Source organism: Oncorhynchus masou, unplaced genomic scaffold (genome assembly GCF_036934945.1).
Source record: "Oncorhynchus masou masou isolate Uvic2021 unplaced genomic scaffold, UVic_Omas_1.1 unplaced_scaffold_1680, whole genome shotgun sequence".
NCBI classification, from domain to species: domain Eukaryota; kingdom Metazoa; phylum Chordata; class Actinopteri; order Salmoniformes; family Salmonidae; genus Oncorhynchus; species Oncorhynchus masou.
In genome coordinates, this window is record NW_027006939.1 from 44782 (window position 1) to 116870 (window position 72089).

The window sequence follows — 72089 nt, forward strand, 5'->3', positions numbered from 1 at the left end:
CCTTTCCCCCAGTCCTCCCAGGCCTTTTTCCCCCAGTCCTCCCAGGCCTTTCCCCCAGTCCTCCCAGGCCTTTTTCCCCCCCAGTCCTCCCAGGCCTTTTTCCCCCCCAGTCCTCCCAGGCCTTTTTCCCCCAGTCCTCCCAGGCCTTTTCCCCCCAGTCCTCCCAGGCCTTTTCCCCCACCAGTCCTCCCAGGCCTTTCCCCCAGTCCTCCCAGGCCTTTTCCCCCAGTCCTCCCAGGCCTTTCCCCCAGTCCTCCCAGGCCTTTTCCCCCAGTCCTCCCAGGCCTTTTCCCCCAGTCCTCCCAGGCCTTTCCCCCAGTCCTCCCAGGCCTTTCCCCCAGTCCTCCCAGGCCTTTTCCCCCCAGTCCTCCCAGGCCTTTTCCCCCCCAGTCCTCCCAGGCTTTTTTCCCCCAGTCCTCCCAGGCCTTTCCCCCAGTCCTCCCAGGCCTTTTCCCCCCCAGTCCTCCCAGGCTTTTTCCCCCCAGTCCTCCCAGGCCTTTTCCCCCCCCAGTCCTCCCAGGCCTTTTTCCCCCAGTCCTCCCAGGCCTTTTCCCCCCAGTCCTCCCAGGCCTTTTCCCCCCAGTCCTCCCAGGCCTTTCCCCCAGTCCTCCCAGGCCTTTTTCCCCCCCCAGTCCTCCCAGGCCTTTCCCCCCCCAGTCCTCCCAGGCCTTTTTCCCCCCCAGTCCTCCCAGGCCTTTTTCCCCCCCCCAGTCCTCCCAGGCCTTTTTTCCCCCCCCAGTCCTCCCAGGCCTTTTCCCCCCCCAGTCCTCCCAGGCCTTTTCCCCCCCAGTCCTCCCAGGCCTTTTCCCCCCCCCAGTCCTCCCAGGCCTTTCCCCCAGTCCTCCCAGGCCTTTTCCCCCCCCAGTCCTCCCAGGCCTTTCCCCCAGTCCTCCCAGGCCTTTTCCCCCCCAGTCCTCCCAGGCCTTTTCCCCCCCAGTCCTCCCAGGCCTTTCCCCCAGTCCTCCCAGGCCTTTTCCCCCCCCCAGTCCTCCCAGGCCTTTCCCCCAGTCCTCCCAGGCCTTTTCCCCCCAGTCCTCCCAGGCCTTTCCCCAGTCCTCCCAGGCCTTTTCCCCCCAGTCCTCCCAGGCCTTTCCCCCAGTCCTCCCAGGCCTTTTCCCCCCAGTCCTCCCAGGCCTTTTCCCCCCCAGTCCTCCCAGGCTTTTTTTCCCCCCAGTCCTCCTAGGCCTTTTCCCCCCCAGTCCTCCCAGGCCTTTTTCCCCCCAGTCCTCCCAGGCCTTTTTCCCCCCCAGTCCTCCCAGGCCTTTTCCCCCCCAGTCCTCCCAGGCCTTTCCCCCAGTCCTCCCAGGCCTTTTTCCCCCCCCCCCCCAGTCCTCCCAGGCCTTTCCCCCCCAGTCCTCCCAGGCCTTTTTCCCCCCAGTCCTCCCAGGCCTTTTTCCCCCCCCAGTCCTCCCAGGCCTTTTTCCCCCCCAGTCCTCCCAGGCCTTTTTTCCCCCAGTCCTCCCAGGCCTTTTTCCCCCCCCCAGTCCTCCCAGGCCTTTTCCCCCAGTCCTCCCAGGCCTTTCCCCCCCCCAGTCCTCCCAGGCCTTTTCCCCCCCAGTCCTCCCAGGCCTTTCCCCCAGTCCTCCCAGGCCTTTTTCCCCCCCAGTCCTCCCAGGCCTTTCCCCCCCCCCCAGTCCTCCCAGGCCTTTTTTCCCCCCAGTCCTCCCAGGCCTTTTTTCCCCCCCCAGTCCTCCCAGGCCTTTTTTCCCCCCAGTCCTCCCAGGCCTTTTCCCCCAGTCCTCCCAGGCCTTTCCCCCAGTCCTCCCAGGCCTTTCCCCCAGTCCTCCCAGGCCTTTTCCCCCCAGTCCTCCCAGGCCTTTCCCCCAGTCCTCCCAGGCCTTTCCCCCCAGTCCTCCCAGGCCTTTTCCCCCCAGTCCTCCCAGGCCTTTCCCCCAGTCCTCCCAGGCCTTTTCCCCCCAGTCCTCCCAGGCCTTTCCCCCAGTCCTCCCAGGCCTTTTCCCCCCCAGTCCTCCCAGGCTTTTTCCCCCCAGTCCTCCCAGGCCTTTTTCCCCCCCAGTCCTCCCAGGCCTTTTTCCCCCCAGTCCTCCCAGGCCTTTTTCCCCCCCCAGTCCTCCCAGGCCTTTTTCCCCCCAGTCCTCCCAGGCCTTTTTTCCCCCCAGTCCTCCCAGGCCTTTTTTCCCCCCCAGTCCTCCCAGGCCTTTTTTCCCCCCCAGTCCTCCCATGCCTTTTTCCCCAGAGCTGAGGACCGGGTCCAGGGAACCTGTCTGTATGTTGGATGGAGGCTGGCTGGCAGTCAGGCATCTGAATATGGCAATACTGTAAAGACATTTGTCTACTGTATGGCTACGTCCCATAGGGCACGCTATTCCCTAGATAGTGCACAGCATTTGACAAGGGCCCTCAGAGCCCAATTGGCCCTGGGTCAAAAGTAGTGCACTGAATAGGGTGCTATTTGAGATGTTGACTCTGCCCCCAATCACACTTTAAAACTGCACTGGTATGTAATGTCTGTTCTGTTTCTAGCTGCACTGAAGACACCGTCTGGATGTTAACTCAAACATTAAAGTGAAATATATTAATGTTTTTGTTCTTTTTGTTCTGGTTTTTAGCTTGTTTCTTGGTGTTTTAGTAGTTGGTGAGGCTGTTGTATATGATTTATGGGTGGAAGGTGTAGGATGAAGCTGTAGACACTGATCTGAGATCATTATTTGCTTTTCTCCAGAAATTGTTTAAATTTAGGGGAAGCTGATCCTAGATCTGTAGCTAGGGGGGGGAACTACACTCAAAAGCTGTGTTCAACCAGAAGGATTTACATGTACTTGTGTGGTCTAAAATTCTTTAGAAATGCCCAACGGTCAGAATGAAGACTACAGTAGGCTCTCTATCGTAGCCTGGTTATACCAGAGTAAATGTGTTACGTTTGGTGGTTTAACCAGGCTATAGGCTCTCATCAGGGCCGTATTCACATCTGATCTTGGATCAGATGTATTATCTGAGAAAAGAAGAAACCCACACACTGCTCTTACTAGAATTGCTGCTCTTTATTAAGCTTTCCGTATGCTTCAGAGCAGTGGGGGGGTTTCTTTATATATATTTTTTCCACGTGTTTAATTGTTAGCATGTGTAACGGATGTGAAATGGCTAGCTAGTTAGCGGTGGTGCGCGCTAATAGCGTTTCACTCAGTGACGTCACCATGCACCTGCAAATAAATATAGCTCAGATGTGCAAGTGCCTTTTTGAATTTTGATTCATTATGACCTAAAAGGCAAACAGCTCTTACATCATCACTACTACTCTGGGAGGCTTTCTGAATCAAGAGGAAAATGAGCTCTCTAAAGCAGTGCTTGTCTCATGTCATTGTAAATAAGAATTTGTTCTTAACTGACTTGCCTAGTTAAATTTAAAAAAAAAATACAATTCCCTACATAGGACTCTAGTCAAAAGTGGTGCACTATGTAGTGCACGACATGGGGAATATAGTGCCATTTAGGAAGCAGCCCTATCCTCATCTCATGTTAGTGGGCTATTTTGGTGTGTGCTGCAGAGGATGTCTTGGGCATTTTCTCATGTTTCAATCAATAGAGGGTTGCTAATGGACTGCACCACTAACCCAACACTTGCCTATGAAGTGTGCCTGCGCCACTGAAAGTAGTGCACACTCACAGAAACAAGATGCGAGGGGTGGATTATATTGTAATGAACCTAAAACACAATATTTATTTTGATTTATTTCTACAAGTATTATTATGCACAGTAAACTAATCAGCCATGTCTTATTCTACACACTGACAAACCATCACTTAGGTTTTTATTTTATTTTTATTATTTTAGCTGACAAACGAATGACCATGGTTACATTCATTTAAGAACTCGTGGATTTAAACGTCAAATAAAACGATTTTTTTAAGGGGGCACTGAACAGTCTAGTGTAGTAGGGACACACCTCCTTGAAAGAATAGTACCAGTAAATTCAGACTTCAGGAAGTGTGTCCCATCACAACCGGAGGCGGAGGAGTCGACAGTTCATTCTAGCTAGAAAGTAAACAACTCACGTTAAACACACACGGCTAAGGACATGAACTGATAGTAAACTGTGTATCACGAAGATTGAATCGCGATTTAAACAGCGGGGACTGTAATGCCTGGTAAGTTTCTGACAAAACTAAACAAACGATTGCCTAGCCGCTAACGTTAGCTCGCTAACTTTCCCTACCCATCGCAAGCGAGACCGCTTGGTTAACAAGGTATACCTAATCAAAACAACAATAACATTTGATAATATGGACAATGATCAGTCAGACACAACACTGACTATTCAAAAACAAATAATCGGAACTTAGTTTGCGTTTTTACACTTTAGATAGCGAAGTTATGCGATTTTTCTTCCCATTGTGGAGGCACTTTCCCCACTACGCAGGGTCCCGTGATGCCCAGCCATCGTTAATGGACAATAATTCGTACACCACCTATACCGACACCACCCCCTTTAAATTTTACAAATGCTTTCAAATCAAGCCTAAACCAGTTACATTCAGATGGACATCTAAATTCAATGTCAAGTGAACAAAAGCCTAACTTAGTTGTCACAGCAAGCAAGTGTTACTTTCATTATCTAATGTAAACTGTGTAAGCTGTGGCATTGTTGGAATGTGAAAGTTTTGTTGTCAAGTTCTTTTGCAGGGAACTAGTTGTCAGATATGGTGGTTCAAAGTCATTTACAGCAAAAACCCTTTAGCTTAGTTTCAGAAATTAAACTTTTTTTATTTTTTTTGCTGATCATACATTTCTCAAAAGGTTTTTTCCTTTTATGCATTAGTGCTTTTTACAGTTATCATCTTTTTTTTAAACTCTTGGTAGCTGGTGGGGGGGAAAGTGGAGTCATGATGTTTCCATTTGAGAGGAGGATGGTGAGAGTCATATGACAGAAGGCAGCCGAGGGTTGGCTAATACTGGTAGGTCACTATAAAACTTCCATGTTGCGGGAAAACGCAGACGGAATCCAGACAAATTAAACGGGAATTAAACAATATTCAAAAATGTATTGAACTTAGTAGGAAATAAACAATGTGTTTTTTTAACGTATTAGAACATGCATCAGTGACTCGTATTTTCCTGCAACATTTTGAAACTGATCAGGAATGCTCCTGTCCGTGTCCGTTATTCCAGAGGACAATTTGGACGAGATATTTTTTTTCTCCCAAACTTCCCCCTGTAATTATTTATAGTTTTAGTTTTCATAAAATTGATAGTTAAGACAGAAACCTGGAGTTGTCTTTTTTTCTAGGCGTGAAGATATTTCAATAAATCCAGGCGATAACAGGCTGCTACACTGAGAATTCCTCCCTTTTTTTTCTCTCTCTCAAGTGTCTAAACCAAACCTTCTTTGGTGTGGTGTCGCAATAATGTTTGAATTGAGGAAGTGTGATCATAATAATTTGGTTATGTTAGTGATCCGCAGTACTTCCCAAATGCCCCCGGGCCTTCAGATGTAAACTAAACAGTGCAGTTACACTTGAGATGCGTTTTAAAGGCTATGGATGAGAAATGTAATTTATAATTTCTAAACGTTTAGGTCAGTTGTATGCTGTTTCGCAATCTATTAACAGCAAGGGTTGCATTAAATGTGCGCAATATTTTTTACTGATGCATTATGGCAATATTCAATTCATACGCACAAAACAGAAACACAAGCATTCACTGTGAAAGTTGATACGTGGAGGCCATTCATATATAATAGTTCATGCGTAGCACTTCGTTCAATTGATCGAATCGGTTATTGTTTTCTTGCTCAACCGGTGGGCAACACCTGTCAAACTCGGACATTTCTCTCAAAACACAGGGATGTCAATTCGCACGGGACTAGTATTATCAGAGGAGCTTGGAGTTCGCCCCCCAAAAAAACTGTTGGTTATTCAGGCCGGAATTGTTACTCTCCTACGGTAAAATGAATGCCATGGCGGATTCGGACGGGATTTAAATAACAGATGAGGTGTTTAGTGCTCGTGCACATAATTCCATTACTCGTCCTCCACCCAGTAAAACTAATCGCGGGATGGGATACATTTTACCGGGCTGGTCATTTAGTTATGTGCACGAATACAATCCACATCCGTAATTTTAGTCCCGTCCGAATCTGCCATGGCAGTAATTTGTACTATTATCCCAGCTCTAACTTCAAGGTCCTCTGATAATACTTATATTGTGCGAGTCGTCATCCCAGTGTTTTGAGGGATATTAGAGTTTAACAGATGCTGCACACAATTTGTGTAAAAACATGGGAACAAATGTATGCTTAAAACAAAGCGTTATGTAGGCAGCCTACAGATGAATGATCTGTTTTGTCACATATCTAGTGCCTTACTTCTCTTTTTAAAAGGTACCATACTTCTCTTTTAAAATATGAAGTGGACGATATTGTGCCAATGAATTGCCAAATTAGTCAGTTAATTAAATGTCTGCATAGGTTACAGACAGTTAATTATTCTTATTGATATACATTATTATTTTGACTTTCTCCGAACTGAAGGCCAATATTAGGCTATCACTAGACAAGACAAATATCTTCACGCCTAGAATAGCATCCAGGCTTCCGTCATTAACGTTCCATTGTGAATTAGGGGAAAAAATGTATTTCACTTTTATTTAACCAGGTAGGCCAGTTGCGAACAAGTTCTCATTTACAACTGCGACCTGGCCAAGATAAAGCAAAGCAGTGAGACACAAGCAACAACAAAAATGACAGGTACATGCTGGAGTAATAATTACATAATAATACTAGTCCCGGTGTGATTAGGGTTTAGGGTTAATATCTGGCAGAATGGTATCATGATTATTTGGATCAATTCAGTGGCCGTTTCGTTTAACAAACTGCAGAGCACTACAGTAACACCGCAAACCAAACAACGCTCTCTGATTGGTGCCACGTACCGTGTTGCCATGTTCGCGGTTTTCCCGACTTTGAAAAACATGTCACAGGGGAAAGTGTATGGGTTGCGGGTTTTGGGGCTATTTTTTAAGTTGCACCGCGGCCGCCATGTAATTTCTCTTCAAAATAAATATATACTACTGTTAGTTGCTTCTGGCAGTGAGGCAGGCTGCTGCTGAGTGAGGGGTGAGGAGGGCCGAAGCGGTGCGTGTGTTGAGAGAGCACTACAGCTATTGGCTGAGTCATTTGAGCGAGAGGAGAGGGAACTGCACTTGGTCACGTTGTGACAACTTTTATCCAGTTGTAGGTAAGCTATTTTGGTTTGACATTACGGAGACACCTATTTCCATAAAATATATTAATACGCTAAAACTGATGCACATCAACAAATAATGGAGACAGAGCACTGGAACATGACTTTGTGCGTACTAGAGCGCATTACATACACTATCGTTCAAAAGTTTGGGGTAACTTAGAAATGTCCTTGTTTTTGAAAGAAAATTACTTTTTTGTCCATTAAAATAACATCAAATGGATCAGAAATACATTGTTAATGTTGTAAATGACTATTGTAGCTGGAAACGGCAGATTTTTAAAAATGGAATTTCTACATAGGCTAAAGATGCCCATTATCAGAAACCATCACTCCTGTGTTCCAATGTCACGCTGTGTTAGCTAATCCAAGTTTATCATTTTAAAAGGCTAATTGATCATTAGAAAACTCTTTTGCAATTATGTTAGCACAGCTGAAAACTGTTCTGATTTAAAGAAGCAATAAAACTGTCCTTCTTTACTAGTTGAGTATCTGAAGCATCTGCATTTGTGGGTTCAGGCTCAAAATGGCCAGAAACAAAGAACTTTCTTCTGAAACTCAGTCTATTCTTGTTCTGAGAAATGAAGGCTATTCCATGAGAGAAATTGCCAAGAAAGTGAAGATCTCGTACAACTCTGTCTACCACTCCCTTCACAGAACAGCACAAACTGGCTCTAACCAGAATAGAAAGAGGAGTGGGAGGCCCCGGTGCACAACTGACCAAGAGGACAAGTACATTATAGTGTCTAGTTTGAGAAACAGACACATCACAAGTGCTCAACTGGCATCTTCATTAAATATTACCCACAAAACACCAGTCTCAACGTCAACAGTGAAGAGGCTCCGAGAGGCTAGCCTTCTAGGCAGAATTCCTGTGTCTGTGTTCTTTTGCCCTTCTTAATCTTTTCTTTTATTGGCCAGTCTGAGATATGGCTTTTTCTTTGCAACTCTGCCTAGAAGGCCAGCATCCCGGAGTCACCTCTTCACTGTTGATGTTGAGACTGGTGTTTTGTGGGTACTATTTAATGAAGCTGCCAGTTGAGGACTTGTGAGGTGTCTGTTTCTCAAACTAGACACTCTAATGTACTTGTCCTCTTGCTCAGTTGTGCACCGGGGCCTCCGGTAGCCGTAGTATATTGGCCATATACCATACTCCCTTGTGCCTTATTGCTTAATCATAGCAGTCAAACAAGTTACATTGACATTCATTCATGGGAAACGATCTAGCGAGTTTAATTAGGGCAAATGATCTTTTTTCTTGCGACATAATCAAATACATCTCAATGTTTGTTTTTTATTTGTAGGAAAACCGAAATTTGTTTCTAATGTCGTTACTACAATATGTCTTCTTAATTGGCTCGATAACGTTATGGAAAAAGGTATAAATGTGTATAAATATGGCAGTTCCTCTCTGGGCTATTTTTCAGGCCTTTTGGGTAGGTTTTGGGCTACAAACTTTAGCTAGACCTGGCAACCCTGGCCGCATGCACACTTGTACCTACACATACAATGCAACTTTTCTTCAATTTTTTTCTTTCTTCCCAGACCTCAAAATTGGTCTCCTGATGTGGTTTAAGCATTGTTGTCGACTTTGAACGTCTAATGTTGTTTTGTATTTTGATTTAAACAGTGTAATTTTGAGAAAGAACTGGGAAAAAACGATTGTATAGGGCCCTACACTAGGAAGTTGAGGGCAGCTGAGGGTTGGCCAACTCTAGGAGACGAATGAACGAGGAGCAGACAGAGGGCTAGCGGAGCTGCATCTTTACAATTTACACAGGATGATACATTTCTCAGATTAAATAGGGCTGGCTACAACATAAGTGTTTTTATCTCAGCTCACTGGTCACCATAGCAGCACCCTGGTCACTGGTCACCCCCAAAGCCAATTCCTACTTTGGTCACCTTTCCTTCCAGTTCTCTGCTGCCAATGACTGGAACGAACTCCAAAAATCACTGAAGCTGGAGATTCTTCCTCACTAGCTTTAAGCACCAGCTGTCAGAACAGCTCACAGATCACTGCACCTGTACTTAGCCTATCTGTAAACAGCCCATCTATCTACCTCATCCCCATACTATATTTATTTATTTATCCTTTGCTCCCCAGTATCTCTACTTGCACATTCATCTTCTGCACATCTACCATTCCAGTGTCTAATTGCTAAATTGTAATTACTTTGCCACCATGGCCTATTTATTTCCTTAACTTACCTCATTTGCACTCACTGTATATAGACTTTTTGTTTTCTTTTGTTCTACTGTATTATTGACTGTGTTTTGTTTATTCCATGTGTAACTCTGTGTTGTTGTATGTGTCGAATTGCTATGCTTTATCTTGGCCAGGTCGCAGTTGCAAATGAGAACTTATTCTCAACCACCTTACCTGGTTAAATAAAGGTGAAATAAAAATAATATGTATATATATATTTTTTTTTTGATTAGACCGTGCTCGTCAGTCTTCTAGAAATACTTTTTCAATAGCCCCTTGACCAAGCTTTTTTTTTTCAAAATCTTTTGCTCAATGGGTGTATGTGTGTGTGGTGTCTGGTACTGTGACAGCAGAAAATAAAACAATATATTCTCTCTCCCTCATTTCCTTCCCCCTCTCTCCTTCTCTATCCCCCTCTCTCCTTCTCTATCCCCCTCTCTCCTTCTCTATCCCTCTCTCCTTCTCTATCCCCCTCTCCTTCTATATCCCCCTCTCCTTCTCTATCCTCCTCTCTCCTTCTCTATCCCCTCTCTCCTTCTCTATCCTCCCTCTCCTTCTCTATCCCCTCTCTCCCCTCTATCCCCCCCTCTCTCCTTCTCTATCCCCCTCTCTCCTTCTCTATCCCCATCTCTCTCCTTCCTTCTCTATCCCCCTCTCTCCTTCTCTATCCCCCTCTCTCCTTCTCTATCCCCCTCTCTCCTTCTCTATCCCCCCTCTCTCCTTCTCTATCCCCTCTCCTTCTCTATCCCCCCTCTCCTTCTCTATCCCCTCTCTCCTTCTCTATCCCCCTCTCTCCTTCTCTATCCCCCTCTCTCCTTCTCTATCCCTCTCTCTCCTTCTCTATCCCCCTCTCTCCTTCTCTATCCTCCTCTCTCCTTCTCTATCCCCCTCTCTCCTTCTCTATCCCCTCTATCCTTCTCTATCCCCCTCTCTCCTTCTCTATCCCCCCTCTCTCCTTCTCTATCCCCCCTCCTTCTCTATCCCCTTCTCCCTATCCCCCCTCTCTCCTTCTCTATCCCCCTCTCTCCTTCTCTATCCCCCTCTCTCCTTCTCTATCCCCCTCTCTCCTTCTCTATCCCCCTCTCTCCTTCTCTATCCCCCTCTCCTTCTCTATCCCCCCTCTCCTTCTCTATCCCCCTCTCTCCTTCTCTATCCCCTCTCTCCTTCTCTATCCCCCTCTCTCCTTCTCTATCCCCCTCTCTCCTTCTCTATCCCTCTCTCTCCTTCTCTATCCCCCTCTCTCCTTCTCTATCCCCCTCTCTCCTTCTCTATCCCCCTCCTCCTCTCTATCCCCTCTCTCCTTCTCTATCCCCCCTCTCTCCTTCTCTATCCCTCTCTCCTTCTCTATCCCCCTCTCTCCTTCTCTATCCCCCCTCTCCTTCTCTATCCCCCTCTCTCCTTCTCTATCCCCCTCTCTCCTTCTCTATCCCCCTCTCTCCTTCTCTATCTCTGGTCAGGACTGTAACCATGCCCATGTTACCTGTAGTGCCTGAAGTCCAGAGTCATGTGCTGGCTTGACTCTATCCCCCCCTCTGCACTCCTTCTCTTAAGGTATCACCCCACCTTATTATTATTATTGTTATCATGCACATTATTATTAGTTGAGAAAAGTCTAGAGGTTTGACTCCAAATATTCTCCTTCTCTATCCACGATCTGTATCCGATATTCTATTGCACGATATGTAAATAGCACGATTATTCTCTATCCGATATGTCTCCTTCTCTAACGATATGTAAACGGTAGCACGATATGTAAACTCTCGCACGATATGTAAACGGTAGCCACGATATGTAAACGGTAGCACTGTAAACGGTAGCAGGTCGATATCCAGCACGATATGTAAACGTCCGACATGTAAACTCTATCGGTAGCAGCACGATCGATATGTAAACGGTAGCACGATATGTAAACTTCTCTCTAAGCTGGTCAGGACGATATGTAACCATGCCCATGTTACCTGTAGTGCACTGTAAAGTCACATGAGTCATGTGCTGGCTGAGTGTTAGACGATATGTAAACTAGCAGACCCGATATGTAAACTCTAGCATAGCACGATATGTAAACGGTAGCAGACAGCACTGTAGCAGACAGCAGATATTAAAGACAGCACGATATGTAAACAGCAGACATATGTAAACGTTATTATTATTAAATTGTTATCATATGCACGATATGTATTGTAGCACGATATGTAAACGGTAGCACATATGTAAACGGTAGCACGATATGTAAACCAAATATGTAAACGTAGCATTTGTTGACGATATGTAGCACGATATGTAAACGGTAGCACGATATGTAAACGGTAGCACGATATGTAAACGGTAGGTAGCACGATATGTAAACGCACGTATGTACGAACGGTAGCAGACAGCACGATATAAAGCGGTAGCAGACAGCACGATATGTAACGGTAGCAGACAGCACGATATGTAAACGGTAGCAGAGCACGATATGTAAACGGTAGCAGACAGCACGATATGTAAACGGTAGCACGATATGTAAACGGTAGCAGAAAGCACGATATGTAAACGGTAGCAGACAGCAGCGATGTAAACGGTAGCAGACGATATGTAAACGATATGCAAACGGTAGCAGACAACACGATATGTAAACGGTAGCACGATATGTAAACGGTAGCAGACAGCACGATATGTAAACGGTAGCAGATAGCACGATATGTAAACGGTAGCAGACAGCACGATATGTAAACGGTAGCAGACAACACGATATGTAAACGGTAGCACGATATGTAAACGGTAGCAGACAGCACGATATGTAAACGGTAGCAGACAGCACGATATGTAAACGGTAGCAGACAGCACGATATGTAAACGGTAGCACGATATGTAAACGGTAGCACGATATGTAAACGGTAGCAGACAGCACGATATGTAAACGGTAGCAGACAACACGATATGTAAGCGGTAGCAGACAGCACGATATGTAAGCGGTAGACGACGTAAGCGGTAGCAGACAGCACGATATGTAAACGGTAGCAGACGATAAAACGGTAGCAGACACGATATGTAAACGGTAGCAGACAGCACGATATGTAAACGGTAGCAGACAGCACGATATGTAAACGGTAGCAGCGACATATGTAAACGGTAGCAGACGTATGTAAGCGGTAGCACGACGATATGTAAACGGTAGCACGCACGATATGTAAACGGTAGCAGACAGCACGATATGTAAACGGTAGCAGACAACACGATATGTAAACGGTAGCAGACAGCACGATATGTAAACGATATGTAGCAGACAGCACGATATGTAAACGGTAGCAGACAGCACGATATGTAAACGGTAGCAGACAGCACGATATGTAAACGGTAGCAGACAGCACGATATGTAAACGGTAGCAGACAGCACGATATGTAAACGGTAGCAGACAGCACGATATGTAAACGGTAGCAGACAGCACGATATGTAAACGGTAGCAGACAGCACGATATGTAAACGGTAGCAGACAGCGCGATATAAACGGTAGCAGACAGCACGATATGTAAACGGTAGCAGACAGCACGATATGTAAACGGTAGCAGATATGTAAAGCAGACGATATGTAAACGGTAGCAGACAGCACGATATGTAAACGGTAGCAGACAGCACGATATGTAAACGGTAGCAGACAGCACGATATGTAAACGGTGTAAGCGGTAGCAGACAGCACGATATGTAAGCGGTAGCGAGCAGAGCACGATATGTAAAGCGGTAGCAGACACGATATGTAAACGGTAGCAGACAACGATATGTAAGCGGTAGCAGACAGCACGATAAGCGGTAGCAGACGGCGGATAGCAGACAGCACGATATGTAAACGGTAGCAGACAGCACGATATGTAAACGGTAGCACGATGTAAGCACGATATGTAAGCGGTAGCAGACAGCACGATATGTAAGCGGTAGCAGACACGATATGTAAACGGTAGCAGACAGCACGATATGTAAACGGTAGCAGACATGTAAATGGCGGTAGCGATGTAAGCACGATATGTAAACGGTAGCAGACAGCACGGTAGCAGACAACCACGATAAACGGTAGCAGACAGCACGATATGTAAACGGTAGCAGACAGCACGATATGTAAACGGTAGCAGACAGCACGATATGTAAACGGTAGCAGACAGCACGCGGTAGCAGACAGCACGATATGTAAACGGTAGCAGACAGCACGATAGCGGTAGCAGACAGCACAATATGTAAGCGGTAGCACGATAAACGGTAGCAGACGATATGTAAGCGGTAGCGATACACGGTATGTAAAGGGTACGATATGTAAGCGGTAGCAGACAGCACGATATGTAAGCGGTAGCAGACAGCACGATATGTAAACGGTAGCAGACAGCACGATATGTAAACGGTAGCAGACAGCACGATATGTAAACGGTAGCAGACAGCACGATATGTAAACGGTAGCAGACAGCACAATATGTAAACGGTAGCACGATATGTAAACGGTAGCAGACAACACGATATGTAAACGGTAGCAGATAGCACGGTATGTAAACGGTAGCACGATATGTAAACGGTAGCAGACAGCACGATATGTAAACGGTAGCAGACAGCACGATATGTAAACGGTAGCAGACAGCACGATATGTAAACGGTAGCAGACAGCACGATATGTAAACGGTAGCAGACAGCATGATATGTAAACGGTAGCAGACAACACGATATGTAAACGGTAGCAGAAAGCACAATATGTAAGCGGTAGCAGACAGCACGATATGTAAGCGGTAGCAGACAGCACGATATGTAAGCGGTAGCAGACAACACGATATGTAAACGATATGGTAGCAGAACAGCACGATATGTAAACGGTAGCAGACAGCACGATATAAGCGGTAGCAGACAGCACGATATGTAAAAGCGGTAGCAGAGCACGATATGTAAAGCGGTAGCAGACAGCACGATATGTAAGCGGTAGCAGACAACACGATATGTAAGCGGTAGCAGACAGCACGATATGTAAGCGGTAGCAGACAGCACGATATGTAAAGCGGTAGCAGACAGCACGATGTAAGCGGTAGCAGACAGCACGATATAAAGCGGTAGCACGATATAGCACGATATGTAAACGGTAGCAGACAGCACGATATGTAAGCGGTAGCAGACAGCACGATATGTAAACGGTAGCAGACAGCACCATATGTAAGCGGTAGCAGACAGCACCATATGTAGCAGACAGGTAGCAGACAGACAGCACCATATGTAAGCGGTAGCAGACACAACACGATATGTAAACGGTAGCACGATATGTAAGCGGTAGCAGACAACACGACATGTAAAGCGGTAGCACGATATGTAAACGGTAGCAGACAACACGACACGATATGTAAGCGGTAGCAGACACGATATGTAAACGGTAGCAGACAACACGATACATGTAAGCGGTAGCACGATATGTAAGCGGTAGCAGACAGCGCGATATGTAAGCGGTAGCAGACGATATGTAAGCGGTAGCACGATATGTAAGCGGTAGCAGACAACCACGATATGTAAGCGGTAGCACGATATGTAAACGGTAGCAGACAGCACGATATGTAAACGATATGTAAGCGGTAGCAGACAGCACGATATGTAAGCGGTAGCAGACAGCACGATATGTAGCGGTAGCAGACAGCACGATATGTAAACGGTAGCAGACAGCACGATATGTAAGCGGTAGCAGACAGCACGATATGTAAGCGGTAGCAGACAGCACCATATGTAAGCGGTAGCAGACAGCACGATATGTAAGCGGTAGCAGACAGCACGATATGTAAACAGTAGCAGACAAGCACGATATGTAAGCGGTACGGCACGCGATATGTAGCGGTAGCAGACAACACGATATGTAAACGGTAGCACGATATGTAAAGCGGTAGCAGACAGCACGACGGTAGCACGATATGTAAGCGGTAGCAGACAACACGATATGTAAGCGGTAGCAGACAGCACGATATGGCGGTAGCAGACAGCACGATATGTAAACGGTAGCAGACAGCAGCGATATGTAAACGGTAGCAGACAGCACGATATGTAAGCGGTAGCAGATAGCATGATATGTAAAGCGGTAGCAGACAACACGATATGTAAGCGGTAGCAGACAGCACGATAAACGGTAGCAGACAGACAACACGATATGCGATAAACGGTAGCGATATGTAAACGGTAGCAGACAACACGATATGTAAACGGTAGCAGATAGCATGATATGTAAGCGGTAGCAGATAGCGATATGTAAACGGTAGCAGACAACACGATATGTAAACGGTAGCACGATATGTAAACGGTAGCACGATATGTAAACGGTAGCACGATATGTAAACGGTAGCACGATATGTAAACGGTAGCACGATATGTAAACGGTAGCACGATATGTAAACGGTAGCACGATATGTAAACGGTAGCACGATATGTAAACGTTATGTAAGCGGTAGCAGACACCCACGATATGTAAACGATATGTAAGCAGGATATGTAAGCGGTAGCACGATATGTAAGCGGTAGCAGAAACGATATGTAGCATGATATGTAAACGGTAGCGATATGTAACAGCACGATATGTAAACGGTAGCGCGATATGTAAACGGTAGCACGATATGTAAACGGTAGCACGATATGTAAACGGTAGCGCGATATGTAAACGGTAGCAAACAGCACGATATGTAAACGGTAGCACGATATGTAAACGGTAGCACATTGTAACCCAACATTTAGCCGGCAGTGGCAAACCTACCAGCTCTCTAGATAGTTGGCGAAGCTATACCTTCCTGTGGATATTTAGTCTCAAATTTCGAGCAGCTGGAGGACAAACTGCAAGGACAACCGGTAGAATAAGTTTAAATGTATTTTAATTTTTTCCCTCAACATTCTGACTCGTGAGGAGCATTCACACAGTTTTACACTCCCCAATGTATCAGGCTGTATATACCAATGCATTGTTTATTGAAGCCTGATTTAATCAGCCTGCGTTTTGAAAACCCTCTCTTTTCTTGTCTGTCAGTGCACCTGCCTGGCTGTGTCGAGGAAGTGGCTGGCTTTGGGAACGTCAGCTGGAGGGCTGCACCTCATCCAGAGGGAAGGATGGAAGCAGAGGCTCATCCTCACACACAAGGTAGCGTATATAATGTTGTCGTCTACTTCCTGGTAGTAAAATAAAATAATAAACGGATTGACAGGATATACCACCTGTTTGTTGTTATTAGATAGATACTGTACATACTCCTGTTTTTAATAACGTTGCACGAGCGATCCAGAACAGCACATCTCCTGTTTCTGTAGTGTGAGTCAGCTTGATGTCCAGTACACCCCCCTGGACAGGACACTAGTCTATCTCCTGTTTCTGTAGCATGAGGCAGCTTGATGTACAGTACACCCCCTGGACAGGACACTAGTCTATCTCCTGTTTCTGTAGTGTGAGTCAGCTTGATGTACAGTACACCCCCTGGACAGGACACTAGTCTATCTCCTGTTTCTGTAGTGTGAGACAGCTTGATGTACAGTACACCCCCTGGACAGGACACTAGTCTATCTCCTGTTTCTATAGTGTGAGTCAGCTTGATGTACAGTACACCCCTGGACAATCCATCTCCTGTTTCTGTAGTGAGAGGTCAGCTTTTACGGTACACCCCTGGACAGGACACTAGTCTATCTCTGTTTCTATAAGTGTCAGCTATTTCTTCTATCCCTGGACAGGACACTAGTCTATCTCCTGTTTCTGTAGTGTGAGACACGATGACAGACATTGCTGGGCAACACTAGGTAAAACATGTTTTTATAAATAAGTCAGCTTGATGTACAGTACACCCCCTGGACAGTTTACTCGCTAGTCTATCTCCTGTTTCAGTTTGCTTTCTTGATCTGTCTGCCACCCCCTGGACAGGACTCTGTCTATCTCTGTTTCTGTAGCGTGAGGACCTGGATGTAGCTAAACACCCCCTGGGTAGGAATGCTAGTTATCTCTGTTTCTGTAGTGTGAGTCAGCTTGATGGGTACACCCCCTGGTGGCTAATCTAGGTGCCTTACCCTAATACTGTCTCCTTGTCCTCTAGTCAGGTCCCATTTTTACGGTCTTTGGTTTGACTCGGGATCAATGTCTGTCCTATTTCTGTCTATCTCAGGAGGGATCTATCACTCAGGTGTCGTGTTGTCTGTCTTTGTCTGTCTCAGTCAGGGCCAAAACATGTTTTTAAATAACTCTGTCTGAAATTCATTTGAAGTTCACATGTTTACTCTCAGTGACTTCAGGGCCAGGTGGCTTTTTCAGTTTGCTTTCTTGTCTGTCTGCCTCCCAGTCTGCCTGTCTGTCTGTCTTTCTCTGCATGCTGTAGGTCAGGACCTGTCTAGCTAAAGGGTAGATTTAGGATGAAAGGTTTTGTCTGTCAATGTCTCAGTCAGGGTCTGGTGGTAGTCTAGGTGTTAATACTATACTACTGTCTCTTGTCCTCTAGTCAGGGTCTGGTGGGGATCTGTCTGTCTGTCTGTCTGTCTGTCTGTCTGTCTGTCTGTCTGTCTGTCTGTCTGTCTGTCTGTCTCAGTCAGGGCCAGGTGGCTGTCTGTCTGTCTGTCTGTCTGTCTGTCTGTCTGTCTGTCTGTCTGAGTCAGGGCCAGGTGGCTGTCTGTCTGTCTGTCTGTCTGAGTCAGGGCCAGGTGGTGGTCTGTCTGTCTGTCTGTCTGTCTGTCTGTCTGTCTGTCTGTCTGTCTGTCTGTCTGTCTCAGTCAGGGCCAGGTGGTTGTCTGTCTGTCTGTTTGTCTCAGTCAGGGCCAGGTGGTTGTCTGTCTGTCTGTCTGTCTGTCTGTCTGTCTGTCTGTCTGTCTGTCTGTCTGTCTGTCTCAGTCAGGGCCAGGTGTCTGTCTGTCTGTCTGTCTGTCTGTCTCAGTCAGGGCCAGGTGGCTGGCTGGCTGGCTGGCTGTCTGTCTGTCTGTCTGTCTGTCTGTCTGTCTGTCAGTCAGGGCCAGGTGGCTGTCTGTCTGTCTGTCTGTCTGTCTGTCTGTCTGTCTGTCTCAGTCAGGGCCAGTTGGTCTGTCTGTCTGTCTGTCTGTCTGTCTGTCTGTCTGTCTGTCTGTCTCAGTCAGGGCCTGGTGGTGGTCTGTCTGTCTGTCCTGTCTGTCTGTCTGTCTGTCTGTCTGTCTGTCTGTCTGTCTGTCTGTCTGTCTGTCTGTCTGTCTGTCTGTCTCAGTCAGGGCCTGGTGGTGATCTGTCTGTCTGTCCTCTCTCAGTCAGGGCCTGGTGGTAGTGTGGGAGCTTCAACTTGAGCGTCGTGGCAGACCAGAGAGGGTCAGTGTTTCCTGGGAACACCGTGGCCAAACGCTCACCTCTCTCTGCTGGGACACCGCAGCCCTCAGGGTGTTTGCTGGGGACAAAGGGGGCAAGGTGTCCTTCCTCCGCGCTGGATCCTCCAAACTCGGAAAGGTAATGGAAAACTAACCGTTGGGTTTTATTTTGGGGAGGTGAAAGATATATTAGCCTGGTCCCATCTCTATTTGTGCTGTCATGCCAACTCCTATGGTCTTTGTCATGCCACATGTCTGGCATGAGAACACTGGTAATGGTTGGCGGCAGGGTAGCCTAGTGGTTAGAGCGTTGGACAAGTAACCGAAAGGTTGCAAGTTCAAACCCCGAGCTGACAAGGTACAACAAATCTGTCGTTCTGCCCCTGGACAGGCAGTTAACCCACTGTTCCTAGGCCGTCATTGAAAATAAGAATTTGTTCTTAACTGACTTGCCTGGTAAAATTAAATTAAAATTAAAATCTGGCACCAAGCTAGGAATAAATGAATTTAATGCACCTGATAATCAATGCAGTTTTCTTTTCTCCCTTCCCCATACCGTGATCTATTACAATCTCCATCTTACGCATCCTGTCTAGTCACATGACCCTTTGTTCTGTGTTGTCCAGGGCTCAGCGTTTGTGATATTCCCCGTCCAGACCATCACTACTGTGGATTCCAGGGTGGTTCAGCTGGGTTATCTGGACGGACGACTGCTAGTGTCCTCTCTCAGCCGCTGCTACCTCTGTGACACGGAGAGGTGAGTGTGGGGACATAACTGGGGGCAGTAGGCCGCCCAGATGATACAGAAGTGTTGTGGAAGCATAGAAGAAGATATTTTTTTTAAATATATTTAATATTTAAAAAAGAAAAATATATATAAACATTTTAATATTAGTGAGTAATGTTATCTGGTAAATGTCTCAAGTTTGGTCTATAAGGTTAAAGGTACCACCCAGTTCCTCCTCTTACGACCCGCAGGGAGAAGTTCTGGCGTGTCGGTAACAAGGAGCGTGACGGAGAATACGGAGCGTGTTTCTTCCCTCTGAGCCGTGGCGTGGCCGCTGGCCAACCTCCTCTGCTGTACTGTGCCAGGCCTGGGTCTAGAGTCTGGGAGGCCAGCTTCAGTGGAGATGTCCTCAGCACGCACCAGTTTAAACAGCTGCTGGCCATACCGCCTGCACCTCTCATCAGCTACAGGTGTGTGTACAGTGGCCTTCAGGAAGTGTTCCCTTTTTGACTTATTCTACATGTTGTTGTGTTACAGCCTGAATTCAAAATGGATTGAATATTTTTTTTTAAATTTTGTAATAAAAAAAATGAATATTTTTTTTTTAAATTTTTTAAATTTTTTATTTTTTTTAGCCATCAACACAGAGTACCACATAATGACAAAGTGAAAACATGTATTTTGTTTTATTATTTATTGAAAATGAAATCCAGATATCTAATTTACATAAGTATTCACACCCCTGAGTCAATAATACTTCATAGAAGTACCATTTGGTGGCTATTTACAGCTGTGAGTCTTTCTGGATAAGTCTAAGAGTTTTCCACACTGCAAGATAGGCACTTTATTCATTTTTTTAATTCATCAAGTTGGTTGTTGATCCTTGCTAGTCAGCCATTTTCAAGTCTTGCCATAGATTTTCAAGACAATTTTTTTTAAAGTCCAAAACTGTAACTAGGCCACTTAGAAACATTCAATGTCGTCTTGGTAAGCAACTCTGCTTTTTTTAACCAATAGGTTCCCTTCTTTGCGAGGAATTGGAAAACCTCCCTGGGCTTTGTGATTGAATCTGTGTTTGAAATTCACTGCTTGACTGAGGGACCTTAGAGATAATTATATGTGTGGGTTACAGAGATGAAGTAGTCATTCAAATATTATGTTAAACCCTATTAATGCACACAGAGTGAGTCCATGCAACTTATTATGTGACTTGTTAAGCACATTGTTACTCATTAACTTATTCAGGCTCCTACCATAACAAAGGGCTTGGATACTTATTGACTCTAGACATTTCTTACATAACCTGGAACTTATGACTCAGGCTTATTACCATAACAAAGGGCTTGGATACTCAAGACATTTCTTAAAACATAATTACACTTTGACATTATTGGGGTATTGTGTGTAGATCAGTGACCCAAAAAATATATTTTTTTAAATTTGGGCTGTAACAACAGTGTGGGTGTGTGTGGGTGTGTGTGTGTGTGTGTGTGTGTGTGTGTGTGTGAACTTCTAGGTCCTAGAATCTAGGGGGATTGACTCTGTACATTGTAAGCTAATATATACAGTACCAGTTTAAAAAATATATATATATATTCTCTACATCGTATAATAATTGTGAAGACTTCAAAACTATGAAATAAAAAAGAGAATCATGTAGTAACAAAAATAGTGTGAAACAAATCAAAATATATTTGAGATTCTTCAAATAGCCACCCTTCAAATAGCCACCCTTTACCTTGATGACAGCTTTGCAAACTCTTGGAATTCTCTCAACCAGCTTCATGAGGTAGTTACCTGGAATGCATTTCAATTAACAGTTAAAAATTATTTGACCAATATGGAGGGTGATGGAGTGCTGCATCAGATGCCCTGGCCTCCACAATCCCCCGACCTCAACCCAATTGAGATAGTTTGGGATGAGTCGGACCGCAGAGTGAAGGAAAAGCAGCCAACAAGTGCTTAGCATATGTGGGAACACCTTCAAGACTGTAGGAAAAGCATTCCAGGTGATGCTGGTTGAGAGAATGCCAAGAGTGTGCAAAGGTAAATATATAACACTTTTTTGGTTACTATGTGTTGTTTCATAGTTTTGATGTCTTCTATTATTCTACAATGTAGAAAATAGTTTAAAAAAAAAAAAAAAATCCTTGAATGAGTTGGTGTTCTATAACTTTTGGCCAAATAGCTAGCATTTCGGTAGCACGACTGGGTAAGATGCTTCAGGAGGGCGGTCACGTGTTTACGAGGCAGAGGTCCTGGGTTCGAGCCTCTGTATGAGCAGAAGGAAGCTGTACTCACTTTAAGCCGCGTGACCTCCTTTACACTAATACTGTTTGTGTTTTTGTTTATCTGCAGAAGTGAGCCCCATTACAACCGAGCCCAGAAGAGTTCCCAGTCCATAGCCTTCCCCAGACTGTTATACTTTGGGGATCAGAACCTGCTGACGTGGACAGACTCGGCTATCTATGTCTTCACTCCTCAGAGTGGCCAGGTACTGCTGTGGACCGAGGTCAAAGGTTAGTAGCAGTAGCTTTAGGTAGTAGTTCAGCATTCTCCAGTAACAACAAACTAACTACACTGAACAAAAAATATAAACACAACATGAAAAGTGTTGTTCCCATGTTTCATGTGCTGAAATAAAAGATCCCAGAAATGTTATATACACACAAAAAATCTTATTTCTCTCAAATGCACAAATTTGCTTTGATCTCTTAGTGAGAATTTCTCCTTTGCCCAGATAGGTGTGGCATATCAAGAAGCTGATTAAACAGCATGATCACAGGTGCACCTTGTGCCGGGGGACAATAACAGGCCACTCTAAAATGTGCGGTTTTGTCACACAACACAATGCCACAGATGTCTGAAGTTTTGAGGGACAATGAGGGTATGTTGACTGTAGGAATGTTCATTGCTTCTTCCCCTGTGGGATCGTCCGGGGAGGAGTCTCAGTCTCATCCATTCTCTCTGACACCTGACCACCTGTTCACCTTCACCGTCAGTCATCCTAGCTGTCCAGCTACCCACACATATTCCACTAATCTTTCAATGTGTAATGGGTATTTCTGTCTGTAATAAAGCTCCATTGTGGTGAAAAACTCATTCTGATTGGCTGGGCACTCCTGCCAAGTCATGTGAAATCCATAGTTTAGAAATTGTTGCATGTTGCGTTTTTATAATTTTGTTCAGTGTAGATGTTGTATTTGAGTGTACATTTCAGATCTGTGACTATTAATGTCTCTAGATGTTTCTAGATCTTTCTCTACTACCCTTCGGTTAAAAAGCCAGAAAGATCAATTTAATGTTCTGAAAAGAAAATGGACACTCAATTATTTTTCTTTTTTTTTCTTCTTCTCCAGACGTGGTTGAGATAGCGGTGTACCGCAACGAGCTGTTCTGTCTCCATGGTGACGGCCGCATGTCCCACCTCTCGCTGTTGTCTGTGGAGCGGTGTGTCGACAGGTTGCTACGCAGGGAGGCGTGGTCTCTAGCGGCCACGGTCTGTGTGATGTTTCAGCATGCGATCGCCCCCAGCAGGGTGAGACTCGTATTACTGCAGCTTTTTCACCCCAAACCCTGTACTCAAAGTACTCTTAAGGGCGTTTTTGAGCTGTAGTTTGAATCAGACTTTTTTTTTTGTATTTTTTCTTCTCATTTGGTTCAGGTGGTTTCACAATGCCAAATGTCAAACTAACAAAACGTTCCAAAACAAAACCACATATCCATGCAAGCATTTCTTTATTGAACAAAAATAGCCACTCTCTGGGCTGGCCCGCCCATTAGGCAGAATTAGGCCTTGGTCTACCCCTCATAGACTCTAACTTCTTTAGCACCTATTGACGATAGTATCTTCCTTACAGAGGGTTTTTGTTAAGAGCCCCGACACTCGGTCTGAAACGTTGACACGCATCGCTAGCGGTCGTGTTTTGGAAATGGGGACTATATTTTTCATATCAGCTAGGAAAAATTACAAATAAAGGTTAAATTGATACACATCTGAGGGTTTGTGTTTCCCACACGGCCATATCTTCATGTTATAGAGCACCTGGGATAATTATCTAATCCTCAAACCGTAATTATCTAATCTAACATCCTCTGAACATCTGGGATAATTATCTAATCTAACGTCCTCTGAACACCTGGGATAATTATCTAATCTAACATCCTCTGAACATCTGGGATAATTATCTAATCTAACGTCCTCTGAACACCTGGGATAATTATCTAATCTAACGTCCCTGGGATAATTATCTAATCTAACGTCCTCAACACCTGGGATAATTATCTAATCTAACGTCCTCTGAACACCTGGGATAATTATCTAATCTAACGTCCTCAACACCTGGGATAATTATCTAATCTAACGTCCTCTGAACACCTGGGATAATTATCTAATCTACACCTGGGATAATTATCTAATCTAACGTCCTCTGAACACCTGGGATAATTATCTAATCTAACGTCCCTCAACACCTGGGATAATTATCTAATCTAACGTCCTCAACACCTGGGATAATTATCTAATCTAACGTCCTCAACACCTGGGATAATTATCTAATCTAACGTCCTCAACACCTGGGATAATTATCTAATCTAACATCCTCTGAACACCTGGGATAATTATCTAATCTAACGTCCTCTGAACACCTGTGATAATTATCTAATCTAACATCCTCTGAACACCTGTGTGTGAATTTAACTCAGGAAGTGTAGTTTAGTAGGGTGGAGGCATCTGTAACTGCTACAGTGTAGTTTAGTAGGATGGAGGCTCTATAGTTGTATGGATCTGTAACTGCTACAGTGTAGTTTAGTAGGATGGAGGCTGTATGGATCTTACAGTGTAGTTTAGTAGGATAATGGGTCTATAACTGCTACAGTGTAGTTTAGTAGGATGGAGGCTGTATGGATCAGTGTAGTTTAGTAGGATGGAGGCTGTATGGGTCTGTAACTGCTACAGTGTAGTTTAGTAGGATGGAGGCTGTATGGGTCTGTAACTACTACAGTGTAGTTTAGTAGGATGGAGGCTGTATGGGTCTGTAACTACTACAGTGTAGTTTAGTAGGATGGAGGCTGTATGGATCTGTAACTACTACAGTGTAGTTTAGTAGGATGGAGGCTGTATGGATCTGTATTTTTACTGATGAAAAAGAGATTACAGACAAGACTTTACAATTTACATTACATATTAATGTTTTTAAATGTATCTATCAGCTCCACATACATGTCAGTACACACACACAACCAGTAGGTCACCACAACCAGTAGGTCACATGTCAGTACACACACACAACCAGTAGGTCACATGTCAATACACACACAACCAGTAGGTCACATGTCAGTACATACACACAACCAGTAGGTCACATGTCAATACACACACTCAACCAGTAGGTCACATGTCAGTACATACACTCAACCAGTAGGTCACATGTCAGTACATACACTCAACCAGTAGGTCACATGTCAGTACATACACTCAACCAGTAGGTCACATGTCAATACATACACTCAACCAGTAGGTCACATGTCAGTACATACACTCAACCAGTAGGTCACATGTCAGTACATACACTCAACCAGTAGGTCACATGTCAGTACATACACTCAACCAGTAGGTCACCACAACCAGTAGGTCACATGTCAATACATACACTCAACCAGTAGGTCACATGTCAATACATACACTCAACCAGTAGGTCACATGTCAATACATACACTCAACCAGTAGGTCACATGTCAGTACATACACTCAACCAGTAGGTCACATGTCAGTACATACACTCAACCAGTAGGTCACATGTCAGTACATACACTCAACCAGTAGGTCACCACAACCAGTAGGTCACATGTCAGTACATACACTCAACCAGTAGGTCACATGTCAGTACATACACTCAACCAGTAGGTCACATGTCAGTACATACACTCAACCAGTAGGTCACCACAACCAGTAGGTCACATGTCAGTACATACACTCAACCAGTAGGTCACATGTCAGTACATACACTCAACCAGTAGGTCACATGTCAGTACACACACACAACCAGTAGGTCACATGTCAGTACATACACTCAACCAGTAGATCACATGTCAATACACACACTCAACCAGTAGGTCACATGTCAGTACATACACTCAACCAGTAGGTCACATGTCAGTACACACACTCAACCAGTAGGTCACATGTCAGTACATACACTCAACCAGTAGGTCACATGTCAGTACATACACTCAACCAGTAGGTCACATGTCAGTACACACACTCAACCAGTAGGTCACATGTCAGTACATACACTCAACCAGTAGGTCACATGTCAGTACATACACTCAACCAGTAGGTCACATGTCAGTACACACACTCAACCAGTAGGTCACATGTCACATACACTCAACCAGTAGGTCACATGTCAGTACACACACTCAACCAGTAGGTCACATGTCAATACACACACTCAACCAGTAGGTCACATGTCAGTACATACACTCAACCAGTAGGTCACATGTCAGTACATACACTCAACCAGTAGGTCACATGTCAGTACATACACTCAACCAGTAGGTCACATGTCAGTACATACACTCAACCAGTAGGTCACCACAACCAGTAGGTCACATGTCAGTACATACACTCAACCATAGGTCACATGTCAGTACATACACTCAACCAGTAGGTCACATGTCAGTACATACACTCAACCAGTAGGTCACCACAACCAGTAGGTCACATGTCAGTACATACACTCAACCAGTAGGTCACATGTCAGTACATACACTCAACCAGTAGGTCACATGTCAGTACACACACACAACCAGTAGGTCACATGTCAGTACATACACTCAACCAGTAGATCACATGTCAGTACACACACTCAACCAGTAGGTCACATGTCAGTACATACACTCAACCAGTAGGTCACATGTCAGTACACACACTCAACCAGTAGGTCACATGTCAGTACATACACTCAACCAGTAGGTCACATGTCAGTACATACACTCAACCAGTAGGTCACATGTCAGTAGCACACTCAACCAGTAGGTCACATGTCAGTACATGTTGTTTCAACCAGTAGGTCACATGTCAGTACACACACTCAACCAGTAGGTCACATGTCAGTACATACACTCAACCAGTAGGTCACATGTCAGTGAACACACTCAACCAGTAGGTCACATGTCAACCAGTAGGTCACCACAACCAGTAGGTCACATGTCAGTACACACACTCAACCAGTAGGTCACAGTCAATACACACTCAACCAGTAGGTCACATGTCAGTACATACACAACCTAGGCCAATGTCAGTACACACACTCAACCAGTAGGTCACATGTCAGTACATACACTCAACCAGTAGGTCACATGTCAGTACATACACTCAACCAGTAGGTCACATGTCAGTACACACACTCAACCAGTAGGTCACATGTCAGTACACACACTCAACCAGTAGGTCACATGTCAATACACACACTCAACCAGTAGGTCACATGTCAGTACATACACTCAACCAGTAGGTCACATGTCAGTCAACCAGTAGGTCACATGTCAGTACACACACACACTCAACCAGTAGGTCACATGTCAGTACATACACTCAACCAGTAGGTCACATGTCAGTCCATACACTCAACCAGTAGGTCGCATGTCAGTCCATACACTCAACCAGTAGGTCACATGTCAATACACACACTCAACCAGTAGGTCACATGTCAGTCCATACACTCAACCAGTAGGTCGCATGTCAGTCCATACACTCAACAGTAGGTCGCATGTCAGTCCATACACTCAACCAGTAGGTCACATGTCAGTACATACACTCAACCAGTAGGTCACATGTCAGTACATACACTCAACCAGTAGGTCACATGTCAGTACATACACTCAACCAGTAGGTCACACGGGGGAGAGCCGTTGTGCCGTGAGGTGTTGCTTTATTTGTTGTTTGAAACCAGGTTTGCTGTTTACTTGTGCTTTATAAGATGGAAGGGAGTTCCATCCCTCGTGTCTCTGTTTAATACTGTACTTTTCCTTGACTGTGTTCTGGACCTGGGGACTGTGAAAAGATCCCTGGTGACATGTCTGGTAGGGTAGGTGTGTGTGTCAGAACTGTGTGTGAGTTGACTATGGAAACAATTTGGGATTTTCAACACATGAATGTTTCTTATAAAAACAAGAAGTGACAGTCAGTCTCTCCTCAACTCTTAGTGAAGAGAGACTGGCATGAATAGTATTAATATCAGCCCTCTGATTACAATGAAGAGCAAGACATGCTGCTCTGTTCTGGGCTGCAGCTTAACTAGGTCTGTCTTTGCAGCAGTGGACCACATGACTGGACAATAATCAAGATGAGATAAAACTAGAACCTACAGGACCTGGAGTGTGGAGTGTGGTGTCAAACAAGCAGAGCATCTCTTTACTACAGACAGACCTCTCCCCATCTCTTTACTATAGACAGACCTCTCCCCATCTCTTTACTACAGACAGACCTCTCCCCATCTCTTTACTACAGACAGACCTCTCCCCATCTCTTTACTACAGACAGACCTCTCCCCATCTCTTTACTACAGACAGACCTCTCCCCATCTCTTTACTACAGACAGACCTCTCCCCATCTCTTTACTACAGACAGACCTCTCCCCATCTCTTTACTATAGACAGACCTCTCCCCATCTCTTTACTACGGACAGACCTCTCCCCATCTCTTTACTACAGACAGACCTCTCCCCATCTCTTTACTACAGACAGACCTCTCCCCATCTCTTTACTACAGACAGACCTCTCCCCATCTCTTTACTACAGACAGACCTCTCCCCATCTCTTTACTACAGACAGACCTCTCCCCATCTCTTTACTATAGACAGACCTCTCCCCATCTCTTTACTACAGACAGACCTCTCCCCATCTCTTTACTATGGACAGACCTCTCCCCATCTCTTTACTAAGGACAGACCTCTCCCCATCTCTTTACTACTGACAGACCTCTCCCCATCTCTTTACTACAGACAGACCTCTCCCCATCTCTTTACTACAGACAGACCTCTCCCCATCTCTTTACTACAGACAGACCTCTCCCCATCTCTTTACTACAGACAGACCTCTCCCCATCTCTTTACTACAGACAGATCTCTCCCCGTCTTTACAACCATTGAATCTATATGTTTTGACCATGACAGTTTACAATCTAAGGTAACGCCAATTAATTTAGTCTCCCCAACTTGTTCAACAGCCACACCATTCATTACCAGATACAGCTGAGCTCTAGAACTTAGGGAATGATTTGAATATCCTCCGTGCTCATCTGTTTACCGTTCCCAGGCCAGGAAGTCGATTCCCATCGACCGACTGGATCACCTGAGGTCACAGCTCAGTGTGACCACCCACCTGGATCTGATTGGCCAGCTGGAGGAAGTGGTCGCCAAGCTGGAGCCTCTAGACTCCGCCTCCAGCAGTCGCAGGAGCAGCATCTCCTCTCATGTGAGTCTGGTCCTGTTTGTCCCTATCAGGACACAGTAGTTCTGAACTATTAAAGGTAGTTGAAGAGATGTTATATTGGTATCTCACGATTTACAACAGTGTATCTTAATTTGTGTAGTGTCTACATAAAGACACTTTTATAACCCATACACAACACATGCATACATAACAAGCAGTGCAGGACATAAGCCTTTATGTCCTCCTTATGAATGTGTAATGAAGTCTTTGTTGGTACCCTCAATCTATTCTTTATTCAGGAGAGCTTCAACGTCCTGGACTGTGGCATCTACCGTGTCATTAGCCGGCGAGGCAGCCAATCAGACGAGGAGACCAGCTCCCTGGTCAGCCAATCGATGCTTGAGGAGGAGCGGCTGAAGGAGTTTAGCTTTGTTCAGGAGGAGGAGGAGCAGCAGGGGGCGGAGCATGGTAAGAGACTGGTGAAAGGTTCTGTTTAATAACCCACCAATAGGAAGTTCTCTAACCAAACTGGGGGAGGGAGATAACAATGTTTTGAAGCATTACGGTGGTGCGATTTCATTTTGTATGGGGAAGTCAAATGTGAAAGAAACTACTGTATAATAAATCTCTAATAGCATTACGGATCAGACCCTTTTTTCAAGGTCAGACTAAAATGGCATACCTAAATCTAACTTCCGGTAGCTCAGAAAACTGGAACAAGGAGATGTGTATTCTTGAAAGGAATCACTTTGAAGTTTGTGGAAATGTGTAATTAATGTAGGAGAATATAACACAATAGATCTGGTAAAAGATACAAACGCCTCCAACAACACACAAAACATCACATAATTCTGCCCCCCAAAAAAACTAGGACAAATGCTTTCAACTAGTGGGATAATTGGCGAAGTGAGTGGTGCTGCCATGTGTGTCCACTTTGTCAAAGGCAGGGACGTTTAAATATGTTGCTTGTCCATTCCCAGCATGCCTCTCTCCATGGTGCTGTTGGAGAGGCTCGATGTAACAGATATAAGCCTATGGTAGGAAGAATATAAGTTCTGGTAAAATATAATACAAACAAATTCAAACTGTAGAACCCAGTTCTGACATTTTGAATATATACATGGATTTTATCAAACAAAACTAAGCTATATTGTATCTCCGGATGACAAATCAGAGCAAGATTACTAAATGTAAAGTACATTATTTACCTTCAGAGGTGAATATATCACACCAGTTGCCGTGATATAAGTGTTTTGTTGATGTACACTATCCTCAAACAATAGCAATGGTCTTTTTTTCTTACTGTAATAGCTACTGTAAATAGAACACCGGCAGTTAGATTTACAATAATCGTAAGTTTTCTGTCCACAGAAGTCTTTCGCAGAAAGTTGGCTGTTGTCTACAACATGATCTCATATTGTCCCAGTGTAGGGACACCGATCCAGTAGTATCATCCTCGACACATTTACCACATCAGTTTTTGTTTTGTGTTTATTGTCATCTTATTTATATTTTTTGGGGGGCAGTGTTTCTTCTTCTTCTTCTTTTTTTTCTTCTCATTTTTTACAGCATCGTCTGCTTGCATTCTCTCATCCTCCCTCCCTCCCTCTCCTCTCATCCTCTCCCTCCCTCCTCTCATCCTCCCTCCCTCTCCTCTCATCCTCCCTCCCTCCCTCTCCTCTCATCCTCCCTCCCTCCCTCTCCTCTCATCCTCCCTCCCTCTCTCCTCTCATCCTCCCTCCCTCTCTCCTCTCATCCTCCCTCCCTCTCTCCTCTCATCCTCCCTCCCTCTCTCCTCTCATCCTCCCTCCCTCCCTCTCCTCCTCCCTCCCTCTCCTCTCATCCTTCCTCTCCTCTCATCCTCCCTCCCTCCCTCTCCTCTCATCCTCCATCTCTCCCTCCATCCCTTCTTCCTCCAGATCCCCAGAGCGGTGGTGGTTTGGAGGTTACTGAACCCAGCGGTAACCACCAGTTCCACCTCCCCCTGTCATTCCGCCCCAAACACTCCCGTATCGCCCTGCAGGCCGTCAGAGACAGGTGATACACCCATCTACAGAGCCTAAAGAATCCTCTGTGACGTGATACTTTTATTAGTCCAATGCTATGGTATATATATATATGATATATATATTTATATAATCATATAAATATATCACCTTTATATATATTATTTTCACCTTTATTTAACCAGGTAGGAAAGTTGAGAACACCTTTATTTAACCAGGTAGGCCAGTTGAGAACACCTTTATTTAACCAGGTAGGCAAGTTGAGAACACCTTTATTTAACCAGGTAGGAAAGTTGAGAACACCTTTATTTAACCAGGTAGGCCAGTTGAGAACACCTTTATTTAACCAGGTAGGCCAGTTGAGAACACCTTTATTTAACCAGGTAGGCAAGTTGAGAACACCTTTATTTAACCAGGTAGGCCAGTTGAGAACACCTTTATTTAACCAGGTAGGCCAGTTGAGAACACCTTTATTTAACCAGGTAGGCAAGTTGAGAACACCTTTATTTAACCAGGTAGGCAAGTTGAGAACACCTTTATTTAACCAGGTAGGCAAGTTGAGAACAAGTTCTCATTTACAATTGCAACCTGGCCAAGATAAAGCAAAGCAGTTCGACACATACAACGACACAGAGTTGCACATGGAGTAAAACAAACATACAGTCAATAATACCGTATAAACAAGTCTATATACGATGTGAGCAAATGAGGTGAGATAAGGGAGGTAAAGGCAAAAAAAGGCCATGGTGGCAAAGTAAATACAATATAGCAAGTAAAACACTGGAATGGTAGATTTGCAATGGAAGAATGTGCAAAGTAGAAATATAAATAATGGGGTGCAAAGGAGCAAAATAAATAAATACAGTAGGGAAAGAGGTAGTTGTTTGGGCTAAATTATAGGTGGGCTATGTACAGGTGCAGTAATCTGTGAGCTGCTCTGACAGTTGGTGCTTAAAGCTGGTGAGGGAGATAAGTGTTTCCAGTTTCAGAGACTTTTGTATTTTTATTCCTTTAACTTAGTCTTTAATTAACCACAATGAAAATCCTTAGGGGTTAAAAACCAACTTATGAATCACCTACTGAGAGCCTACACGTTCTTGATAGGTGACATGCATCATTCTTTGTGTGGAAATCTTGTGGTGGCTCGTAATGAACATAATCAATATAGATATCTCTCGTTCGTCCTTTGTGAAAATAAGTTCTTTACTAACGGGTTGTATGTAGACTGAAAGAGAAGTGAAAGTCGTAATTTTAAAATAACTTTGCTCCAAGGTGAAACCAATGAAAATGCAGATGTTCACTCTGATAGGTAGAAAAGGGAAGTAACCCTAACAACCACATTAAATAACAGGCTTTATTCAAGACTTACATCCACTGCCTTTCGTCTACAGATACATTCGGTACGTTTCACTTCACTTACGATTCAATTCAGATTCCACATTATTACGCTGTTTGTATAGTGTTGACCGTTCCTCTGGTCTTAGTGTCTGTAGTGTTGACCGTTCCTCTGGTCTTAGTGTCTGTAGTGTTGACCGTTCTCTGGTCTTAGTGTCTGTAGTGTTGACCGTTACTCTGGTCTTAGTGTCTGTAGTGTTGACCGTTACTCTGGTCTTAGTGTCTGTAGTGTTGACCGTTACTCTGGTCTTAGTGTCTGTAGTGTTGAACGTTCCTCTGGTCTTAGTGTCTGTAGTGTTGACCGTTACTCTGGTCTTAGTGTCTGTAGTTACGACCGTTACTCTGGTCTTAGTGTCTGTAGTGTTTGACCGTTCCTCTGGTCGTAGTGTCTGTAGTGTTGACCGTTCCTCTGGTCTTAGTGTCTGTAGTGTTGACCGTTCCTCTGGTCTTAGTGTCTGTAGTGTTGACCGTTACTCTGGTCTTAGTGTCTGTAGTGTTGACCGTTACTCTGGTCTTAGTGTCTGTAGTGTTGACCGTTCCTCTGGTCTTAGTGTCTGTCGTGTTGACCGTTCCTCTGGTCTTAGTGTCTGTATTGTTGACTGTTCCTCTGGTCTTGGTGTCTGTATTGTTGACCGTTCCTCTGGTCTTGGTGTCTGTAGTGTTGACCGTTCCTCTGGTCTAGTGTCTGTAGTTACGACCGTTCCTCTGGTCTTAGTGTCTGTAGTGTTGACCGTTACTCTGGTCTTAGTGTCTGTAGTTACATGTGACTGAGGTAGTGTTGACCGTTCCTCTGGTCTTAGTGTCTGTAGTGTTGACCGTTCCTCTGGTCTTAGTGTCTGTAGTGTTGACCGTTACTCTGGTCTTAGTTTCTGTAGTGTTTGACCGTTCCTCTGGTCTTAGTTTCTGTAGTGTTTGACCGTTCCTCTGGTCTTGGTGTCTGTCGTGTTGACCGTTCCTCTGGTCTTAGTGTCTGTAGTTACGACCGTAAGTCTGGTCTTAGTGTCTGTAGTGTTGACCGTTCCTCTGGTCTTAGTGTCTGTAGTTACATGTGACTGAGGTAGTGTTGACCGTTCCTCTGGTCTTAGTGTCTGTAGTGTTGACCGTTCCTCTAGTCTTAGTGTCTGTAGTGTTGACCGTTCCTCTGGTCTTAGTTTCTGTAGTGTTGACCGTTCCTCTGGTCTTGGTGTCTGTAGTGTTGACCGTTACTCTGGTCTTGGTGTCTGTCGTGTTGACCGTTACTCTGGTCTTAGTGTCTGTAGTGTTGACCGTTACTCTGGTTTTGGTATCTGTAGTTACGACCGTTACTCTGGTCTTAGTGTCTGTAGTTACGACCGTTACTCTGGTCTTGGTATCTGTAGTTACGACCGTTACTCTGGTCTTAGTGTCTGTAGTTACATGTGACTGAGGTAGTGTTGACCGTTCCTCTGGTCTTAGTGTCTGTAGTGTTGACCGTTCCTCTGGTCTTAGTGTCTGTAGTTACGACCGTTACTCTGGTCTTAGTGTCTGTAGTTACAACGTTACTCGGGTCTTAGTGTCTGTAGTGTTGAACGTTCCTCTGGTCTTAGTGTCTGTAGTGTTGACCGTTCCTCTGGTCTTAGTGTCTGTAGTGTTGACCGTTCCTCTGGTCTTAGTGTCTGTAGTGTTGACCGTTCCTCTGGTCTTAGTGTCTGTTGTGTTGACCGTTCCTCTGGTCTTAGTGTCTGTAGTGTTGACAGTTGCTCTGGTCTTAGTGTCTGTAGTTACGACCGTTCCTCTGGTCTTAGTGTCTGTAGTGTTTGACCGTTCCTCTGGTCTTAGTGTCTGTAGTTACGACCGCTCCTCTGGTCTTAGTGTCTGTAGTGTTTGACCGTTCCTCTGGTCTTAGTGTCTGTAGTGTTGACCGTTTCTCTGGTCTTGGTGTCTGTAGTTACGACCGCTCCTCTGGTCTTAGTGTCTGTAGTGTTGACCGTTCCTCTGGTCTTAGTGTCTGTAGTGTTGACCGTTCCTCTGGTCTTAGTGTCTGTAGTGTTGACCGTTGCTCTGGTCTTAGTGTCTGTAGTTACGACCGTTCCTCTGGTCTTAGTTACATGTGACTGTGTCACTGACTGTACCAGGGTCCTTTTTCTAAACAGTGTTGCCATGTCTTGTGGTCAGGTAATGTCAAGATGTTTTTCATTTGTTTTATTTAACATTTATTTAACCAGGCAAGTCAGTTAAGAACAAATTGTTATTTATAATAGCGGCCTACCAAAAGGCCTCCTGCGGGGACGAGGGCCTGGGATTAAAATATAGGACACAACACACATCACAACAAGAGAGACAACACAACACTACATAGGAGACCTAAGACGACAACATAGCAAGTCAGCAACACATGACAACACAGAATGGTCGCAACACAACATGACAACAACATGGTAGCATCACAACATGACAACAACATGGTAGCAACACAACCTGACAACTAACATGGTAGCAACACAACATGACAACAACATGGTAGCAACACAACATGGCAACAACATGGTAGTAACACAACATGGCAACAACATGGTAGCAACACAACATGGCAACAACATGGTAGCATCACAACATGACCTCAACATGGTAGCATCACAACATGGTACCTCAACATGGTAGCATCACAACATGACAACAACATGGTAGCATCACAACATGACAACAACATGGTAGCAACACAACATGACAACAACATGGTAGCAACACAACATGGCAACAACATGGTAGCAACACAACATGGCAACAACATGGTAGCAACACAACATGGCAACAACATGGTAGCAACACAACATGGCAACAACATGGTAGCAACACAACATGGCAACAACATGGTAGCATCACAACATGACCTCAACATGGTAGCATCACAACAGGACAACAACATGGTAGCAACACAACATGGTAGCAACACAACATGACCTCAACATGGTAGCATCACAACATGACAACAACATGGTAGCAACATGACAACAACATGGTAGCAACACAACATGACAACAACATGGTAGCAACACAACATGACAACAACATGGTAGCAACACAACATGACGACAACAACAAGGTAGAAACACAACATGGCAACAACATGGTAGCAACACAAAATGGTAGCAACACAACATGACAACAAAATGGTAGCAACACAACATGACAACAAAATGGTAGCAACACAACATGACAACAACATGGTAGAAACACAACATGACAACAGCATGGTAGCAACACAACATGACAACAGCATGGTAGCATCACAACATGACAACAACATGGTAGCAACACAACATGACAACAACATGATAGCAACACAACATGACAACACAGCATGGTAGCAACACAACATGACAACAACATGGTAGCAACACAACATGACAACAACATGATAGCAACACAACATGACAACACAGCATGGTAGCAACACAACATGACAACAACATGGTAGCAACACAACATGACAACACAGCATGATAGCAACACAACATGGTACCTACATTACTGGGGACAGGACAACAGCACGAAGATAAAGAGCTATATATATATTTTCCTTTCTAAAATGTTTACTGGGTCTATGTCATAAGCGACTCCGTACTCCGTAGATAAAGGCACTACTTTAGACCAGAGGACGGTGGCATTTCAGGGTGGGTGTCACAGCAGAGCTTTCTACTACAGCCGAGATTCTAACTGTCCTGTGTGTCTTTTCCTCAGTGTCTCCAGTTTTGTGAAGAAGACTACCGAGAAGATCAACACTCTCCAGATGAACTCTGACCTCTGGCCACGTCCCCCTGACCCTAAGGACGGGGTCAAGGACATGTGGAGGCTGTAGCTACCACTGCACCGTTCCCAGAGGACGGTGACCACGAGTGAGTTGAGATATTGGCTTGCTTTTTTTCTTCTTGTTCTAATCTATACTATTGATTCTATATACTATTGATTCTATAGTCTATAGTCTATAGTCTATAGTCTTTAGCGATGTCCGTGCAGTAGGAAGCTGTCGTAATTTTCAAAGCTTTGAAATGGACCTGCTGCCAGACCAAATGATTGTCCCCCCCCCCTTTATTTTCCCTTGTGTTGTGTTTTTGTGTTTTACTCAGAGAGTGTCTGGACCAAGGAAATGCAGAGACGGATCAACAGGACCTGATAACAGCTACAGAGAAAGGGATGTGAGTAACAGAGCAACACTACTACAACCCTGTTTATTATACAAGACTGTACAGTACAGAGCGACACTACTACAACCCTGTTTATTATACAAGACTGTACAGCACAGAGCGACACTACTACAACCCTGTTTATTATACAAGACTGTACAGCACAGAGCGACACTACTACAACCCTGTTTATTATACAAGACTGTACAGTACAGAGCAACACTACTACAACCCTGTTTATTATACAAGACTGTACAGCACAGAGCAACACTACTACAACCCTGTTTATTATACAAGACTGTACAGCACAGAGCAACACTACTACAACCCTGTTTATTATACAAGACTGTACAGTACAGAGCGACACTACTACAACCCTGTTTATTATACAAGACTGTACAGAGCAACACTACTACAACCCTGTTTATTATACAAGACTGTACAGTACAGAGCAACACTACTACAACCCTGTTTATTATACAAGACTGTACAGAGCAACACTACTACAACCCTGTTTATTATACAAGACTGTACAGAGCGACACTACTACAACCCTGTTTATTATACAAGACTGTACAGAGCGACACTACTACAACCCTGTTTATTATACAAGACTGTACAGTACAGAGCAACACTACTACAACCCTGTTTATTATACAAGACTGTACAGAGCAACACTACTACAACCCTGTTTATTATACAAGACTGTACAGAGCAACACTACTACAACCCTGTTTATTATACAAGACTGTACAGAGCGACACTACTACAACCCTGTTTATTATACAAGACTGTACAGTACAGAGCAACACTACTACAACCCTGTTTATTATACAAGACTGTACAGCACAGAGCAACACTACTACAACCCTGTTTATTATACAAGACTGTACAGTACAGAGCAACACTAGATACATACCCCTCTAGGACATGGTAACCCTATACCCCACTAGGACATGGTAAGCCTATACCCCACTAGGACATGGTAACCCTATACCCCACTAGGACATGGTAACACTAGATACATACCCCTCTAGGACATGGCAACCCTATACCCCACTAGGACATGGTAACACTAGATACATACCCCTCTAGGACATGGTAACACTAGATACATACCCCTCTAGGACATGGTAACCCTATACCCCACTAGGACATTGTAACACTAGATACATACCCCTCTAGGACATGGCAACACTAGATACATACCCCTCTAGGACATGGTAACACTAGATACATACCCCACTAGGACATGGTAACACTAGATACATACCCCTCTAGGACATGGTAACACTAGATACATACCCCTCTAGGACATGGTAACCCTATACCCCACTAGGACATGGTAACACTAGATACATACCCCACTAGGACATGGTAACCCTAGATACATACCCCTCTAGGACATGGTAACACTAGATACATACCCCACTAGGACATGGTAACACTAGATACATACCCCTCTAGGACATGGTAACACTAGATACATACCCTCTAGGACATGGTAACCCTAGATACATACCCCTCTAGGACATGGTAACACTAGATACATACCCCTCTAGGACATGGTAACACTAGATACATACCCCTCTAGGACATGGTAACCCTATACCCCTCTAGGACATGGTAACACTAGATACATACCCCACTAGGACATGGTAACCCTAGATACATACCCCTCTAGGACATGGTAACACTAGATACATACCCCACTAGGACATGGTAACACTAGATACATACCCCTCTAGGACATGGTAACACTAGATACATACCCCACTAGGACATGGTAACACTAGATACATACCCCTCTAGGACATGGTAACACTAGATACATACCCCTCTAGGACATGGTAACACTAGATACATACCCCACTAGGACATGGTAACACTAGATACATACCCCTCTAGGACATGGTAACACTAGATACATACCCCTCTAGGACATGGCAACCCTATACCCCACTAGGACATGGTAACACTAGATACATACCCCTCTAGGACATGGTAACACTAGATACATACCCCACTAGGACATGGTAACACTAGATACATACCCCTCTAGGACATGGTAACACTAGATACATACCCCTCTAGGACATGGTAACACTAGATACATACCCCTCTAGGACATGGTAACCCTAGATACATACCCTCTAGGACATGGTAACCCTAGATACATACCCCTCTAAGACATGGTAACCCTATACCCCACTAGGACATGGTAACACTAGATACATACCCCTCTAGGACATGGTAACCCTATACCCCACTAGGACATGGTAACACTAGATACATACCCCTCTAGGACATGGTAACACTAGATACATACCCCTCTAGGACATGGCAACCCTATACCCCTCTAGGACAGCTGGTGGCCTAGTGGTCAGAGCGTTGGACCAGTAACCGAAAGGTTGCTAGATCGAATCCCGAGTTGACAAGGTAGAAATCTGTTGTTCTGCCCCTGAACAAGGCAGTTAACAAGGCAGTTAACCCCACTGTTCCCCGGAACAAGGCAGTTAACCCCACTGTTCCCCGGAACAAGGCAGTTAACCCCACTGTTCCCCGGAACAAGGCAGTTAACCCCACTGTTCCCCGGAACAAGGCAGTTAACCCACTGTTCCCCGGTACGCTGTCATTGTAAAGGAGAATTAGTTCTTAAAACTGACTTGCCAAATCAAAGATGTATAGCTAGTCTGATTTATAATACCTTTTATGTGAACAGGGGTTTTTTAATGTTCCATGTATTGTACCCATCTTAGCTCTCAGATCCAGGATCCCTTGGTTCTGTGGGACCCAGCCTGTCTCAAAGAAACTCTACAGGAGTGGATCCCTGTGTTGGAGAGGGTTCTAGGTCCTGAGCTGGATCGAGGTCTGGGAAAGCAGAGTCCAGCTGGTGAGGAGGAGGAGACAGAAGATGCTGCAGACAACCGTCCAGAGAACGTTCAGTCTGAGATCCCTCGAGCTCTCCTGAGGGCCAGGAGGAAGGGAAGAGAGGAGAGGATTCCCCACAACAACATGGAGGACGAGAGGACCAGACGGAGGCTCAGGACCATCACAGACCTGACGAGGCCTCCACTGAAGAGAACCTGAGGGTGTGGTCCCCCAAACCTCTCCCCCCAGACCTCCAGGCTCACCTTACCCAGCTGGCCACTCTGTACCTGGAGCTGGGTTATTTTGGGGACCCTGTTGTCCAGAAAGAGAGGGGTGTAGTAGGGGTCAATGCATTCTTGAGACGGTTCTTCTTCCTTCTGGACCAGGAGCGGGTGAGGAGGATGTGTCTACTCGGCTACAGGGACCAGCCTGAGGTCCACATCTCCTTCATGGAGGCCATGCTAGGTGTGTACCATGGACAGGTTCTATGAAACACACACACACACACAAACATTCACTATTAAAAGGGCTTTTCTCCCCTGCCAGAACTAACCCAGTCCAGTAAGGTGGTAGAGGTGATCCAGAAAGGAGACCTGCTCAAATCTCTACGCTGTCTCAGAGAACTACAACCCTGGAGCGCTCCGATGCTCCTCGCTCACCTGCACAGGTAGATAAGCCCCTCTCCTCTCTCTCCCTCACCTCTCCTCCTCCCCGTCTCCCCTCCCTCCCCTCTCTTTCTCCTCCCTCCCATCTCTACTCTCTCCCCTCTTTCCCTCTACTCTCTCCTCCCTCCTCCCCCTCTCCTCTCTCTCCCTCACCTCTCCTCCTCCCCGTAACACTCCTCTTGTGTTTGTTTCATGTTAATTAATTCTGTGATCTCTGTCCATAATGACCGCCCCATTATAGCTGATTATAAATCCATAATTCATATTATCACCTAATGTTGTGTTAGATCTTTTTATAAACTTAAGTTGTTTTGAACATTGCAAGTTTTGAACTTCTATTTGCTATTTATGGCCTGAAGGCCTCATTGACCTGAGCTCATACTACTCGTTTTTGAGTTTAAAAAAAGCATAATGTATGGATTATTTTGACTGTAACAAATACTCAGATGAAACATAGTGGGCTATTTATCACAGACTACTTTGTGTCAAAGTTTAACAAGCACTCTCTCCTCCTCACCAGTGTCATGATCAAAGATATGATCAAGAGCCTCACATACAGTATATCGTTTGGTCTTTGTGTCGCCACAGAATGAATTGTGAGCAAGGCCTCAAAAAAGCTTTGTATACCAGAGCTGCGAGAAGAGTTCTATATATTATTGAAACAATATTGCGATTGTTTGTGAGAATTCCAACGGGTGTGGTTCCCCGTGGGGGTTGCCATGGAAGCCAAGAAGGTGTGTGTGTGTGTGTGTGTGTGTGTGTGCTCAAACACACATGCATGTGGGGGTCTAGGAGAGGAAGTGTGTCCATCTGATGAATAGGCATATGCCTGAACTAAATTTTGTACACTAATTGTAGTCTTACCCATTAATTTCTAATGACCGGTTATTTTTGACCAGGAACGCATACAGGTGTACAAAAGTTGAATAAACACCCAAAATGTTATATGAAATTCATCAAAATGTATTTTGTGTATTCAGATGCCCTGTGTGGACAAAGTCATGGAACCTTATGACAATCAGATTAAATAAACTACATTTTTAAGAGAGAGAACTGGTAAATTTAGGGCAGCAGGGTAGACTAGTGGTTAGAGCGTTGGACTTGTAACCGAAAGGTTGCAAGATCGAATCCCCCAGCTGACAAGGTAAAAATAATCTGTCGTTCTGCCCCTGAAAAAGGCAGTTAACCCACGGTTCCTAGTTAAATAAAGGTAAAATAAAAAAATCAATAAAAAAAAATGGTCGAATTGGACCGGAACACAGCAGGGAGGGTTAAGCCTACTGATCATCATAATGTCTGTCTCACTCGTCTGTAGTTCATGATAACGTTCTCTAAATCACCTTCCTCTCCTCTTTGTGTAGGTTGTATGAGAAACATGGAGAGTTAGCAGTTCGCTCCTTCACCCAGTTCTATCCCACAATCCTCCCCTCTGACGTCACAGCCATGGCCAAACATAGCCACTTCCTGGCTTACCTAGACAACCTTGTCCAATCACGGGCCGAGGAACAAAGGTAGGTTTACACTACACCATGAAGTACAATGTTTTTATAGATCTTTCTCTCCATTTTAAAGAGTTAATGTATCACAGCCCATCAATATGAATACATCCAGGTCGTGTTCATTAGGGTACACAACGGGAAACATTTTATAACGTTTTGCAACAGAAACTACTCAAATCCAGGTTATCCCTCTGTGCTTCAGTACATTCTTCTATTTGGTACCTAATGAACACCATGCTGTTCTGTTTCTCTCCCTTAGACTGTCGTTCCTTGGGTCCCTCCTCCAACCAGAGGCTCTGCGACAGGATTGGCTGGGGCTGGCCCTTACCCACGATGCACCTCAAAAGAGCGACACACTGACCACAGACGGACAACCGAGATGGCACTCCCATTTCTTCAGCTGGGGTTATGGTCGTCTCCTATCCCTCCTGATACGCCTTCCAGCTGACCTGGCCTCCAAACAGAAGATGGCTGAGACATGCAGGATCAACGGGTAAAGACTATATATACACACACACACACACACACACACACACACACACACACACACACACACACACACACACACACACACACACACAGTCGAAAGTTTGGACACACCTACTCATTCTACATTGTATAATGATAGTGAATACTGGTGGAAATCTGTCATTTGGTCTGATGAGTCCAAAATTGAGATTTTTGGTTCCAACCACCGTGTCTTTGTGAGACGCAGGGTAGGTGAACAGATGATCTCTCCATGTATGGTTCCCACCGTGAAGCATGGAGGAGGAGGTGTGATGATGTGGGGGTGCTTTGCTTGTGACACTCAGTGAATTATTTAGAATTATGGGCTCTTAACCAACCATGCTATGTTGTTTTGTGTTTTTCACATTGTTCATAACTTATTTTGTACATAATGTTGCTGCTACTGTCTCTTATGACCGAAAAGAGCTTCTGGACATCAGAACTGGGATTACTCACCTCAAAATGGACGATGAGTTCTTCTACAATGAGTCGGACGCTTCTACTTTGGGATCCGAACACCTCAACCTTAGATTTGTCTGTCCATAATACTTTTTTTCCAACCTTCCTCTGTCCAATATCTGTGTTTTGTTGCCCATTTTAATCTTTTCTTTTTATTGGCCAGTCTGAGATATGGCTTTTTCTTTGCAACTCTGCCTAGAAGACCAGCATCCTGGAGTCAAATCTTCACTGTTGACATTGAGACTGGTGTTTTGCAGGTACTATTTAATGAAGCTGCCAGTTGAGGACTTGTGAGGCGTATGTTTCTCAAACTAGACACTCTAATGTACTTGTTCCCTTGCTTAGTTGTGCACCGGGGCCTCCCACTCCTCTTTCTATTCTGGTTAGAGCCAGTTTGCGCTGTTCTGTGAAGGGAGTAGTACACAGCGTTGTACGAGATCTTCAGTTTCTTGGCAATTTCCTCGCATAGAATAGCTTTCATTTCTCAGAACAAGAATAGACTGATGAGTTTCAGAAGAAAGTCCTTTGTTTCTGGCCATTTTGAGCCTGTAATCGAAACCCACAAATGCTGATGCTCCAGAAACTCCACTAGTCTAAAGAAGGCCAATTTTATGCTTCTTTTGTCAGCTATGCTAACATAATTGCAAAAGGGTTTTCTAATGATCAATCAGCCTTTTAAAATGATAAACTTGGATTAGCTAACACAACGTACCATTGGAACACAAGAGTGATGGTTTCTGATGATGGGCCTCTGTACACATATGTAGATATTCCATTAAAAATCAACCGTTTCCAGCTACAATAGTCATTTACAACATTAACGTCTACACTGTATTTCTGATCAATTTTATGTTATTTTAAATGGACAAAAAACTTGCATTTCCTTCAAAAACAAGGACATTTCTAAGTGAACCCAAACTTTTGAACGCGTGTGTGTGATGTACTTAAATACTGATCATGGGTGAAGAGACATTACTTGATTTCTGCCAGAGGGGGGCGATATAATTTCATCATTAAATGCAGGCTAATGTTTTTCCATGTGTACCTGTGTTAGGACTGTTATATTGACTGCGTTCTCTGTGCAGGTACTGGACTTGCTATGTGTACCTGTGTTAGGACTGTTATAATGACTGTTCTCTGTGCAGGTACTGGACTGGCTATGTGTACCTGTGTTAGGACTGTTATAATGACTGTGTTCTCTGTGCAGGTACTGGTCTGGTTATGTGTACCTGTGTTAGGACTGTTATAATGACTGTGTTCTCTGTGCAGGTACTGGTCTGGCTATGTGTACCTGTGCTGTGAGCTCCAACGTCGTACAGAGGCTTTCTCTACCATCTGTAGACTGGACGACATGAGTCTGCTGGAGGAACCCAGTGGTAATGACTGTCATAGTAAATTAAGGGATTAACTTCTCAGTGTACTACTACTACGGTTTAGTAAATATTTGGTCTACATGATCACAACCCTGAATGCTCTTATTTCTCTCTTTCTCTCTCTATATATGTCTTTAACTCTCTCCTGGTGTGATTCTCAGGCATGGTGCCTCAGACCATGGATGAGTGGAAGATGCTTCTCCAGCTGTCTCAGCAGTGTAGAAACAACAGACCGTCTGACCATATCCCAACCCCAGATCCCAACCCCTCCTCGGCTCCCACCCCCTCCTCAGCTCCTACCCCCTCCTCAGCTCCTACCCCTTCCCTGGCTCCTACCCCTTCCCTGGCTCCTACCCCTTCCCTGGCTCCTACCCCTTCCCTGGCTCCTACCCTCTCCCTGGCTCCTACCCCTTCCCTGGCTCCTACCCTCTCCCTGGCTCCTACCCCTTCCCTGGCTCCTACCCTCTCCCTGGCTCCTACGCCTTCCCTGGCCCTAGCCTCCAACGGGACCAGCCCCAGCCTGACCAACGGTGGCTCTGCAGCTGACCATATCCAGACGGAGGTGACTCCAGAGAACCTGGTCTTGCGTCTGGCCCGGGTTGTGGGCCCCGACCGGGCCCTTGAGGCCCTACAGGAGGTGGGGATGCAGTCGGACATGGAGCTGGGGCCACACTCCACCCTGGTCTGTGAGCTGCTCCGTGTGGCTGAGAAGAGACAGAGGTGGGTGATGGATCATACCAGGGACTATGATACCAGATACCAGGGACTATGATACCAGATACCAGGGACTATGATACCAGATACCAGGGACTATGACACCAGGGACTATGATACCAGATACCAGGGACTATGACACCAGGGACTATGATACCAGATACCAGGGACTATGACACCAGGGACTATGATACCAGATACCAGGGACTATGACACCAGATACCAGGGACTATGATAACAGATACCAGGGACTATGATACCAGATACCAGGGACTATGACACCAGGGACTATGATACCAGATACCAGGGACTATGACACCAGATACCAGGGACTATGATAACAGATACCAGGGACTATGATAACAGATACCAGGGACTATGATACCAGATACCAGGGACTATGACACCAGGGACTATGATACCAGATACCAGGGACTATGATAACAGATACCAGGGACTATGATAACAGATACCAGGGACTATGATACCAGATACCAGGGACTATTATACCAGGGACTATGATACCAGATAACCAGATACCAGGGACTATGATACCAGATACCAGGGACTATGATACCAGATACCAGGGACTATGATACCAGATACCAGGGACTATGATACCAGATACCAGGGACTATGATACCAGATACCAGGGACTATGATACCAGATACCAGGGACTATGATACATTACATTTACATTACATTTAAGTCATTTAGCAGACGCTCTTATCCAGAGCGACTTACAAATTGGTGAATTCACCTTCTGACATCAGTGGAACAGCCACTTTACAATAGTGCATCTAAATCATTTAAGGGGGGGGTGAGAAGGATTGCTTTATCCTAGGTATTCCTTGAAGAGGTGGGGTTTCAGGTGTCTCCGGAAGGTGGTGATTGACTCCGCTGTCCTGGCGTCGTGAGGGAGTTTGTTCCACCATTGGGGGGCCAGAGCAGCGAACAGTTTTGACTGGGCTGAGCGGGAACTGTACTTCCTCAGTGGTAGGGAGGCGAGCAGGCCAGAGGTGGATGAACGCAGTGCCCTTGTTTGGGTGTAGGGCCTGATCAGAGCCTGGAGGTACTGCGGTGCCGTTCCCCTCACAGCTCCGTAGGCAAGCACCATGGTCTTGTAGCGGATGCGAGCTTCAACTGGAAGCCAGTGGAGAGAGTGGAGGAGCGGGGTGACGTGAGAGAACTTGGGAAGGTTGAACACCAGACGGGCTGCGGCGTTCTGGATGAGTTGTAGGGGTTTAATGGCACAGGCAGGGAGCCCAGCCAACAGCGAGTTGCAGTAATCCAGACGGGAGATGACAAGTGCCTGGATTAGGACCTGCGCCGCTTCCTGTGTGAGGCAGGGCGTACTCTGCGGATGTTGTAGAGCATGAACCTACAGGAACGGGCCACCGCCTTGATGTTAGTTGAGAACGACAGGGTGTTGTCCAGGATCACGCCAAGGTTCTTAGCGCTCTGGGAGGAGGAAACAATGGAGTTGTCAACCGTGATGGCGAGATCATGGAACGGGCAGTCCTTCCCCGGGAGGAAGAGCAGCTCCGTCTTGCCGAGGTTCAGCTTGAGGTGGTGATCCGTCATCCACACTGATATGTCTGCCAGACATGCAGAGATGCGATTCGCCACCTGGTCATCAGAAGGGGGAAAGGAGAAGATTAATTGTGTGTCGTCTGCATAGCAATGATAGGAGAGACCATGTGAGGTTATGACAGAGCCAAGTGACTTGGTGTATAGCGAGAATAGGAGAGGGCCTAGAACAGAGCCCTGGGGGACACCAGTGGTGAGAGCGTGGCGAGGAGACAGATTCTCGCCACGCCACCTGGTAGGAGCGACCTGTCAGGTAGGACGCAATCCAAGCGTGGGCCGCACCGGAGATGCCCAACTCGGAGAGGGTGGAGAGGAGGATCTGATGGTTCACAGTGTCGAAGGCAGCCGATAGGTCTAGAAGGATGAGAGCAGAGGAGAGAGAGTTAGCTTTAGCAGTGCGGAGCGCCTCCGTGATACAGAGAAGAGCAGTCTCAGTTGAATGACTAGTCTTGAAACCTGACTGAATTGGATCAAGAAGGTCATTCTGAGAGAGATAGCGGGAGAGCTGGCCAAGGACGGCACGTTCAAGAGTTTTGGAGAGAAAAGAAAGAAGGGATACTGGTCTGTAGTTGTTGACATCGGAGGGATCGAGTGTAGGTTTCTTCAGAAGGGGTGCAACTCTCGCTCTCTTGAAGACGGAAGGGACGTAGCCAGCAGTCAGGGATGAGTTGATGAGCGAGGTGAGGTAAGGGAGAAGGTCTCCGGAAATGGTCTGGAGAAGAGAGGAGGGGATAGGGTTTAAGCGGGCAGGTTGTTGGGCGGCCGGCCGTCACAAGAAGCGAGATTTCATCTGGAGAGAGAGGGGAGAAAGAGGTCAGAGCACAGGGTAGGGCAGTGTGAGCAGGACCAGCGGTGTCGTTTGACTTAGCAAACGAGGATCGGATGTCGTCGACCTTCTTTTCAAAATGGTTGACGACGTCATCTGCAGAGAGGGAGGAGGGGGGGAGGGGGGAGGAGGATTCAGGAGGGAGGAGAAGGTGGCAAAGAGCTTCCTAGGGTTAGAGGCAGATGCTTGGAATTTAGAGTGGAAGAAAGTGGCTTTAGCAGCAGAGACAGAGGAGGAAAATGTAGAGAGGAGGGAGTGAAAGGATGCCAGGTCCGCAGGGAGGCGAGTTTTCCTCCATTTCCGCTTCGGCTGCCCGGAGCACTGTTCTGTGAGCTCGCAATGAGTCGTCGAGCCACGGAGCGGGAGGGGAGGACCGAGCCGGCCTGGAGGATAGGGGACATAGAGAGTCAAAGGATGCAGAAAGGGAAGAGAGGAGGGTTTTGGAGGCAGAATCAGGAGATAGGTTGGAGAAGGTATGAGCAGAGGGAAGAGATGATAGGATGGAAGAGGAGAGAGTAGCGGGGGGAGAGAGAGCGAAGGTTGGGACGGCGCGATACCATCCGAGTAGGGGCAGTGTGGGAAGTGTTGGATGAGAGCGAGAGGGAAAAGGATACAAGGTAGTGGTCGGAGACTTGGAGGGGAGTTGCAATGAGGTTAGTGGAAGAACAGCATCTAGTAAAGATGAGGTTGAGCGTATTGCCTGCCTTGTGAGTAGGGGGGAAGGTGAGAGGGTGAGGTCAAAAGAGGAGAGGAGGGAAAGAAGGAGGCAGAGAGGAATGAGTCAAAGGTAGACGTGGGGAGGTTAAAGTCGCCCAGGACTGTGAGAGGTGAGCCGTCCTCAGGAAAGGAGCTTATCAAGGCATCAAGCTCATTGATGAACTCTCCGAGGGAACCTGGAGGGCGATAAATGATAAGGATGTTAAGCTTGAAAGGGCTGGTAACTGTGACAGCATGGAATTCAAAGGAGGCGATAGACAGATGGGTAAGGGGAGAAAGAGAGAATGACCACTTGGGAGAGATGAGGATCCCGGTGCCACCACCCCGCTGACCAGAAGCTCGGGGTGTGCGAGAACACGTGGGCGGACGAAAGAGAGCAGTAGGAGTAGCAGTGTTGTCTGTGGTGATCCATGTTTCCGTCAGTGCCAAGAAGTGGAGGGAGGCATAGGCTGAGATGAACTCTGCCTTGTTGGCCGCAGATCGGCAGTTCCAGAGGCTACCGGAGACCTGGAACTCCACGTGGGTCGTGCGCGCTGGGACCACCAGATTAGGTGGCCGCGGCCACGCGGTGTGGAGCGTTTGTATGGTCTGTGCAGAGAGGAGAGAACAGGGATAGATAGACACATAGTTGACAGGCTACAGAAGAGGCTACGCTAATGCAAAGGAGATTGGAATGACAAGTGGACTACACTTATCGAATGTTCAGAACGTTAAGCTTACGTAGCAAGAATCTTATTGACTAAAATGATTGAAATGATACAGTACTGCTGGGGTAGGCTAGCTGGCAGTGGCTACGTTGTTGACACTACACTAATCAAGTCGTTCCGTCGAGTGTAATAGTTCTACAGTGCTGCTATTCGGGGCTAGCTGGCTAGCTAGCAGTGTTGATTACGTAACGTTACGTTAAAAGAACGACAATAGCTGGCTAGCTAACCTAGAAAATCGCTCCAGACTACACAATTGTCTTAGATACAAAGACGGCTATGTAACTAGCTAGCTACGATCAAACAAATCAAACCGTTGTACTGTAATGAAGTGAAATGAAAATGTGATACTACCTGTGGAGCGGCGGAAGGTTGACCGGGTTGTTGAAGTTCAATTCAGAAGACGTTGGCTAGCTGTTGGCTAGCTAGCTAGCAGTGACTCCTACGTTAAGGACGACAAATAGCTGGCTAGCTAACCTCGGTAAATTAAGATAATCACTCTAAGTCTACACACTCTAAACTACACAATTACCTTGGATACGAAGACAGCAAAGACAACTATGTAGCTAGCTAACACTACACTAATCGAGTCGTTGAGTGTAATAGTTTCTACAGTGCTAGTGGACGTTAGCTAGCTGCTGTGCTAGTGGACGTTAGCTAGCTGCTGGGCAGAAAGCAGTGTAGACTACGTTAGGATGACGAAATACGATAATTACGCAATTATCTTTGATACAAAGACGGCTATGTAGCTAGCTAAGAAGAAATTGCTAAGATTAGACAAATCAAACCGTTGTACTATAATGAAATGTAATGAAAAGTTATACTACCTGCGGACCGAAGTGTAGATGCGACCGTCGCTCCAACCCGGAACTCCCGGAACTACCAGATACCAGGGACTATGATACCAGATACCAGGGACTATGATACCAGATACCAGGGACTATGATACCAGATACCAGGGACTATGATACCAGATACCAGGGACTATGATACCAGGGACGATGATACCAGATACCAGGGACTATGATACCAGGGATTATTATACCAGATACCAGGGACTATGATACCAGGGACTATGATACCAGGGACTATGATACCAGATACCAGGGACTATGATACCAGATACCAGGGACTATGATACCAGGGACTATGATACCAGGGACTATGATACCAGATACCAGGGACTATGATACCAGGGACTATGATACCAGGGACTATGATACCAGGGACTATGATACCAGATACCAGGGACTATGATACCAGGGACTATGATACCAGGGACTATGATACCAGATACCAGGGACTATGATACCAGATACCAGGGACTATGATACCAGGGACTATGATACCAGGGACTATGATACCAGGGACTATGATACCAGGGACTATGATACCAGGGACTATTATACCAGATACCAGGGACTATGATACCAGGGACTATGATACCAGATACCAGGGACAATGATACCAGATACCAGGGACGATGATACCAGGGACTATGACACCAGATACCAGGGACTATGATACCAGGGACTATGATACCAGGGACTATGATACCAGATACCAGGGACTATGATACCAGATACCAGGGACTATGACACCAGATACCAGGGACTATGATACCAGATCCCAGGGACTATGATACCAGAAACCAGGGACTATGATACCAGGGACTATGATACCAGATACCAGGGACTATGATACCAGGGACTATGACACCAGATACCAGGGACTATTATACCAGGGACTATGATACCAGGGACTATGATACCAGATACCAGGGACTATGATACCAGATACCAGGGACTATTATACCAGGGACTATGATACCAGATACCAGGGACTATGATACCAGATACCAGGGACTATGACACCAGATACCAGGGACTATGATACCAGATACCAGGGACTATGATACCAGGGATTATGATACCAGGGACTATTATACCAGATACCAGGGACTATGATACCAGGGACGATGATACCAGGGACTATGATACCAGGGACTATGATACCAGGGACTATTATACCAGGGAATATGATACCAGATACCAGGGACTATGATACCAGGGACTATGATACCAGGGACGATGATACCAGGGACTATGATACCTGTGACTATGATACCAGATACCAGGGACGATGATACCAGGGACGATGATACCAGGGACTATGATACCAGGGACTATGATACCAGATACCAGGGATGATGATACCAGGGACGATGATACCAGGGACTATGATACCAGGGACTATGATACCAGGGATTATTATACCAGATACCAGGGACTATGATACCAGGGACTATGATACCAGGGACTATGATACCAGATACCAGGGACTATGATACCAGGGACTATGATACCAGGGATTATTATACCAGATACCAGGGACTATGATACCAGGGACGATGATACCAGATACCAGGGACTATGATACCAGGGATTATTATACCAGATACCCGGGACTATGATACCAGGGACGATGATAACTGAAACCAGGGACTATGATACCAGGGACTATGATACCAGGGACGATGATAACAGATACCAGGGACTATGATACCAGGGACTATGATACCACGGACTATGATACCAGATACCAGGGACTATGATACCAGGGACTATGATAACAGGGACGATGATAACAGATACCAGGGACTATGATACCAGGGACTATGATACCACGGACTATGATACCAGATACCAGGGACTATTATACCAGATACCAGGGACTATGATACCAGATACCAGGGACTATGACACCAGGGACTATGATACCAGGGACTATGATACCAGATACCAGGGACTATGATACCAGGGACGATGATAACAGAAACCAGTGACTATGATACCAGATACCAGGGACTATGATACCAGGGACTATGATACCAGATACCAGGGACTATGATACCAGGGACGATGATAACAGAAACCAGGGACTATGATAACAGATACCAGGGACTATGATACCAGGGACTATGATACCAGGGACAATGATACCAGATACCAGGGACTATGATAACAGAAACCAGGGACTATGATGCCAGGGACTATGATACCAGATACCAGGGACTATGATACCAGATACCAGGGACTATGATACCAGGGACGATGATAACAGAAACCAGGGACTATGATACCAGATACCAGGGACTATGGTATCAGGGACTATGATAACAGATACCAGGGACTATGATACCAGATACCAGGGACTATGATACCAGGGACTATGATACCAGGGACTATGATACCAGGGACTATGATACCAGGGACTATGATACCAGATACCAGGGACTATGATACCAGATACCAGGGACTATGATACCAGGGACGATGATAACAGATACCAGGGACTATGATACCAGATACCAGGGACTATGATGCCAGGGACTATGATACCAGGGACTATGATGCCAGGGACTATGATACCAGGGACTATGATACCAGATACCAGGGACTATGATACCAGGGACTATGATACCAGATACCAGGGACTATGATGCCAGGGACTATGATACCAGGGACTATGATACCAGGGACTATGATACCAGGGACTATGATACCAGGGACTATGATACCAGGGACTATGATACCAGGGACTATGATACCAGGGACTATGATACCAGATACCAGGGACTATGATACCAGGGACGATGATACCAGATACCAGGGACTGTGATACACGATACCAAGGACGAGGATACCAGGGACTATGATCAGCTAGTTTAAAAACGTCATTGATTGATATCATAACAATCATCCCTCGACAACACAAGGTTATACAAATAGGGCCAGAGACAACACGAGGTTATACAAATAGGGCCAGAGACAACACGAGGTTATACAAATAGGGCCAGAGACAACACGAGGTTATACAAATAGGGCCAGAGACAACACGAGGTTATACAAATAGGGCCAGAGACAACACGAGGTTATACAAATAGGGCCAGAGACAACACGAGGTTATACAAATAGGGCCAGAGACAACACGAGGTTATACAAATAGGGCCAGAGACAACACGAGGTTATACAAATAGGGCCAGAGACAACACGAGGTTATACAAATAGGGCCAGAGACAACACGAGGTTATACAAATAGGGCCAGAGACAACACGAGGTTATACAAATAGGGCCAGAGACAACACAAGGTTATACAAATAGGGCCAGAGACAACACGAGGTTATACAAAAAACACATATGATACTAACGTTTCTCTGTTTTTCCTGTCTACCCCAGGGCTCTGATCCAGACCATGCTGGAGCGCTGTGATCGCTTCCTCTGGTCCCAGCATGCTTAGTGAGGGGACTATGATCAACCAACGCCATTCAGAACAACTATTACGGACAACTGCATCAATTCCATTTCCAATTCAGGCAGTTAAACGGAAATTTAATTTCCAGTTATCCGAATTGAAAAAAGCAATTTGATTGACTGAATTGAAATGCAATTGATCCCAGCCCTGATCTGATCCAGAGCCGATCTGATCCGAAACAAGTTAAATTATCCTTAAGGTGACCACAATGCTTACTAACTACTTTTTAAACTGGGCCCTAGTCATTTATGTTGTACCATTCCGGAGTTCCATTCCGCACCAACATTCTAGAATGTGACTCTGGTTGACCTGGTACTGTCAAGACAGACGACATGTATTTAAGTTGTTATATTTTATAGTTGCCAAAACCCTGCCTTACCGAAGAAATATGGGATTAATCTATAAATGATCTGAAAGTATTGTTTTTGAATTGTGAGGTCCTCGGATGCATTTTCCAGCCTGATAATGGTATATCTGACTTCCTCCTTGGGTCAAACTACTGCAACATGGTTATAAAGCACCTGAATTGATCATTTTGAAGACATTTGTGAAAATATAATTTTATTGAAATGCTCTAGTCTATTAATATAATATTTAATGTGAATAATAAAATATATGATGGTGATCTGATCCACGGATTGTCATTATTACAAATGAAACTTTATTTAAAGATTGCTTAAAAATGGGAGAAAGGCTTACTCCCTCCAGGATAAATGGATGTTTTCATGTTGCTGTGTGTGGAAGAAGTGAACGACACATGCAGAGTGTCTCTTGTGCAAACGGGTGAAGTTGTTGTGTTGGTAGTACTGTCATTAGAGATCGTAATAATAACGCTGGAATGAAATGACTCTTTTGTTTTCTCGTGAAACGGTGCGTGATAAATCCACACCTGGAACATCAAAGAGATACAACTAGGGAGAGAGAGGGAGGGAGAGAGAGGGAGAGAGAGCACAGAAAATTTGTTGCTGTATCTTGATGTCCTTCTAAAAGAATGTCTCAAATATGAAACATTACATTTTCAATTGGAACAAATTTGAATGAGCTTGATTTTCCAGAAACAGTCCTCATATTATCTCTCCTTCTCCTCCTGCCCTTCGCACAATCCTCTCCACTCACTCATCTCCTATCTCCTCCGGTCCCGTCTTGCCCACCTGGTCGTGTCATTGGAAGCCCCTGGCTTAGTGACAAATCAGATTCAAAGGTTTCGACATTTGGGCAGAGCCACTGAAGACACTGACACTCAGTGTTTAGAACAGAGAGACAGATAGACGGGACTGTGGAATAGTATGAATGACGTCACCGTTACATTCCATTTATCCTGATCGGAATTACAGCTGACTTTTTTTTTTTTTTTTTTTTTTTTTTTTTTTTTTTTTTGGAAATAGTCGAATCGGCAACCTAGAATTATTGTTTTCTGATTCTTTGCAGTGGAATTCAAAGCTATTATATGTAGATGTATAAGAAAACTACTGGTCCGTTGAGTCGTTCTCTAAGACAAGTGTCCTTCATACCCCATTAATGAACCCAGAGGGGGAGGAAAAAATGGTTTCGCCTCTAATGAACACGTCTCTGGAGTTGTGCCTTCCTCTAATGAACACATGTCTCTGGAGTTGTGCCTTCCTCTAATGAACACATGTCTGGAGTTGTGCCTTCCTCTAATGAACACATGTCTCTGGAGTTGTGCCTTCCTCTAATGAACACATGTCTGGAGTTGTGCCTTCCTCTAATGAACACATGTCTCTGGAGTTGTGCCTTCCTCTAATGAACACATGTCTGGAGTTGTGCCTTCCTCTAATGAACACATGTCTCTGGAGTTGTGCCTTCCTCGAATGAACACATGTCTCTGGAGTTGTGCCTTCCTCTAATGAACACATGTCTCTGGAGTTGTGCCTTCCTCTAATGAACACATGTCTGGAGTTGTGCCTTCCTCTAATGAACACATGTCTCTGGAGTTGTGCCTTCCGCCAATAAACACATGTCTCTGGAGTTGTGCCTTCCTCTAATGAACACATGTCTCTGGAGTTGTGCCTTCCTCTAATGAACACATGTCTCTGGAGTTGTGCCTTCCTCTAATGAACACATGTCTCTGGAGTTGTGCCTTCCTCTAATGAACACATGTCTCTGGAGTTGTGCCTTCCTCTAATGAACACATGTCTCTGGAGTTGTGCCTTCCTCTAATGAACACATGTCTCTGGAGTTGTGCCTTCCTCTAATGAACACATGTCTCTGGAGTTGTGCCTTCCTCTAATGAACACATGTCTCTGGAGTTGTGCCTTCCTCTAATGAACACATGTCTCTGGAGTTGTGCCTTCCTCTAATGAACACATGTCTGGAGTTGTGCCTTCCTCTAATGAACACATGTCTCTGGAGTTGTGCCTTCCACTAATGAACACATGTCTCTGGAGTTGTGCCTTCCTCTAATGAACACATGTCTGGAGTTGTGCCTTCCTCTAATGAACACATGTCTGGAGTTGTGCCTTCCTCTAATGAACACCTGTCTGGAGTTGTGCCTTCCTCTAATGAACACATGTCTGGAGTTGTGCCTTCCTCTAATGAACACATGTCTCTGGAGTTGTGCCTTCCTCTAATGAACACATGTCCCTGGAGTTGTGCCTTCCACTAATGAACACATGTCTCTGGAGTTGTGCCTTCCTCTAATGAACACATGTCTGGAGTTGTGCCTTCCTCTAATGAACACCTGTCTGGAGTTGTGCCTTCCTCTAATGAACACATGTCTGGAGTTGTGCCTTCCTCTAATGAACACATGTCTGGAGTTGTGCCTTCCTCTAATGAACACATGTCTCTGGAGTTGTGCCTTCCTCTAATGAACACCTGTCTGGAGTTGTGCCTTCCTCTAATGAACACATGTCTGGAGTTGTGCCTTCCTCTAATGAACACATGTCTCTGGAGTTGTGCCTTCCTCTAATGAACACCTGTCTGGAGTTGTGCCTTCCTCTAATGAACACATGTCTGGAGTTGTGCCTTCCTCATCTGACAGATCTGTATAGTATTCTGTTTAATCTAGAGATTATAATCCAAATACTGGTGCTTGAGGAAACTTTTTTGAAGAGGATGGTTTTAAATACAGGCATCTTTAACAAAATGCTCCGTAATGTCTCTGTTCTTTATGACATAAAGGAACTCCATGTTATGGATTGTAAAATTAATCAAATGTAAACATACTGTAGATGAATTTATTGCTTTTGACTCAATAGACAAAATGGTTGAATGCTGAGAACAATCTGTCCGCTCTCGCATCGCAATAAGAGCTCAAATGGTTCTGGTCAACAAGACCCGACAGAGAGGTCTTTGATGTTGAGGAGTTGTCACCAGACACACTGATAAGTGGATTCTGGACATTCCTAATGACCACACACACAAGCACATGCGCATATACACACACACTCTCTCATATACACACACACATGTGCATATACACACACACACTCACACTCACAGACACCCACCCCTGTTGACTGTGCTGCCAGGGTATAAATGAGTCTTCACCTGTTTAAGGAAGACATTCCACACACACACACACACACACCTGTTGATTACAACTCACAATGCTTAGCAGCGCCCTTTAAAGTACATATTATCCATTCGGGCCTCCTGAACAATGTGTTTAGGTTATTAAGTCTGTTTGGTACTAAATGACACAGCCGTTTCAAACGCCAGCACATTCAAATGAACACTGGTTGATGCCTGATTCAGACCTGCTTCCTTTGGAGACCTGCACTAACAGATAGATGGACATGCCACTCATGGTAAGGATGACTTTTTTTTTTTTTTTTTTTTTTTAATATTGCTACCTTATTGACCTTCTTTCCATTCCGATATTTTAAGGCAAAATAAATGGACGTGACAGTGTGTTGATGTTGTCTATGTTGATCTGAAAGTGTACTACCTCTATGTTGATCTGAAAGTATAGTACCTCTATGTTGATCTGAAGGTATACTACCTCTATGTTGATCTGGAAGTGTACTACCTCTATGTTGATCTGAAAGTATAGTACCTCTATTTTGATCTGGAAGTATACTACCTCTATGTTGATCTGGAAGTGTACTACCTCTATGTTGATCTGAAGGTATAGTACCTCTATGTTGATCTGAAGGTATACTACCTCTATGTTGATCTGAAAGTGTACTACCTCTATGTTGATCTGAAGGTATAGTACCTCTATGTTGATCTGGAAGTATACTACCTCTATGTTGATCTGGAAGTATACTACCTCTATGTTGATCTGAAAGTATACTACCTCTATGTTGATCTGAAGGTATACTACCTCTATGTTGATCTGGAAGTGTACTACCTCTATGTTGATCTGAAGGTATACTACCTCTATGTTGATCTGAAAGTGTACTACTTCTATGTTGATCTCGTGACAGAGTGTACAATGTGGTTCTGGGTTCCCAGATGACCTCTGTCATTGTTTTTATGTTACATTATGTCTTGTTGTTGTAGGGTCTCCTACTTGTTCTGTCTCTAACTCTGCTCTGCTGTCTACCTCACCCAGCTTCACCAACCGAGCTAGCTCACAATGACTCAGGTACACTGTTCTGTGTGTTAAATGGCCTGTTGAGAACACTTCATATTGTCATGAGATTATCCGATATTTTTAAAAGGGGAGGTCATCCATGTTTATGACAAGAATTATCATTGGATCCTATTGGACCGTCTGTTGTATAATTAAAGGGATTGTTGGGAACCGATTATGTCGTCCAATTTAATAAAGGCTAGTGTCATAAAGGGTAGTTTCATATCAGTTATTATTGATCAGTATCATTAGCTAGGTTTCCATCCAAATGGTGACAGATTCGAATATTTTAAAATCCGCACTGGACCAAACGGGTTTGTTGCGGATTCAAAAATTAAAGTCATTGTGTGAGGACTTATTGCACACAAAAAAATGTTCTGCTTAAGTTTCCATGCTTTCATGTTTCGATATCTAAAATTCAAAATGTGTTTCAATTGCATTTTCCACTCCATTACTACCGAAACTGTTGCATTAAATAGAAAATGCTCCCACGCTGGTTCTTGGCCAGTTCGCTCTCGCCAACAACCGATTCAGTGCGGTTCGGCTCGTCTACATTATGGATAAAAGCAACAAAAAAAAATGTATTTGTTAAGCATCGATCCTCAGGTCACCAAAATAAGACCCTCGATATTTTATTGAAAAGGAACATCAAGCTCACAACCTTGGACTTTCACCACCCTGCGAAGTTCATCATCATTTATTTATTCTGTAGCCTAATAGACCGTGTGCTTTCCCGACGAGTTGTAGTGGGATGACCACACAGCTGGCTGCCACACTTGTTGATGCGTGACTCCAAATGTGTACTTTGCGCGCATAAAAAAGTTCGGGTGGAAACCTGGTTAGAGAGAGTTTTCTGGAACATTTTGTATCTTAAAATGTATATGCACTCACTATACTTTTAAGTGTGGCGATGTGGTTATTAAGGTAATTACACATGCGCGCCACCAGGTGGTGCAGCACTTTGGAGTACCTATTGCTAGCATTGTTAGAGTATTGGAACGAACCCCGGCACACGTTGAGTGCAGCCGCTTGCCTGTAACGCAACGCTCTGGGTGAGTAATAAACTAATCTGTTTATAAAGGGCTACTACTCCTTGACTCATTCCAAGGCATAAATAGTTCCATGGGTTATTCATTGTATTGTATCATTTCCAGGGGTTCCCTATCTGCCCTCTACGTTGGTAGAGGAGGCTCTGAAAAGGGCTTTAGAACGTACTAATGCTGCTTACGCCCACACCAAGGAGAGGTGAGCCAATAGAAGAAGACTGTCGTCAGTAAATTGCTCAGATTATTTGTGAAAAGCCATGTTGATGTTTATGAAAAGAGAAATGCTATTTACCAATTAGGGTCTGCCTGTCTGTTCATCTGCCTGCCTGCCTGTCTGTTCGCCTGCCTGTCTGTTCGCCCTGCCTGTCTGTTCGCCTGCCTGTCTGTCTGTTCATCTGCCTGCCTGCCTGCCTGTCTGTTCATCTGCCTGCCTGCCTGCCTGTCTGTTCGCCTGCCTGTCTGTTCGCCTGCCTGTCTGTCTGTTCATCTGCCTGCCTCTATGTCTGTTCATCTGCCTGCCTGTCTGTCTGCTCATCTGCCTGCCTGTCTGTCTGTTCATCTGCCTGCCTGTCTGTTCGCCTGCCTGCCTGTCTGTCTGTTCATCTGCCTGCCTGTCTGTTCGCCTGCCTGCCTGTCTGTCTGTTCACCTGCCTGCCTGTCTGTCTGTTCACCTGCCTGCCTGTCTGTCTGTTCATCTGCCTGCCTGTCTGTCTGTTCGCCTGCCTGTCTGTCTGTTCATCCGCCTGCCTGTCTGTCTGTTCATCTGCCTGCCTGTCTGTCTGTTCATCTGCCTGCCTGTCTGTCTGTTCATCTGCCTGCCTGTCTGTCTGTTCATCTGCCTGCCTGTCTGTTCATCTGCCTGCCTGCCTGTCTGTCTGTTCATCTGCCTGCCTGCCTGTCTGTTCGCCTGCCTGTCTGTTCATCTGCCTGCCTGTCTGTTCGTCTGCCTGCCTGCCTGTCTGTCTGTTCGTCTGCCTGCCTGTCTGTCTGTTCATCTGCCTGCCTGTCTGTCTGTTCATCTGCCTGCCTGCCTGTCTGTTCGCCTGCCTGCCTGTCTGTCTGTTCGCCTGCCTGTCTGTCTGTTCATCTGCCTGCCTGCCTGTCTGTTCGCCTGCCTGTCTGTTCATCTGCCTGCCTGTCTGTCTGTTCATCTGCCTGTCTGTCTGTTCGTCTGCCTGCCTGCCTGTCTGTCTGTTCGTCTGCCTGCCTGTCTGTCTGTTCATCTGCCTGCCTGTCTGTCTGTTCATCTGCCTGCCTGTCTGTCTGTTCATCTGCCTGCCTGCCTGCCTGCCTGTCTGTTCGCCTGCCTGCCTGCCTGTCTGTTCGCCTGCCTGCCTGTCTGTCTGTTCATCTGCCTGCCTGCCTGTCTGTTCATCTGCCTGCCTGTCTGTCTGTTCATCTGCCTGCCTGTCTGTCTGTTCATCTACCTGCCTGCCTGTCTGTTCATCTGCCTGCCTGCCTGTCTGTTCGCCTGCCTGTCTGTCTGTTCGCCTGCCTGTCTGTCTGTTCATCTGCCTGCCTGCCTGTCTGTCTGTTCGCCTGCCTGTCTGTCTGTTCATCTGCCTGCCTGCCTGTCTGTTCGCCTGCCTGTCTGTCTGCTCATCTGCCTGTCTGTTCGCCTGCCTGCCTGTCTGTTCACCTGCCTGTCTGTTCGCCTGCCTGTCTGTTCATCTGCCTGCCTGTCTGTTCGCCTGCCTGTCTGTTCGCCTGCCTGCCTGCCTGTCTGTTCGCCTGCCTGTCTGTCTGTTCGTCTGCCTGTCTGTCTGTTCATCTGCCTGCCTGCCTGTCTGTCTGTTCGCCTGCCTGCCTGCCTGTCTGTCTGTTTATCTGCCTGTCTGTCTGATAATATGGGTACTGTCCACTGTCCTTCCAGGGTGAAGACATCTCTGTCGGAGGGTGCTCTGAGACCCAGCGACCTCCTGGCCCAGTTCAAGCAGATTGGACCCCAGACCAGGAGGCACATCAGCGCAGCTGAGCTGCTGGACAATACAGTGGAACTGATCAGGGAGATGGTCTACACCAGTACCATGGCCCAGTCCAGTCTACCTGGTACTGTCTAACCCATGGTCCAGTCCAGTCTACCTGGTACTGTCTAACCCTAACACATGACCCAGTCCAGTCTACCTGGTACTCTCTAATCCTAACCCAGTCCAGTCTACCTGGTACTGTCTAACACATGACCCAGTCCAGTCTACCTGGTACTGTCTAACCCTAACCCATGACCCAGTCCAGTCTACCTGGTACTGTCTAACCCATGACCCAGTCCAGTCTACCTGGTACTGTCTAACCCATGACCCAATCCAGTCTACCTGGTACTGTCTAACCTATGGTCCAGTCCACTCTACCTGGTACTGTCTAACCCATGACCCAGTCCAGTCTACCTGGTACTGTCTAACCCTAACCCAGTCCAGTCTACCTGGTACTGTCTAACCCATGACCCAGTCCAGTCTACCTGGTACTGTCTAACCCTAACCCAGTCCAGTCTACCTGGTACTGCCTAACCCTAACCCAGTCCAGTCTACCTGGTACTGTCTAACCCTAACACATGACCCAGTCCAGTCTACCTGGTACTGTCTAACCCTAACCCAGTCCAGTCTACCTGGTACTGTCTAACCCATGACCCAGTCCAGTCTACCTGGTACTGTCTAACCCTAACCCAGTCCAGTCTACCTGGTACTGTCTAACCCATGACCCAGTCCAGTCTACCTGGTACTGTCTAACCCATGACCCAGTCCAGTCTACCTGGTACTGTCTAACCCTAACCCAGTCCAGTCTACCTGGTACTGTCTAACCCTAACCCAGTCCAGTCTACCTGGTACTGTCTAACCCTAACCCAGTCCAGTCTACCTGGTACTGTCTAACCCATGACCCAGTCCAGTCTACCTGGTACTGTCTGACCCTAACCCAGTCCAGTCTACCTGGTACTGTCTAACCCATGACCCAGTCCAGTCTACCTGGTACTGTCTAACCCATGGCCCAGTCCAGTCTACCTGGTACTGTCTAACCCATGGCCCAGTCTACCTGGTACTGTCTAACCCATGGCCCAGTCTACCTGGTACTGTCTAACCCATGACCCGGTCCAGTCTACCTGGTACTGTCTAACCCATGGCCCGGTCTACCTGGTACTGTCTAACCCATGACCCGGTCCAGTCTACCTGGTACTGTCTAACCCATGGCCCGGTCCAGTCTACCTGGTACTGTCTAACCCATGGCCCAGTCTACCTGGTACTGTCTAACCCATGACCCGGTCCAGTCTACCTGGTACTGTCTAACCCATGGCCCAGTCTACCTGGTACTGTCTAACCCATGACCCAGTCCAGTCTACCTGGTACTGTCTGACCCTAACCCAGTCCAGTCTACCTGGTACTGTCTAACCCATGACCCAGTCCAGTCTACCTGGTACTGTCTAACCCATGGCCCAGTCCAGTCTACCTGGTACTGTCTAACCCATGACCCGGTCCAGTCTACCTGGTACTGTCTAACCCATGACCCGGTCCAGTCTACCTGGTACTGTCTAACCCATGGCCCAGTCCAGTCTACCTGGTACTGTCTAACCCATGGCCCAGTCTACCTGGTACTGTCTAACCCATGGCCCAGTCTACCTGGTACTGTCTAACCCATGACCCGGTCCAGTCTACCTGGTACTGTCTAACCCATGGCCCGGTCTACCTGGTACTGTCTAACCCATGACCCGGTCCAGTCTACCTGGTACTGTCTAACCCATGGCCCGGTCCAGTCTACCTGGTACTGTCTAACCCATGGCCCAGTCTACCTGGTACTGTCTAACCCATGACCCGGTCCAGTCTACCTGGTACTGTCTAACCCATGGCCCAGTCTACCTGGTACTGTCTAACCCATGACCCAGTCCAGTCTACCTGGTACTGTCTGACCCTAACCCAGTCCAGTCTACCTGGTACTGTCTAACCCATGACCCAGTCCAGTCTACCTGGTACTGTCTAACCCATGGCCCAGTCCAGTCTACCTGGTACTGTCTAACCCATGACCCGGTCCAGTCTACCTGGTACTGTCTAACCCATGACCCGGTCCAGTCTACCTGGTACTGTCTAACCCATGGCCCGGTCCAGTCTACCTGGTACTAAACTATCACATTACACATATACTACAGAGCCGACCTGATCCGAGCCTTGCTGTGTTGGCCTTGTTACCATAGTTGCTGGAACTATGTCAGACCTGTTGTGTGAGGACTTGCAGGTTCTCCTGCAGACTTCAAGTTGTTCCCCAGCAGACCGGTTGAGTGAGGAGGACTTGCAAGTTCTCTATACAATGACATAGCGCAGTGAAACATCGGAAGCCACTCACCTTCAATGGAAGTAAAGCGAGAGAAGTGGAGTGGGCAGGGGAACCGATGCGAGCGATGTCATTGGGCGAAGGAGCTGTACAGGGCGGGACTAAAGTTGGGGAAAGTTGAACTTTATGAAAATCCTCTGCAATAACGCAAAGCGAGGGACCAATCGAAGCTCGCCATAGCTTCCAACCCATACCGGATTGGCTGTCAATGGCTGTTGATACGTAGCACATGAGGGTGGGTGGGGCGGCAGAGTAGCCTAGTGGTTAGAGCGTTGGACTAGTAACCGAAAGGTTGCAAGTTCGAATGTCCGAGCTGACAAGGCACAAATCTGTCGTTCTGTCCCTGAACAGGCAGTTAACCCACTGTTCCTAGGCCGTCATTGAAAATAAGAATTTGTTCTTAACTGACTTGCCTGACTTGCCTAAGGTAAAATAAAAAATAAAATCAAAATGAGGGCGAGGCTAGTTTGGCTAGGAGAGGCTGCTTGTGTAGTGTGAACGCTCATTAAGACTGTCTGTCCTCCGTCTCTGCCTCCCCCCCAACAGACCCGCTGAGTGAGGAGGACATGCAGGTTCTACTGCAGGCTACAGGCTGTTCCTCTGAGATGCAGAGACCCCTCTGTAAGACTGGCTGTTTGTCTGAACGCTACCGTTCATTCACCGGGAGTGCAACAACAGGTCTGTATGTCTTGTCTGTCGTACCCCTGCACATTGACTCGGTGCTGGTACTCCTTGTATGTAGCCTCGTTATTGTTATTCTATTGTTATTATTTCTGTATTTTTGTTTCAAATATTGTATTTTTTGAATGTACTTTTGAACTCTGCATTGTTGGAAAGGACCCGTGAGTATTTCACGGTAAAGTCCTCACCTCTTGTATTCGGTGGCTATGTGACAAATACAATTAGATTTGATCTCTGGCTGTCTGCTTGTCCCTCTTTCTCTCGCTTTGTCTGCCTGACAACGTCCTGCCAGTAGGGTTCAGGTTGAAACTACAGTGTGAAAAGACAACGTCCTGCCAGTAGGGTTCAGGTTGAAACTACAGTGTGAAAAAGACAACGTCCTGCCAGTAGGGTTCAGGTTGAAACTACAGTGTGAAAAGACAACGTCCTGCCAGTAGGGTTCAGGTTGAAACTACAGTGTGAAAAGAAAATGAGTGTTTGATTTGACATGACTTGTAGTTTGTGTGTGTCACCCACGTTGTCAACCCTCTCCAGACAGCACCCTAAGTGGGGTGCGGCCAACACCCCGTACTCCCGCTGGCTCCCCCAGAGTACGAGGACATCAGAGGGGTCCCTAGGGGCTGGGACCCTGAACACACCTACTATAACTACACCTTGCCCCCGGTAAGAGTCCTATCTACTACACCCTGCCCCAGGTAAGAGTCCTATCCTATCTACTACACCCTGCACTGGTAAGAGTCCTATCTACTACACCCTGCCCCAGGTAAGAGTCCTATCTACTACACCCTGCCCCAGGTAAGAGTCCTATCTACTACACCCTGCCCCAGGTAAGAGTCCTATCCTATCTACTACACCCTGCCTCAGGTAAGAGTCCTATCCTATCTACTACACCCTGCCCCAGGTAAGAGTCCTATCCTATCTACAGGTACCCCAGCCCTGGGTAAGAGTCCTATCCTATCTACACCCTGCCCCGGGTAAGAGTCCTATCCTATCTACACCCTGGCCCAGGTAAGAGTCCTATCCTATCTACTACACCCTGCCCCCGGTAAGAGTCCTATCCTATCTACACCCTGGCCCAGGTAAGAGTCCTATCCTATCTACTACACCCTGCCCCGGTAAGAGTCCTATCCTATCAACACCCTGCCCCAGGTAAGAGTCCTATCCTATCTACACCCTGCCCCAGTAAGAGTCCTATCCTATCTACACCCTGCCCCTGGTAAGAGTCCTATCCTATCTACACTCTGCCCCAGGTAAGAGTCCTATCCTATCTACACCCTGCCCCAGGTAAGAGTCCTATCCTATCTACACCCTGCACTGGTAAGAGTCCTATCCTATCTACACTCTGCCCCAGGTAAGAGTCCTATCCTATCTACTACACCCTGCCCCGGTAAGAGTCCTATCCTATCTACACCCTGCCCCATGTAAGAGTCCTATCCTATCTACTACACCCTGCACTGGTAAGAGTCCTATCCTATCTACACTCTGCCCCAGGTAAGAGTCCTATCCTATCTACTACACCCTGCCCAGGGTAAGAGTCCTATCCTATCTACACCCTGCCCCATGTAAGAGTCCTATCCTATCTACACCCTGCCCCATGTAAGAGTCCTATCCTATCTACTACACCCTGCCCCAGGTAAGAGTCCTATCCTATCTACTACACCCTGCCCCAGGTAAGAGTCCTATCCTATCTACTACACCCTGCACTGGTAAGAGTCCTATCCTATTTCTGGCTACAGTATCCCTAAATAGTGCACTGCTGTTGACCTGAGTCATCATAAGCCTCTGTTCTACATGGAATGTTTCCTCTGTTCTACATGGAATGTTTCCTCTGTTCAACATGGAATGTTTCCTCTGTTCAACATGGAATGTTTCCTCTGTTCAACATGGAATGTTTCCTCTGTCATTTTACTCTACGTCAGGTCAGCTGTAAAACCAAACTCACTCTAATAACCTCACTCTTCTCCCTCTCTCCTCCCTGCCCCTCTCTGTTCCCTCCTCTCATCCCACCTCCCCTCCTCTCTCCTCCAACCTCACCCTTCTCCCTCTCTCCTTCCTGCCCCTCTCTGTTCCCTTCTCTCTCCCCCCTCCTCTCCTCCAACCTCCCACCTCCCTCTCTCCTCCCACCTCCCCTGTTCTCTCCCTCCTCCTACCTCCTCTCTCCTCCCTCCCCCTCTCTGTTCTCTCCTCTCCTCCCTCCCCCTTCTCTCCTCCCTCCCTCTCTCTGTTCTCTCCTCCCTCCTCTCCTCCCACCTCCTCCAGGTGCGCCTGATATCCCAGAACGTTCTCTACACCCACAATGAGAATATCTCTCTGGACTCATCTCTGTCCCACCTGCTGGTGGAGTGGGGTCAGTGGATCGACCATGACTTCGCTCTGACCCCTCAGAGTCCCAGCACAGCTGCCTTCAGGACCGGGGCCGACTGTACCCGCACATGCAGCCGGGACACTCCCTGCTTCCCTATACAGGTGAGACACTCCCTGCTTCCCCTATACAGGTGAGGCACTCCCTGCTTCCCTATACAGGTGAGGCACTCCCTGCTTCCCTATACAGGTGAGGCACTCCCTGCTTCCCTATACAGGTGAGGCACTCCCTGCTTCCCTATACAGGTGAGGCACTCCCTGCTTCCCTATACAGGTGAGACACTCCCTGCTTCCCTATACAGGTGAGACACTCCCTGCTTCCCTATACAGGTGAGACACTCCCTGCTTCCCTATACAGGTGAGACACTCCCTGCTTCCCATACAGGTGAGACACTCCCTGCTTCCCTATACAGGTGAGACACTCCCTGCTTCCCTATACAGGTGAGACACTCCCTGCTTCCCTATACAGGTGAGACACTCCCTGCTTCCATATGCAGGTGAGACACTCCCTGCTTCCCTATGCAGGTGAGACACTCCCTGCTTCCCTATGCAGGTGAGACACTCCCTGCTTCCCTATGCAGGCGAGACACTCCCTGCTTCCCTATGCAGGCGAGACACCCTGCTTCCCTATGCAGGCGAGACACTCCCTGCTTCCCTATGCAGGCGAGACACTCCCTGCTTCCCTATGCAGGCGAGGCACTCCCTGCTTCCCTATGCAGGCGAGGCACTCCCTGCTTCCCTATGCAGGCGAGGCACTCCCTGCTTCCCTATGCAGGCGAGACACTCCCTGCTTCCCTATGCAGGCGAGACACTCCCTGCTTCCCATGCAGGCGAGACACTCCCTGCTTCCCCTATGCAGGCGAGACACTCCCTGCTTCCCTATGCAGGCGAGACACTCCCTGCTTCCCCTATGCAGGCGAGACACTCCCTGCTTCCCTACGCAGGTGAGAGACACTCCCTGCTTCCCTACGCAGGCGAGACACTCCCTGCTTCCCTACGCAGGCGAGACACTCCCTGCTTCCCTATACGCAGGCGAGAAACTCCCTGCTTCCCTACGCAGGCGAGACACTCCCTGCTTCCCTATACGCAGGCGAGACACTCCCCTGCTTCCCTACGCAGGCGAGACACTCCCTGCTTCCCTATAGAACTAAATCAATCACAATTTATTGAAAGTGTAGTTGAGGTCTCAACACATTTTACAAAAAAAATGCAATAATTTAAAAATGAATAACAAATCAGCAGGAGAGAAGTCCAAAACAGAGAAACAGAGAAGTCCAGAATGCTAACCCCCTCCCAACACTAACCCACCTTCCCCTCCCAACACTAACCCATCTTCCTCTCCCACCTTCCCCTCCCAACACGAACCCACCTTCCTCTCCCAACACTAACCCACCTTCCCCTCCCAACACTAACCCATCTTCCTCTCCCACCTTCCCCTCCCAACACGAACCCACCTTCCCCTCCCAACACGAACCCACCTTCCCCTCCCAACACGAACCCACCTTCCTCTCACACCTTCCCCTCCCAACACTAACCCATCTTCCTCTCCCACCTTCCCCTCCCAACACTAACCCACTTTCCCCTCCCAACACTAACCCACCTTCCCCTCCCAACACTAACCCACCTTCCTCTCCCACCTTCCCCTCCGAACACTAAGCCACCTTCCCCTCCCAACACTAACCCACCTTCCCCCTCCCAACACTAACCCACCTTCCTCTCCCACCTTCCCTCCCAACACTAACCCACCTTCCCCTCCCAACACTAACCCATCTTCCTCTCCCACCTTCCCTCCCAACACTAACCCACTTTCCCCTCCCAACACTAACCCACTTTCCCCTCCCAACACTAACCCACCTTCCCCTCCCAACACTAACCCACCTTCCTCTCACACCTTCCCCTCCCAACACTAACCCATCTTCCTCTCCCACCTTCCCCTCCCAACACTAACCCACTTTCCCCTCCCAACACTAACCCACCTTCCCCCTCCCAACACTAACCCACCTTCCTCTCCCACCTTCCCCTCCGAACACTAACCCACCTTCCCTCCCAACACTAACCCACCTTCCCCTCCCAACACTAACCCACCTTCCTCTCCCACCTTCCCTCCCAACACTAACCCACCTTCCCCTCCCAACACTAACCCATCTTCCTTCCCACCTTCCCTCCCAACACTAACCCACTTTCCTCCCAACACTAACCCACTTTCCCCTCCCAACACTAACCCACCTTCCCTCCCAACACTAACCCACCTTCCTCTCCCACCTTCCCCTCCCAACACTAACCCACCTTCCCTCCCAACACTAACCCACCTTCCTCTCCCACCTTCCCCTCCCAACACTAACCCACCTTCCCTCCCAACACTAACCCACCTTCCCCTCCCAACACTAACCCATCTTCCTCTCCCACCTTCCCCTCCCAACACTAACCCACCTTCCCTCCCAACACTAACCCGCCTTCCCCTCCCAACACTAACCCACCTTCCCCTCCCAACACTAACCCACTTTCCACTCCCAACACTAACCCACCTTCCTCCCAACACTAACCCACTTTCCACTCCCAACACTAACCCACTTTCCCCTCCCAACACTAACCCATCTTCCTCTCCCAACACTAACCCACTTTCCCCTCCCAACACTAACCCACCTTCCCCTCCCAACACTAACCCACCTTCCTCCCAACACTAACCCACCTTCCCCTCCCAACACTAACCCACCTTCCCCTCCCAACACTAACCCATCTTCCCTCTCCCACCTTTCCCTCCCAACACTAACCCACCTTCCCTCCCAACACTAACCCACCTTCCCCTCCCAACACTAACCCGCTTCCCCTCCCAACACTAACCCTATTTCCTCCCAACACTAACCCGCTTTCCCTCCCAACACTAACCCGCTCCCCTCCGAACACTAACCCGCCTTCCCCTCCCAACACTAACCCTCCTTCCTCCGAACACTAACCCGCCTTCCCCTCCCAACACTAACTCGCAACACTAACCCGCCTTCCCGCAACGCTTAACCCACCTTTCGCAACGCTAACCCACCTTCCTCGCAACGATAACCCGCCTTCCTCGCAACGCTAACCCACTTTCCCTCGCAACACTAACCCACTTTCCCCTCCCAACACTAACCCATCTTCCTCTCCCACCTTCCCCTCCCAACACTAACCCACTTTCCCTCCCAACACTAACCCACTTTCCCCTCCCAACACTAACCCACTTTCCCTCCCAACACTAACCCGCCTTCCTCCCAACACTAATCCATCTTCCTCCCACCCCCTCCTCCCAACACTAACCCATCTTCCTCTCCCACCTTCCTCCCAACACTAACCCACTTTCCCCTCCCAACACTAACCCACTTTCCCCTCCCAACACTAACCACCTTCCCCTCCCAACACTAACCCACCTTCCTCTCCCACCTTCCTCCCAACACGAACCCACCTTCCCCACCCAACACTAACCCATCTTCCTCTCCCACCTTCCCTCCCAACACGAACCCACCTTCCCCTCCCAACACGAAACCACCTTCCCTCCCAACACGAACCCACCTTCCTCTCACACCTTCCCCTCCCAACACTAACCCATCTTCCTCTCCCACCTTCCCCTCCCAACACTAACCCACTTTCCCTCCCAACACTAACCCACTTTCCCTCCCAACACTAACCCACTTTCCCCTCCCAACACTAACCCACCTTCCCCTCCCAACACTAACCCACCTTCCTCTCCCACCTTCCCTCCCAACACTAACCCACCTTCCCCTCCCAACACTAACCCACCTTCCCCTCCCAACACTAACCCATCTTCCTCTCCCACCTTCCCTCCCAAGACTAACCCACTTTCCCCTCCCAACACTAACCCACTTTCCCCTCCCAACACTAACCCACCTTCCCCTCCCAACACTAACCCACCTTCCCTCTCCCACCTTCCCCTCCCAACACTAACCCACCTTCCCTCCCAACACTAACCCACCTTCCTCTCCCACCTTCCCCTCCCAACACTAACCCACCTTCCCCTCCCAACACTAACCCACCTTCCTCCCAACACTAACCCACCTTCCCCTCCCAACACTAACCCACCTTCCCTCCCAACACTAACCCACCTTCCCCTCCCAACACTAACCCATCTTCCTCTCCCACCTTCCCTCCCAACACTAACCCGCCTTCCCTCCCAACACTAACCCGCCTTCCCCTCCCAACACTAACCCGCCTTCCCCTCCCAACACTAACCTCCTTCCCCTCCGAACACTAACCCGCCTTCCCCTCCCAACACTAACCCGCCTTCCCTCCCAACACTAACCCACCTTCCCCTCCCAACACTAACCCACCTTCCCCTCCCAACACTAACCCACCTTCCCCTCCCAACACTAACCCATCTTCCTCTCCCACCTTCCCTCCCAACACTAACCCGCCTTCCCTCCCAACACTAACCCGCCTTCCCTCCCAACACTAACCCGCCTTCCCTCCCAACACTAACCCTCCTTCCCCCTCCGAACACTAACCCGCCTTCCCTCCCAACACTAACCCGCCTTCCCCTCGCAACGCTAACCCACTTTCCCCTCGCAACACTAACCCACTTTCCCCTCCCAACACTAACCCATCTTCCTCTCCCACCTTCCCTCCCAACACTAACCCACTTTCCCCTCCCAACACTAACCCACTTTCCCTCCCAACACTAACCCACCTTCCCCTCCCAACACTAACCCGCCTTCCCCTCCCAACACTAATCCAACTCCCACCTTCCCCTCCCAACACTAACCCATCTTCCTCTCCCACCTTCCCCTCCCAACACTAACCCACTTTCCCTCCCAACACTAACCAACTTTCCCTCCCAACACTAACCCACTTTCCCCTCCCAACACTAACCCATCTTCCTCTCCCACCTTCCCTCCCAACACTAACCCACTTTCCCCTCCCAACACTAACCCACTTTCCCCTCCCAACACTAACCCATCTTCCTCTCCCACCTTCCCCTCCCAACACTAACCCATCTTCCTCTCCCACCTTCCTCCCAACACGAACCCACCTTCCCCACCCAACACTAACCCATCTTCCTCTCCCACCTTCCCCTCCCAACACGAACCCACCTTCCTCCCAACAGAAACCACCTTCCTCCCAACACGAACCCACCTTCCTCTCACACCTTCCCCTCCCAACACTAACCCATCTTCCTCTCCCACCTTCCCCTCCCAACACTAACCCACTTTCCCCTCCCAACACTAACCCACTTTCCTCCCAACACTAACCCACTTTCCCTCCCAACACTAACCCACCTTCCCCTCCCAACACTAACCCACCTTCCTCTCCCACCTTCCCCTCCCAACACTAACCCACCTTCCCCTCCCAACACTAACCCACCTTCCCCTCCCAACACTAACCCATCTTCCTCTCCCACCTTCCCCTCCCAAGACTAACCCACTTTCCCCTCCCAACATAACCCACTTTCCCTCCCAACACTAACCCACCTTCCCTCCCAACACTAACCCACCTTCCTCTCCCACCTTCCCCTCCCAACACTAACCCACCTTCCCTCCCAACACTAACCCACCTTCCTCTCCCACCTTCCCTCCCAACACTAACCCACCTTCCCCTCCCAACACTAACCCACCTTCCCCTCCCAACACTAACCCACCTTCCCCTCCCAACACTAACCCACCTTCCCCCTCCCAACACTAACCCACCTTCCCCTCCCAACACTAACCCATCTTCCTCTCCCACCTTCCCCTCCCAACACTAACCCGCCTTCCCCTCCCAACACTAACCCGCCTTCCCCTCCCAACACTAACCCGCCTTCCCCTCCCAACACTAACCCTCCTTCCCCTCCGAAACAACTCCCAACACTAACCCGCCTTCCCCTCCCAACACTAACCCACCTTCCCCTCCCAACACTAACCCACCTTCCCTCCCAACACTAACCCACCTTCCCCTCCCAACACTAACCCATCTTCCTCTCCCACCTTCCCTCCCAACACTAACCCGCCTTCCCTCCCAACACTAACCCGCCTTCCCCTCCCAACACTAACCCGCCTTCCCTCCCAACACTAACCCTCCTTCCCCTCCGAACACTAACCCGCCTTCCCCTCCCAACACTAACCCGCTTCCCCGCAACGCTAACCCACTTTCTCGCAACACTAACCCAGGGCTCCCCTCCCAACACTAACCCATCTTCCTCTCCCACCTTCCTCCCAACACTAACCCACTTTCCCCTCCCAACACTAACCCACTTTCCCCTCCCAACACTAACCCACTTTCCCCTCCCAACACTAACCCGCCTTCCCCTCCCAACACTAATCCATCTTCCTCTCCCACCTTCCCCTCCCAACACTAACCCATCTTCCTCTCCCACCTTCCCCTCCCAACACTAACCCACTTTCCCCTCCCAACACTAACCAACTTTCCCCTCCCAACACTAACCCACTTTCCCCTCCCAACACTAACCCATCTTCCTCTCCCACCACCCCTCCCAACACTAACCCACTTTCCCTCCCAACACTAACCCACTTTCCCTCCCAACACTAACCCATCTTCCTCTCCCCACCTTCCCCCTCC

At 46.9% G+C, this 72089-nt stretch overlaps 1 pseudogene; it reads left to right on the forward strand.

The window, feature by feature from the left end:
• Positions 1 to 3953: 3953 nt before the first annotated feature.
• Positions 3954 to 53249, forward strand: LOC135531954 (BLOC-2 complex member HPS5-like; annotated as a pseudogene).
• The last annotated feature ends 18840 nt before the right edge of the window (positions 53250 to 72089 follow it).